General features: G+C 42.1%; 2 protein-coding genes across 3 annotated transcripts in view; one reads left to right on the top strand and one right to left on the bottom strand.

The window, feature by feature from the left end:
* Positions 1–6,496, top strand: part of LOC128971161 (transient receptor potential cation channel subfamily V member 6-like) — a 21,025-nt gene extending 14,529 nt beyond the window's left edge. The window contains exons 12-16 of one of the 2 annotated variants that reach the window (XM_054386602.1): positions 191–257; positions 816–1,084; positions 2,046–2,152; positions 3,590–3,824; positions 6,398–6,496. In XM_054386602.1, the coding sequence (XP_054242577.1) occupies positions 191–257; positions 816–1,084; positions 2,046–2,152; positions 3,590–3,824; positions 6,398–6,496 (777 nt within the window). Of the gene's footprint in view, positions 1–190; positions 258–815; positions 1,085–2,045; positions 2,153–3,589; positions 3,864–6,397 lie in introns of those variants that run through there. The other variant, XM_054386603.1, reaches the window with a different exon arrangement.
* A 10,689-nt stretch (positions 6,497–17,185) lies between these two features.
* On the bottom strand, positions 17,186–59,523 carry EPHB6 (EPH receptor B6). The gene is made up of 16 exons (XM_054386563.1): positions 59,430–59,523; positions 52,802–52,866; positions 50,858–51,554; positions 44,872–45,027; positions 42,302–42,640; positions 26,535–26,659; positions 25,238–25,400; positions 24,327–24,441; positions 23,367–23,422; positions 23,140–23,259; positions 22,522–22,769; positions 21,385–21,600; positions 20,212–20,361; positions 19,883–20,070; positions 18,331–18,486; positions 17,186–17,354 (listed from the first exon to the last, which is right to left on the bottom strand). The coding sequence occupies exons 1-16, from the start codon at positions 59,521–59,523 to the stop codon at positions 17,246–17,248; spliced, it is 2,997 nt and encodes a 998-aa protein (XP_054242538.1). The 3' UTR covers positions 17,186–17,245.
* Between the last annotated feature and the right edge of the window lie 12,566 nt (positions 59,524–72,089).

Here is a 72,089-nt window from a genome sequence, read left to right as displayed (position 1 = left end):
TAGCATTAATGGCATAATGGCAACTGGACAAATTCTTGTCTGCACATAGGATTTCCTCATTCTCTCTTCAGTGCAGAAGTTTCTATTAGTCCACTCACAGTCTGAGAATCTGGACAATGATGTATGTCAGGTTGCACTGGGGCTCAGTGGGACACCTGAGACTTACAGCAGCTCTGCCTTTGCTCTACAGATGATATTTGGAGACCTTATGCGCTTTTGCTGGCTCATGGCTGTGGTGATACTAGGCTTTGCCTCAGGTGAGTCCACAACAGCAATCTGTTAGCCCTGCCAACTTCTTTAGCATGAATTGAGTGCATGACTTTTGATGTATTCTCAGATTGTCCTCTGAGTTAAGTTGCAAAGGTGATAACGATGTATAGTTTCTATTTCTTTGAGCATGGGCACTTTCCCAGTGCTGATTTCTGTTCTGTTGAGTTTGGTCTTCAATTCCTGCTCTTTCCAGAGTAGGACAATACATATATATATACGTAAGTCAATGTTTAGAAACATACTATATTTGTGAGATCTGTCTTTGGCAAATGAGGTGAACACATACAGCTTTATTATATCCTTGGCAAATGAAAGATCACTGTTTTGAGACTAAACAAATAAATAATCACAGTAATTCCAAGCCATTTATAATGGAGACCAGTGGTTCTAGCCAGGGATTTATCCTTGATATGCATAGAAACATATGCACCTCCTTCCCAGGCCACTCTGTTGTCAGCAGCTCTCATGTTGTTGCTCTTGGAATGTGATTCCCATTGTTAAACTTTCTCTCTCCTTTTTTTTCCCCCCCCATTTGTCTCCTCTAGCTTTTTATATCATCTTCCAGACAGAGAACCCTGAAAACCTTGGGCAGTTCTACAATTATCCCATGTCCTTGTTCACCACCTTTGAGCTGTTCCTCACTATCATTGATGGCCCTGCAAACTACGATGTGGACCTGCCCTTTATGTACAGTGTGGTATACTTTGCCTTTGCCATCATTGCCACCCTCCTTATGCTCAACTTGTTAATTGCCATGATGGGTGACACCCACTGGAGAGTGGCCCATGAGCGGGATGAGCTCTGGAGAGCACAGGTAACCTACTTTATGTGGTGGGGGTTTTGCTAGCAGGCAGTGCAATTAGTTGCTCTGCCATCTGTGCTCTAAAGGACATACTTTAAAACTTTTTCTTGGCCTTCACTTTTCTCAGTAGATAAGCTCTGTCCTTTTAATTCTTTACATCATTCACATCATGTTTTCTATGAGTCTGAGGAGGCTAAGACTACTCTTCTACGCATCTTACCATGTGAAACTGTCTTCTAGTATATCTTTGCTATGTGGGTAGTCCTACCTTATTTCAGATAGCAACTAGAAGCCCTTTCAGCCTTTCTTGTCTCTTCTGTGACTCCCTAGCTGGCTGTTGTTTGTGCATGGGATCTCTTTTTAAATGGAATTCAAGTTGCATCTTTTTTTTACAAGTCACATTTCTGTGTAACTGAGAGTAGAATTATAATTATAGGGAGTGACTGAGGGGAGAGAGAATGCAAGGTAATGAATACGTGTAGGTCAGTAACTTCTGTAGATCCCTGAAGGGAAGATGGCCTGATTCTTTTTGCCTTTTGAGGAAGAGACAAAAAAAAAAAAAAAAAATCAGTCAGATCAGTTACGTAGCTGCTTAAAAATAAATGTATTTCCTACTATTTTATTTTGAGAAAGCAATAAGTAAAATGATGAAACATAGTTGTGTGGCTCATTGGTAAGTTCTGATGATGGTTAATGCAGATATAAATACTGGTTTGTTTAGCTTGCAAATTAATCACCCTGCTTGTTGCCATAAGGTATAAAAGGAAGGAGATGTATCAGTGTTTTAAGAGCACTATTGCATCTTCTTAGAAGTGTGGCTTACTCAGGGCTAAAATAGTGATTGGCCCTGTAGTACCTGGAATGTGAACTCTATGATTTTTCTTGAGCTGTAAGGGGGCATTACTCAAGAAATTGATCTTATGGGAAAGAAGTCAGACTTCTCCCCTAATTCATCCGTTTTTTTATTCTCAAGGTTGTTGCTACTACAGTCATGCTGGAGCGCAAACTGCCACGGTGTCTCTGGCCCCGCTCTGGGATCTGTGGGCGAGAGTACGGGCTGGGGGACCGCTGGTATCTCAGGTGAGTTCTCTTCCAGTGGTGCCACACATAAGGATCCCAGGAGACCTCAGCACTTGAATGTTAATAAAGAGCCTTTCCAGTGGCCTGGGGAAGAATCTTTGGAGTCCTTCCCTTCGAGAATACAGCCTCCAGTCTGTTTTCTGTCTGTGACTGATGGACAAGCACTGCTCCCCTCAGCAAGCTCTGCTGTGCAGTGCATTGTGAAATCAGCTCATGTTTTCTCATCCAGTAGTCACAGCAGACAGACTATGGAAACTGCATGGGTTATAAGGCCTCAGTGTTTCTTTTAAATGCCTCATTATGAGTACCACAAAGCATCACTGCTATGCTTCGTTGGCTGCTCCTATCCATTAGATGCGTGAAATGGTAGAGGCAGAATCAACCAATTAGTCATTCAGCAGCAATGAATTGCTCTATGGATGATTCAAAACCAGGACAGGATTAAGTAAAGGCAAGATTTCTTTCCTGTGTGAACCTAGTAATTATATTATACTTTGCAAAGGCTGTATCAGGTGGCGAGTGTTAGGTCCAGGATTTCTTTTCAGGCACTGAAATAACAAATAATCTGTAGTCTAGGTTAACACCAGAATCTTCATTATTTCTGATTTTAATCAATATTTATACCGTGGTGAGAAAAGATTAAAGTACTTTGGGGCATGTGTCTTTCCTAACTGCATCCTCTATTGTTAATAAAGCTGGAAGGGAGAGTGGTGGTTGTATGAAATAGGAATTTCTGTAGGTTTTAGGAAAGAAATTAACTTTGTGAATTTTCAGGTTTGCTGGGCAGAACAAGTAGACCTAAGTTGGTAGCAATGTGCAACATCTTCAGTCCCAGATGCAGAGTAAAAGTTTGCAAAAGCAATATCCTAGGCAACAATTCTTCACTGGATGCTATGAGAAGAATGTTGGCGTGATCCAGTTGTGTCAAATGATGTATGTTCCATAGTATTGTAGAAGATGAGCTCTAAGCAATATAGAGAAGGGCTGATGGAAGTGAATTTCAGCAAAAGATAAGTGGTATCATGAGGCTCACAGCCACGGAATATCAGAGGAGGAAAGACAAGAACAAAGGTAGTGGATGAATGCATGTGTAGATACAAAGGATCTAGAGCTAGAGTCAGGTGGGGTAAATCTGCCAACAGGTTACAGCTGGCAAAATGGAAAAGGACAACTGTGACTGGGAAATGAGTTAAGGGACAGGAAAATATGGGAAGGTACTGAAGTCAGTGATAGGGATGAAAGTCTAGGAGATAACTGTGTGCTAGCTGCTAGCACCATGCCTATAATCAGTTTCCTGTGTCTGTGCAGATTTTCTGGAATGCCTGGGTCTGTAGGTATAGATCTGGGAGAGGCTTGCTTCTTGTACCTACTTGCTTTTGTTTGGTAAACTGGCACCTTTCTACTCCATTCAGTTTGTTTTTTTTAATCCTCTTACAGAATTGAAGACAGGGTTGATCCCAACAAACAGAAGATGATGCGATACACAGAAGCATTTAAGGCTCAGGATAGAGATACCTATGACAAAGGCTTGGAAAAGCTGGAAATCAACAGGGACATCCTGTACAAGAAGGAACCATATGCTCTGTCATTGTCACGGAGCACATCCAGGACTAGTTCTCACCGGGGCTGGGAGATCCTGAGGCGCAACACCTTTTACCAGCTTCATGGAGAGGCTGGTCATGCCATGGAAGAGGAAGTCTATGATGTCTAAGAAGCCTTTTTTTTTTTTTTTTGTCTCCTCCACACAGCACAGATCATTTTTGCCAACTGTTCATACAGACTCCAGCATGCTGCACATATTTGTCAGCCTTGAAGAACTCTGCTGGTGAATAGCTCATGAACAGTTCATGCAGACATATGAATGCAGCCTTTCCCATGTTTAAGTGTCTCTATGGTTGAAATAATATTAGTACCAAGCTAGTGGGCTTGGTGACCTTAGTCTATGGTGGTTTGTTATGCTTTGTAATGCTCTACAGAAATGAGCAAAAGAAGCCACTTGTGAAGAAGTGCTCAGCAAGCCTCCCGGACTGTTACATATGATATCATTTCTCCCTCCAGTTTCACAAACCCCCAGTGCTCTCATAACAAGGACAGCTGGATGAAGTTCTGGTTTGTGATTTTGTACAGAGCTGGAAAAAACCCCAAATCTAAGATCAGGAATGAAGGTAGTTGCTGGCACTGTGATGGTTAAAAGGACTAACTACTCAGCTGGCATTCAGGGTCTGACAGGTTTTACCCTTTGAAGAAGGGCAGTCTCTATCACCTCCATTTTCAACATGGACATCTTCACGTGACTGTTTTGCTTTTGGTTTGGTTTTCTTGTTTTGATTTGGTTTTGGAGTTTGTTTGTTCGATTTTTGTTGTCACATTAATGCACTTTAAACTTTTGAAAAGAAGTGATTGCTATTCCTGGGAACATTCCAAAGGATCTTAAGTGGGAACTTCTTTTCTTAATGGGAGCATGTATGACACGGTTAGGTGACTTTCAGCAGTATAAAATTTCTCAGGTGAGCTGAAGCTTTATTTTCTGTTGAAGAGTAGGATTTTAAATCATAGTTCTCTGACTTACAAGGTTGGATAGTGAAAGAAATGGAGAGGAGAGGTTGAATACATAAGAGCTATTGCACAGGCAGTTCAGAAACTGGTACACAAGCTCTCTCTCTCTGAAAGTCTAAAACTATCCAATGAACAACTCCCAATGACTCATCCATACAGTTCCTTTGCAGACCCAATGCTGTGCCTGTCTGTCACTTTATCTCCTGCCTATGACCACAACTGGAGAAATGTTCAGAGAAATAGACTGTCATTAGCAGGCGTGTGGAGTTTCATTCCAATAGCAGAAGCAAGTAGAAAGCAATCCCTGGTCTTGACATTTCCTGCCAACAGGACAGAAACAGAAACTTTACTTTTTAAGAAGCCAAGCATTATTTTCTAGCACTAGACTTTGAGCCAAATCACCCTGTGATAATCAGTGGATTTCTAACTCTATCAAAATATCACAGCAAACCTCTCCTACAACTCCTCTCTTGCAGGTGCTATAATGGCAATCATGACCTTTGAATTATGGGTGTTTATTTAAATGTCCTCTTTTGCTTACTTCAGTGTGTATTTATGCTCCAATGGAAGACTGGCAGAAGACTGTCTCTCTGAAATTCAGCTGCATACTTTTGAGCTGACTCCTTTTGTCAAATTGAAAGTGTTACCTGATCTTGCTTGCTTAAGTCTTGCCAGTCCTTCCCAAAACCTTCAGGGTTTGTACCTGGTGGTCTGTGGAGATGGGATCAATGTGATATAATACCTACAACTGTGAATTGCTGCTCTAACTTTAGCTGAATTCTCTTTCATAGTGAGTAGTTCTATGTGAAGGTAAGGAAAAACTTTTTCACTGTGAGGGTAACAGAGCCCTGGAGCAGATGGCCCAGAGAGGTTGTGGAGTCTCCCCTGGAGACATTCCAAACCCACCTGGATGTGTTCCTGTGTGACCTGCCCTAGATGATCCTGCTCTGGCAGGAGGGTTGGACTGGATGATCTTTGGAGGTCCCTTCCAACCCCTAATGTTCTGTGATTCTGTGTAAGAGGAAGGGGAGAACTGATGGCTTCCCCATCCTGGTCTAACCCTCACCTGTAGCAGTCATGTCACTGGTTTGAAAGCCTGCAGAAATAGCATTAAGATGGAGCTGCATATAGACATTGCTACAAGAGCACTCCTTGTGACATTATAACAATACAACAATTTAAAAAGCAGCTGGATTGAAGTACGAACTGTGTAAGCCCTAGCTCTAACTTTGTATTTTTCTTTATCAATATAAAAAGTAAGAATTTTGATCTTGAAACTCAAAACATGTTGCTATTGTAGGAGGCAGGACAGAATTCAGTTAACAGTGCAAGGCCTTTATAGACTTTTATATCTACTCTCCATTAAAAAAAAAAATTAAAAATCCAGTAGCAGATAGCTCTAAGGAGGTGCCTTCTCTTGTGAAGTTATGCTCTGTAATAGATTTTAAAAATCTATACTCACGCACAGATTAGCTTCACAATTCTGTCATTTAGTCCCTGTCTCTGGTGGTGCCTTTTGTAAATAAGATAGAGAATCACAGAGTATTTTGGTTTGGAAGTGACCTTCAAGGGTCATCCACTTCAACTCCCCTTCAGTGAGCGGGGACATCTTCAACTGGATCTGAGATCATCCAACATCAGATGATGTCTGCTATGACTTTGTCTTCCAGAGTCCTAAAAAGCATAAAGATGGAGATCCAAAATTCTTTTGTACATTTGTTTTTCTGCTGGACCAACCTTGTGACAATGTTTTTCCTAATGTACAAACCTGAACCTCTCAAGCCATAATTAATCATTGTCCTTTATTACGCAGACACTAACAGCCTTCTTTATTTGAAACCTTATCCTCCCAGAAAATAAAGATTTCAAATAAAAGGAAAGTGCAAGTCCATCTTTATCATCCCCTGTACTTCCCCCTCTCTCCTGTTTGCTCTACTGCTTGTATTTGGTCATTCACCAGCATTTTAGAACTCAATATAGATTTGTGTAGCCTATATTTGCATATGTATACAAACCACATTAATTACTGCAGTACTGAAAAGATGAGGTTTATATTTACAGGAGAAAATATTAATGTCACTTAGCAAATACTATAAAGCTGGACATTTAACTTGGTGCTTTTCTGGTTATTACCTTGCATCACCTGGGATTCAGGATATACTTGATAGTCTCATTCAATAGTCTTATGGGTCACCTTAGAAACCCTTTACATCTTAAAATCTTGTTTTTCCTCTGTCATTAGAGAAAGAATTTTCTAGTACTGCTCTAGTCAGAAAAAGAGAAAAGAAACACAGAAATCCAATTCCTGAAGCAATTCTTGCACTAAAATCACCAAGCATTGCACATCACAGGCTGAGAGCTTTCTCTTCAGCTATTTGTTTAATCTGGCTATAAATTGTAGGTTCAAACTAGGTTTCTGAATAAACCTGCTATAAACTTTTGGTGGAAGATGATGGTAACTTACATAGCAAGTGCTGGAACTTGAACCAAATGTGACAAATCCAAACATTCAAAGACTAAGTAGGATATCATCAATTTTCATGCACTTGTGCTGAAAGATAATAAAATGAAAAGAACAGCTTTTAAGGCAGTACAAGACAGATGCAAGCAGAAAGGTCTGAACTATGATTCTGTTGGGTTTTGTTTGTTTGACAAAGCATAATTTCATAATCTTCCCAGAACTTCAGCTATGCTGTTTCTCCTCATCAGTGTAGATACTGCTTCCACATGTTACCCTAGATGACAGGCACAAACGAGAATCTAATGGCTCAGGTTCTTTATTCAGGCTCATGGCACTGTTAGCTTGTGTTGTTTCTTGAGGACAGTGCCCTGGACTGCTGAAGCAATAAAGCCTGGCTCACCCCAGTGTGATACATTGGGGATGTAGCTGAGGCACTTGAGGATTCTGGCATGCTTACTCCACCTATGGCTCAATGTTTGGGATGGGCATCACCAGCTCCCGTTGGTAAGGACACATGATATTCCACATATGAAATAATCAGGAATGGATCATAAATGTCAGTGTGCAAAAGGTCACCTTCATGGTATTGTGCCAACAGCTGGCACTGGCTCTGGACAGCCTGCACACACATATCTGCGTGTCAATCACAATTCTAAGGCAACTGACCTTTAAGAAATACTAACACCAATCTCACCAAGGAGGGGCTGATGGGAGGAGTGGCTCACCAGCTTGCAGATGGTGATCCTTAGCTGGTCTCAGAGCAAGAGCGTTTCATCAGACTCATGGTCTGATGGAGTCCACACTGAAAGAAGGCATGTGATTAGTCCAGGTTTTTTGGTTGTGCTAAGATCTTTAGCCACCACCTTTTCACAACAAGCCTGGATGTTCTCCTCCTGTTCTCTGTGAAAGGGAAAGACAGGATATTTTGAAATGCATTTTGCATAGAGCAGCAATGTATTTCCTCCTCTTCATCACCTCAAACAGGAGCTGCCATTTATGGCTTTGTTCAACATTTTTTTCTTCATGACTATCGGGTCTGTAGCTCTGAACACTGCTCAGGTAAAGTGAGCATCTTTGAAAGTCATTTTTGAGTGTTTTTCAAAAGGCTTTCCAATATCAGCAGTGGGTGAACTGGATGCTAGGGGAACCTGAGGGAGCAATTCCTTAGAAAAGTACAAATGCAGCAGCCACAACAGTGCTTCTGGTGGTGGCAGATCAAGCAATAATCAAAAAACAATCTTGTGCCAGAGATACCTCCTCCTAATACAAAATGGATAAGTTATCTAAACCTGGCTATATGAAAATGCATTTCCATGAAAAGGGCATTTTGCAATTCTAGTACAACCCTTCACTACTAAAAGCAAAAAGGCAAAGCAAAAGAGTCAGGCACTTCGAGGCTTCTTGGGATGATCTTTTCTAAAAAATGTACTTTACCAACGCTGTCTAAAGACTAAGTTCAAAGATTCAGGCATACAGCTGAATGCTTCAGTAAGAATATCCTTGTATTGGAATGCATCTCTCTGTGTGAGGTCAGAGGTTACTGCTAATAACTAATTCAATAAATCCTTTTCTTTACAACAGTCATGTCTGTGGTGTTGGTCACAAGCAGTTCTGACATCCCTTTTTACAATGTATGCTAAGAAATACTTCCTCTAGCTCACAGAATGGTTTGGACTGGAAGGGACCTCTAAAGAGCACCTAGTCCAACCCTGCTGACGTAGGCAGGGACATCCTCAACTAGGTCAAAGTGCCCCATCCAACCTGACCTTGAAATTTTCCATGGATGGGGCATCTATCAATTCTCTAGGCAACCTACACTAGTCTTTCACCATCCTCATTGTAAAAAATTTCTTCCTTATGTCTAGCCTAAATCTCCCTCTTCTAATTTAAAATCATCACCCCTTGCCTTGTCACAACAGGTCCTGCTAAAAAGACTGTCACCATCATTCCTATAGGACCTTTCAATAAGGTCTCCTCAGAGCCTTCTCCCTCCAAGCGGAACAATCCCAACTCTTTCAGCCCTTCTTCACAGAAGAAATGTTCCTGCCCTCACATAATTTTTGTGGCCCTTCTCTGGTCCTGTTCCAGCAGGTCCATGTCCTTCTTGTACTGAGGACTCCAGAGCTGGACACAATACTCCAGGTGAGGTCTCACCAGAGCAGAGTAGAGGGGAAGAACCATCTCCCTCAACTCACTGGCCATGCTGCTCTTGATTCAGCCCAGGTTGATATGGTTGGCTTGCTAGGTTGAGACTGCACATTATTTGCTCACATCCAGCTTTTCATCTACAGTACCCTCAAGTCCTTCTCTGCAGAGCTGTTCTCAATCACAAATTCCTCAGCCTGTATCGATACCAAGGATTGCCCTGACCCAGGTGCAGGACCTTGCATTTGGCCTTGTTGAACCCTATGAGTTTCACACAACCCCACTTCTCAAGCTTGTCCAGGTCCAGGATGGTATCTTGTCCTTCAGGTGTGTCAACCACACCACTTACCTTGATGTCATCTGCAAACCTGATGAGCGTGCCCTTGATTCCACTGTCTGTATTACTGACCATATTAAACAGCACTGGTCCCAGCACAGACCCCTAAGAAACACCACTTGTCACCAGTTTCCACCTGCACATTGAGCTGTTGACCACTACCCTGTGGATGTGACCATCCAACCAATTAGATTTGTGCAGGCCAGTCCACCCACCAAATCCACACCTCTCCAATTTAGAAAGAAGGCCAGATGACATCCATACCTCTTCCCTTGTCCACTGATGTAGTCACTCCGTCATACAAGGCCACTAGGTTGGTCAGGCAGGACTTACCCTTGCTGAAGCCATACTGGCTGTCTCAAATCACCTCCTTGTCTTGCTTGTGCCTTAGCACAGCTTCTAGGAGGACTTGTTCCATGATCTTCCCAGGCACAGAGGTGAGACTGACAGGTCAGTAGTTTCCAGAGTTCTCCTTTCTACCCTTTTAAAAAGGGTAAATGTGCATTTATCTTCATATTTTAACCTCCCATACTTCTGGATTTTCTCTAGAAGGAAGGAAGGAAGAAGGATTTTTCTCCCTCTATCCTTTCTCTTTGTTCACTACTCCAGCAGATCCTTCCCTATATACTTCCATATAATTCTTTGAGTAGGGAATAAACTGCCAGTTTGCATTTTAAAACATTGGGTGTATCCTAAATCTCTTTTTTCAATCAGTAGTAGTGAGGCTGCTCCCTGACAGGAAAAGATACGATCAGGAATTTCCCTAGTTTTATTAAATGATAAACTGACAAGCTGCCTTAGAGGCTTTTTCAGCTCTGGGACAAATAAAAGCTCCTTTGGAAAATATCAGATGCAACATGATACTAAAACTAATGTGGATAACCTGCTAGAAAATGAGATTTTATAGGAAGATCTAAAATATGGAAAAAAAGAAAATCTCAGTCTTTTGAGATATTCCTCACATACACTACATGGAGAAGACCCAGGGAGATCTTCTCTAACTCTTCTACCTCTTCATTGCATGAATTTAACCTCCAGATGCAGGTTTCTTCAGGGGTAGCATACATGCATGAGGCATCCACAGCTTCCCTGGGCAACCCATTCCAGGGTCTCACCACCCTTATGGTAAAGGGCCAATGATTGTGGACTAACTACAAGGTTAGCAACTGGAAAACTTTCATTTAATCTCTCCCCCTCTAGTACCAATGTTCACTACCACCAGATTAATGAACTGCTCTAAGCAAATAATGAAATTAATGGAATGTGCCTGAAAACAGGAAAGGGTGAGATGCTAGAATATTTTAATTGTTAGTGACTTCCTTTTTAAAATTTTATCCTATTTAAAAGTAGGAAGAGAATAACAATGAGAATATTGTAATGCTTAAGGCTAGAAGCAGCCACGAGCTGAAAGAGAAAAGTAAACAGTCCGAGAGCCAACATCCTTCAGAAAACTTACTCCTGTCACATTCTGTAAGTGTGTAAGACAATTTTCTGCAGGAATCTTGTGTTCAGCCTTGCTCACCCTGTCTCAGCAAAATGTAAAAATGGGTACTTAAAGCTTGAAGAAAATATGACGTGAGACAGAGTTGGAATTGTTTGCTGCAGAAAGATCAATAAGGGGAAGGGTGTGTGCATAGAGAGATTTCCTAAAAACAACAAATGAGAAAGAGGAGAGGATGAGCCTGTTTTTCATATAATGGAAATAGTAAGAGAGATTGCCAACTTAAAAAAAAAGAAAAAAAGGTGTTTTTTACAGAAAGTGTCATTTCCTTCTGCAACAGGATCTAATGAGGTAAAAAGCACAGCACAATCAAAACCAGCAAAGTGCAGAGAATCTAGAGTTTGGGTTTTTCAAGGCAGATTACACTCATGGCTAGTAGCACAGACCCACTGCCTGCATTCAGAGATGCAAGGGACTTGTTCAATGGCATTCTCAAGGCAAAGCTCTACCAGGAAAGGGACTGTTAAGGGTAGGGCAGGGTCTCCCATCATCAATGCTGTTATGCTAGTTTACAGGACAATGATGGCCCACCAGCCCCCTGCAAGAGGCACACTTACATACCTCATGAGAGGATCTGATCCTGATACTAGCTTTAAAAAGCCTAAACTTCTGGCATCCTACTGCATCACACATTACTGGCCATGTGCTGTGACAGAACACCGAGGTAGTGAGCTGCCATTGTGCCACAGCACGGCCAGGGCTGCCTTACCTGGTTTCACACAGTCAAAAGGAAAATCATTGTAACCCTACACTTTAATAGTGGTGCACAGCCTTAGAAAACTTGTATTGTCTCCCCCCATTTTCAATTTTACAATTCACAGGATAGATTTATTTTAATTTATTAGAGCTTCTCTGTCAGTTAACTCATGTCTCTCAATAGACAATGCTTTGACTGTATCTTAAGGGAGGGGGACATACTGTAATTCTCAGCTGCATTAAAAATAGGACTGAGCTGATCTTCCAGAAGTTTTAAATTATTTAAATGATCATATAAAATATATTGGAAAATTATTAAATATCATTAGATTATGCACAGATCCTTAGAAAACATGTAACATTTTTCAACAATACATGCATTCCTGATGTAACTAAGGCCAAATGCTTTTGGTGGTGTGTTCAGGTTACTTGCTACACCAATGTGGTTTATTCAAGTATCTAAAATCCATCCCACTACCTACCAGGAACTGGAATTTCATGTAGAACTGTCTGGGACATTCTTCTAGATCATTACATAGATAATATGCTGAGGAATGCAGCACTGCCAACAGAGTATTAGGAAAGCAGTCATTACCTTAAATGACTGTATTTTTAAGAGTGATTTTCTAACAGGTTTACCTAAAGGTTTATTATGTAACAACAACAGCCTACAGCCATTGCACTTTTATGGGCTAAATCATACTCTCAGTGACACTGTCCAACCCCATTGACCTCAGCTAGCCTGTTCAAGTGGGTCCAAGAACATGACAGAAATAGTTTAAGGTTTTCTTCATGTTTGAAATCCTGATTCATTTCAGAACAGGATAAAACAGAATGTCACAATTCTAGTTGGAGGAGACCTACAACGATCATCTAGTCCAACTGCCTGACCACTTCAGGGCTGACCAAGAGTGTTATTATGGGTGACTGTCCAAATGCTTCTTCAGCACTGATAGGCATGGGGCATCTATCTCCTTATCTAGGATGCCTCTAATGTTTGATTTGCTTCTTGATAATTAAATGCTTCCTAATGTCAGTTCTGGACCTTCCTCCACACAGCTTTGAACCATTCCCACACTGGATACCAGGGAGAAGAGATCATCACCTGCCTCTTTACTTCTCCTTGCCAGCAAGCTGTAGAGAGCAAAGAGCCCACCCCTCAGCCAGATTTTCTCCCAACTAGACAAACCCACTGTCCTCAGCCCCTCCCCATAGGGCAGGCCTTCCAGACCCTTCACCAGCTTTGCTGCTCTCCTCTGCATACTTCCTCAAGGACCTTGTCATGGATTGAGTTTAAATCTGCTGCTATTCATACTGTGCTATTCATACCTGCCGTCATGCCAGCTTCAAAACGAAAGTGCTGGCTGGAGCAAGGCATCCTGGGGCTTGAAGTTCAGGTAGTACCATGAGAGGCTTCCAGTTCTGGTTGCTGCTTTTGTGTTCCGGGTTTGGGCTGTTGCCTATTTCCTGTAGGGATGGCAGCATGAGGGGGAGCAATATAGGGGTTAAGCTCAGTGGCTTCTGCTTGCTGCTGCTTTCTGTTGTGCTTTTTCTGCAAACAGGCTAAGGTAACTGTGCATTGTGTTCTCTCTTTTATATTAAACTCTTTTTATCCCAACCCAGAGGCTTTTTGTTTGGTTAGCCTGTTGCAGACCTTCACATCCTTCTCAAACTTTAGGGCCCAGAACTGCGCACAGTACTAAAGGCCACACCAACAATAAATACAGTGGGACAATCACCTCTTCTAACCAGCTGGTTGTGCTGGTTGATGCACTTGTCTGCCATCACCATCTGGTGTTTACCTGTTCTTTGCCCTAGGCTTGAATGCAAAGAATAATTGCTGTTTCCATGCAGCTTGGGAACAGTTCTCACTTTCACCTAGCATTGGGTGTTAAGAAATGGGTGTTCCAAAGCTGCTGAGGACAAACTAAAGGATACTACAATTGCTCCTGGGTTGGAGTAATCTCAAGCAGAAATCCAGGCTGGGTGATGAGTGGATTGAAAGCAGAGAAGGACTCTGTTCTGCAGAGAAGGACTTGGGGGTGTTGGTTGACGAGGCACTTGACATAGGTTGGCAATGTGTGCAGGCATCCCAAAAAGCCACCTATATCCTGGGCTGCACCATAAGATCTGTGGCCAGCAGGACAAAGGAGGTGATTCTGCTCTCCTCTGTTCTGCTCTTGTGAAACCCTACCTGAAGTCTCTGGAGCCTCCAGGTCAAGGACATGGATCTACCAGATAGGGTCCAGAGGAGGGCCACAAAGATGATCAGAGGACTGTCCTACAAGGACAGGCTGCAGCAATTGAGTCTGTTCAGGCTGGAGAAGACTCCAAGGACACCTTATAGCAGCCTCCCAGTACCTGGAAGGGGGCCTACAGGGAAGCTGGAGAGGGACCTTTTATAAGGGTATGTGTGACAGGAGAAGGGATGATGATTTTACACTAGAGCAGGGTACCTTTAGATTGGACTTTAGGAAGAAGTTGAGGGTGGTGAGACATTGGAATGGGTTGCCCAGGGGAGTTGTGGATGACTCATGCCTGGAAGCATTTAAGATCAGGCTGAATGATGCTTTGAGCAACCTGATCTAGTAGGAGGTTAGAACTAGATGATCTTTATGGTCCCTCCCAACTCAAGCTTTACTAAAGTCTACACAGACAACGACAGCCCTCTCTCACCCACTAAGCATGCCACCTTGTCATAGAGGGCTAGCCAAGCAGGAGCTGCCTTTCACAAACCCATGCCGACTGGTCCCGATTACCTAGTTGTCTCGTATGTGCCGTGTGATGGCACTCAGGATGATCCACTCCATGCCCTTCCCTGGCACCAATGTCACACTTACAGGTCTGTAGTTCCCTGGATCCTGCTTCTGGCTCTTCTGGTAGATGGGTGTCACCTGCGATTTGCTAACCTCCAGTCAAGTAGGGCCATCGGGGTTAGCCAGATGAATGATGGAAAGTGGCTTGGTGAGTCTCCAGGGAAAACAGGTTTAAAATAGCAACAGCTTTGCAACTGAACTTATAATAGATCCATTATAATTATTGTCCTTTTTAACGGAGCAACACTAACAGACCTGTTTTTAAAAAGCTTATTTCAGGTAGTGCCTTCTCATTCCTAACTGCCAACCCAGCTGACTCCTCTGAATAAACATGATTTTCTCAGTCTCATGTTCACTTGCTGAGCCAACACAGTCCAAAGAGGACTGGAGTCTGTTTTCAGCAACAGAATTGTTTGCAAATGATCAGCCTGCTACAGCTGTCTAAATGCACAGACAGTAGATTTGCATGAAAATCAACAAAATGCAATGAAAGAGAGAACTGAGTAGATGTATCTAAAACTCTAGTTTTAGCCAGTGTAATTTCCAGTTTCTTTTATTTCTTTTAGGCAGTTTTCCAAGAAATTTCTAATTCCTTTTAGCTAGCGTAATTTCTAGAACCACTTTAAACTAGAAGAAATTAAACCTCAGCATGTCCTGAATTTGAGGGAATTTTCTAGGTTTTAAATTCACTCTAGTTTGACATGTTTGGTTTTTTCTTTTTTTCCTTTTTTTTTTTTTTTTTTTTAAATCTTCACACTGTCTTTGTACTGCTGTGAATGTTTTGTTCATTGTTTTTGTACTGACTTTTTTATACCTTGAAGGAATGCACTGGTATTTTCCCTTTTCAACTAAAGGAAAATAACAATAATGTTGCTTTAATGGTGTAACACAGAGTCTGAACTGTGTTGGCTGTTATAGTGTATCTGTTCTGGAGTGCCTCCTATGCTACAGGACTCTTCAATAACTATGAAGTGTTTAGTCTTCAGTTTCTGGGTTGACTGTAATATTTGCAGGAGTTGTACTATTCTAACCCTGACAGCCAGAGAAATATTTGAAGTTCATGATTAGTTCACAGTGAGCCAACAGAGTGGAACAGCTCAGGTTATTTCCTCTCTAAACACAAAGAAGGTATCTTTTTTTTTTCATGTCTTCATTGGATCTTCTTGCTTAACAAGGCTGTTTGCATGTCCCTTCCTATGTGTTGGTGAGGTAGACAAGGAATGACATTTCCATTTCTATTTCCTTTCCTATGTTGGTGAGGTGGAGAAGTGTATAGTTTGTGAGTTTTCCTTTCCTCTCAAGCTCAGTTTCATGTTTTCATATTCCTGCATAGGGGTAGGGACAGATACAGCAGTGGTGCTCTGCTCCTCCTCACAGCAGATCTTTCTTTAAAGCAGGTACTAGTCTGTTGGAACAGAGACAAACTCTGTCTTATGGTCATCATCCTGCGCCTCTACCAGATAGCACAGTTGATGATGAACACTGTCACTACTTTTTTTAAGGACTGAAGTTACTAGTGGGACTGGTACCATTCCCTGACCACTCTTGGCAAGAACCTGTAAAAGAGTTTCATCTCCCTTGTTTCAGTTTTTATTTGGAGACGGCTAATGCACATCTGGGTTTTCTTCAGAAACACCATTTAACCAGCTGTGCTGAGGCTGGTTAGGGTGAGAAAAAGAACAAGTATTGTTCAACAGCAAAGGGCTTCAGAGTTTTTTGTCTTGCCCTTCGGTGTCTCTGCAGGGGTCCAGGGAGAACAAAGCCCACATTTTAGGTGCTCAGGACTTCAAAATATTACAACTTATGCCTCTGCTATCAAGAACAGGCTTGTGAGGACTAGAACCTATTTGTTCCCCTCTCCACTTACAGATCCAGCAGGATGTCTTCTAGGTTGTTCCATTCTGTTTCGATCCTATAGAGCTGTGTAGCACCAAGGAATGCACAAAGAATTAGTAGGTTTCCCTCCTGGATCGTGGAGCAGACCCAAGAACTGCAACTCTCAACCTCTTTGCCAGACACCATGCCATTTCTTAACACATACTGTGCCCTAACTGGAACATGTGTTCCAGACCAAAGTAGCAAACCAAGCGATAGTCTGATGCTCATCTCCACAAGAGCAATAATCTTTCACACCATGATGGCATTTGTTTGGAAAAAAAGGTATTTCTTGTTGCTTTTATTGGTTTTGTAGCTTTGCTGGGCTCCAAGCCACAGGTAAAGCCTGCTGATGGTTTTGTAAAGTTGTCTGATACCTTTTGTTGGCAAAGAGGCAGCAATAGGTGCTTGTGATCTGTTCAAGTGATTATTCCATCTTCTCCCCATATTATCATAACTTTCCCTACCCCAACCCATTCCCAGAGTACGATGTCAGCCACATTGAAATGTCCCCAATTATTTAGCTCTGCTTTAAAATCATGGCACATTTTTGGCTTTGTTCATGTAACAGTACTGTACACTCTCTGGGTGCATTAAGTCTTTAAGTACCATACTGACATCTGTTTTTCTTACACAGAAAGCCTTCTGAATTCTCCCAGAACCTTTCCAGAGATTTTTGACTAGTAGAATAAGAGTGGTGTAAACATCACACTTCAATTGGTTCAGGCTGATTCAAATGAACTCGCATGAGCTGGATGCTGTTTAGAATCTTCTTCTGGTGACCAACGAGGGTAATGCCAATACGCTGGATATCTCTGCAAAAAAAGAGAGATGTGGAAGGTGTTAAAATGGGCTTCTTGTTCTGCAGAATCCCAGTTCCTTTCGCTGTAGATCCAAGTCACTGTGTACTGATATAGGAGTCTGTGCATCTTTCAGAAACAGTTGACAAGGCTTCTGTTTTGCTTGGCAAGTTTGTGTGGGTGGAAGGGGTGACAGCAGGACATGCTAGGTTATGATACAGAAAGAAGAAGTGGAAACAGGCTATGAAAATGATCAGAGGGCTGGAACACCTCTTCCATGAAGAAAAACTGAGTTGGGGTTGTTCAGCCTGAAATGAGAAGTCCCCAGGGAGACCTTTTTGTGGTCTTTCAATATATAAAGAGGGCTTACAAGAAGGATGGAGAAAGACTTTTAACCAAGGTCTGTAGTGTCAGGACAAGGGGCAATGGTTTTAAAGAGGAGAACAGATACAGACTGGATATAAGGAAGGGCAGTGAAACAAAACAAATGGCCAAGAGGAGTGGTGGATGCCCCATCCTAGGAAACATTCAAAGTCAAGCCCTTTGACCTCTAAAGAGATCCCTGCTCATGCCAGGAAGGTGGACTATGTAATCTTCGAAGGGTCTCTTCCACCCAAAACTGTTCTATGTTAAAAATGTTCCTTTTCCTGGCTCTTGTCTTCTACATAACACTTCAACTCAGTGTCTGATATGACTGGTTCTAGACACGGTTATTACCTGTGGCAGCTGTCATGAACATACTGAAGCAGCAGTCTCTCTGCAATACTGACAGTGCATTTTGTAGGGTACATGGGCTCAGTATTAGTTATTACACAAGCAAATTACAAATGTACAGAGGGCTTCCAGAGCCCCTAATAAGACGTAAGAAAGAGTTGCTACTCTCCTCTGGCTTTCCTCTCCATGCAGCCTTTTCTACTTTCTCACATTGCTTTCCCTTTCTGCAAGGAAAACTCAGTGTCTGGTATCTTCTGCCCTCTACCCTGCTACTTACTCGAGAGTCATGCGTGATATGACATCAAACGTAATCAAACCAGCCTGGTCAAAGTTCTCCTTGTAACAGCTCATCTTGATGGCATCCAACCACTCATGGGCACTGCTGAGTGAAGGGAAGTCTGGAGGACAGTTGCTCAGGAGAGGCTGAGATGGTCTGCAAAAGAGACAGGTGATAAAAACACAAGTTGTCAACATCAGCTGACTACATTTGTAAGGTAAGAGTTCCAAGAGGGAGAGAATGCAACCTCTGAAGAGCACAGAATGGACAGAAATGACACTACTTCTTCATTCCCTGATTTCCAATGTCCCAACTTGATGTCCTGTTTCTAGACTACCTGTATTCCCTTTTCTGCCTGAAAACAATCAACCCAAGCCAAGAAATTGATCCTTCCTTCCCATTTTATAATCTCTCAGGCACATTTTCTTCTTGTTGCCCCAGATCTTCCCACACTTTCTGGGTCTAGACCTATTGGCTGGACAAAGAGTTGCAGTGAGGAGGTTTCTGAGACAGTGATGAGACCTTATACCTTTTTACCTTTGTAACTAGCTCTCCCTCTTCCAGATGTACTCCTCAAATCAGAAAGTAACCTATGAGACAGTGAATGCATTGCTTCAGCTCCAACATCTGGTTGTCCAGAGAGGAGATGGGAGCCCCATCCCTGAAGACATTCAAGGTAAAACTCAATCAGGCCCTGAGCAACCTGATCTAGTTAAAGATGTCCCTGATCCCTGCAGGGAGGTTGGACAAGATGACCTTCCAGGGTCTCTTCCACCCCATTCTATTATTCCATGATCCATCAGATAAAAGCATAGCAGTAAAAAAGGAATGGCTGTACACAGCATTTGCTCTTCTATCCACCATCTGAATCTGTCCCACAGCTATTTATGTGCTGGTTTTAGTAAAGTGGGTATGACCAGGCACTTTTCCACTCCCCTAGATGTGGGGTACATAACACTGGGACAAGATTTACAGGGTTGAAGCCCCACCAGGCTAGCAGTCTGTAGTTCTATCATCAGCCCAAGAGCCATCTCATCTCAGCACCATTTACGCTACCAGAGACTACTCTATTGAGCTTCTCCTGCCTCTAGTTCCATCAGGCTACAAAATGCATCTGGGAAAATATGGGATACAAGCTCCAGTTCTAATTAGTCTTAATGACAGATTGCTTTCCCTCCATAATCTAAGGTCTTCTCTTCCTTCATTGCCTTTTGTGATCACAGAATATTGTGCGATCACAGAGTATCTCGGATAGCAACTAGATGTGTCCTTCTCTTCATTCCTTCAGATCCCTCACTTGTTCACCCTCAATGCGTCTCAAAGAGATTAATTTCCCCTCATATTTAGCACACACAACTCCCCATCACCTGCTAAGTGAATCATGATATATAGCTCTTCCAACTCTCTCCCTCAATTTTTTCCCTTATCTGTTTCCAGTCTCAGATGAGAAGGTTTGAAAAAAATACTCTACAGCCTGATTTACTGTTTTCATTTCCTCATGGTGCCAACTGAAAGATAAGCTCCATTATTTTGTACTAAATCCTTATCTCACCTGCTACTCCCAGTGGCTTTGAGGACGGATGGCTTGCGGATCATTTTATCTAGGGCACTGACTATCTGCTCAAATTTGGGTCTCTGGACCCTCTCCTTCTGCCAGCAATCAAGCATCAGCAAATGCAAAACAGTTGGGCAGTCTGGGGGTGGTGGCAGGCGATAGTCCTGGTCAATGGCATCTATCACCTGCAGGATAAGAACAGATCTTTATCACAGTTGGGAAAATAAAAGACAAACAAGCTTCAATGGTGGTATATGATTCTCTTCTACTTGGACTGATACAAGACAGAGAGGCAATAATACATTCTCACCACTTCTAAAACTTACATCCTGATTGGACATGTCCCAGTAAGGTCTCTCACCATAGGACATCACCTCCCACAAGACAATGCCATAGCTCCAAACATCACTGGAGGAGGTGAACTTGCGATACTGGATAGCTTCTGGGGCTGTCCAACGGATAGGGATTTTGCAGCCCTAGAAAGCAGTCAAAGAGCAACCAGAATGTTAGTGAAATAAGGACTATCTGTGAAAATGATATCACTGAGCTGAGCAATGCTGGTAGCACAAGAGAACTCTCAGCAGTGAGTACCAGTCCTCCTGACACTGTTTTGTAGACATTGTTGGATTACATTCATGAAGTTTCTACCTTGTTCTATTGACAAATAGAACATGCCTCCTTGCTGCTGCAAATGCCTTGATGTAATAGATTTTCACTTTCATAGCTCTTCTTGACAACATTTGAGAGCTGGCAGGTAAAAGCCTTCTGAGTCACGATCATTTGGAAATTTAAAGCTAGTTAAACAATCCCAACCTGCAACACCAAGTGGCTAGCACTAACTCCTTCCTGTTTCCATTCTGACCTCTCCGGCTGCAGGAATTACCTGCCTATCACTCAGGTGCTGGTTCTTCAAAACACACACCTACACAAAATACAGATGCTTGTTTCACTTTTCAGTGGCTGAATGCCTCTTCATCCCCTGCATACCCAGTGGTAGTTTCAACTCGCTTCTGATACTCCCACACATTTCTAGTATGTATAACAGATGTCAGGACACCACAGGCAATAATTTCATTTGATGGTTGACCATAAGCCCATAAACATGCCACTTGGGCATATTCTGTAGGAAAAAAACCCCAAGTTTTCTCTTAAAGGGTGTTGGTACAGGACTCAAATCTCCCCATCAATCTTTTATACTTCCTGTAAGAAGCTAATGAAAGGTAACACCTCCATCAGGTAATGATATTTATCCTATTCACCATCACTCCACAAAGAACAGCACTAAGACTCCATTTCACATAGCTGAATGGATCAGATACTCAGGGTTTTGGAGTTTTTATACTGGCTTGGAATAGTTAGCCCACAAGATAGAATGCTCCACACCACTGGCCCCTCTGTTTTCAAGACAGGCTCAACAGGTACATCAAATCCAGCAGAAATACAGGTTTAAAAACATATCTGGCAGCATTGCAGTAACTCACTCCACAGCAGTAACTCACCAGAGCTCCAGTGTAGGTGGGATTTGAAGCATCATCCTCCAGAAAGCGGGACAAACCAAAGTCTGACACCTTGCACACGAGGTTACTGTTGACTAAGACGTTCCGTGCTGCCAGGTCACGGTGCACATAGTTCATGTCTGAAAGGTAGCGCATGCCAGCTGCAATCCCTCGCAGCATTCCCACAAGCTGTAGCACACTGAACTGGCCCTCCTTCTGCTGCAATTGAGGAGGAAAATATAAGCTTTTATGATCAGAGAACATGAAGCCAACAAGGAAAACTAACGAAGAGCAAGATAACACGGTGGATTTATGAAGTTAGTGAACGTGCATCTTAACTTCAGCTGAAATCTGAAGGTTCAGGGACAGCAAATAAGAAATGAGGGTGGGCTTAAATTAATGAATCTCAAATCAAGTCACACACTGGTGATTTTTTTCTGAAGGCATATCTCATTTTGTGGCCATATCCTCCTCTAGCATTCTACGCCTAGTCTCATTACCTGCTAAGAGGCTAAATGAATGGGAGCAGATGAATCTGCTCTTACTGTTTGAAGATCTTCAAAATGGGTTCTATGCATTTCTACACAATGGGTTCCTGTGCTCTTCAAAATGTACCTGCCAAATCATGTGGTTGAATTAGCATATGAATCAGTAGGAAAAAAAAAAAAAAGTGAAGCATCTATACTACAAAAATGTCTGTACTTTATATTTCAGTACTAGAAACAACACAGGGAACTCTGAGTTCAAAAATAACCACAAGCTTCATTATTTTATTACAATGTTGAAACTTGAAAACACTTGGTGGAATAAAGTCTGAAAAACACTACTGGAGTATGTGCATAAGGATTTTGAAGGTTGCATTCAAATATTTAGTACTGTTTACCATTAATTATTTGTCCAGGAGATGTCTAAATTAATGAAAACATCTTAAACAATGAGTGAGCTTTTGGACTATTTTTACCATGTTGGCACCAAACCACTTACTCTGGTAATTTGCTATTGCTTCTACTGAACCCAAAAGAGGGCAATTAAGGACTTATAGAGACATGAGTAAAGAAGGACAGGCAAAATTATCAGATCTGAGACTGGCATACAGCAAGATGAAGAGGTAACAGTTGTGGGAGACTCTGGTTATGGTACCCTGAGGAAGGAATCCAGTGATCCATTCTCCATGAACTCAGTAACAATCATGACTGGTCGGCTTTTGGTGACCACACCCTCCAGATGGATGACATTGGGATGCTCAAATTGCCCCATGATGCTGGCCTCGCTCAGGAACTCCCGTCGCTGCTCATCTGTGTAACCTGACTTCAGGGTCTTAATAGCTACTGTGTATTCACGCTTCCCTGGGTGTTTTAGGCGCCCAAAGCACACCTCTCCAAACTCTCCTGTCAGGGAGGGAAGAAACACACCTCAAGTAAGGAAATACAGCAAAGAATTTTAGTCAGGGGCACTAAAACATTCTGCTGTTTTAGTTCTGGAAGACTCTAGGCACTGTTTGTTCTTGATGAGGGCTCAGGTTGGAGACTACTTCTTCAGGGTTCAAATGTGGAGCTCTGAGTATTAAAAGGGTATTTTATACTCGGTTTGGAGCCAGCACCTAAGGGCAGGTAGGTTAAGATGAATTTTAGTAAAAAATGAAGGTTAGCTATCCTGAGACACTTGATGTGCCATGGTTGGATCCATTTCAGGACAGTAGCGTGCCATGTCTCAAGGTGAAGAAGAAGGCAGTTCAAAATCTACAGAGTCTTACACTACCTGATCCAATGACCTCTTCAATCTTGATGAGAGACACATCAATCTCCTTGGCAAATTCTCGAATAGCTTCATTGGGATCTTCATAGGTTGAAGGATCAATGTAATACTTCACTCCAAGTCCTGTAGTGGAGGAGACAGCCCCAAAACATCAGACCCTGAGAGACTTCGGTGTTAATGGACCCTGAAAAGAGACAGGCCCTTGTGGTCCTTTGCTTAAGGCCTCTTACCTCGTGCACTGATGTACTGCTGCAAGCGGTCTGTGTATGGAGTCTCTTGTCTTTTACTGCAAGACATAAGGGAAAGGGAAGTCAAAACATATACAAGAATCTCCCATAGGATGCGGGGATAGGCTTCACAATCCTGGATTTTAGGGGCAGAAGATGGGTGTTAAGATCCTGTCCATCTCTTGGTAACAAGTGCATGCTTGTTTTCTGTGTGGTAGTTTCTAGACCACTGTTTGCATCCCCACTTTAGATATGACAAATGATAGGACCTCCAGCACTTCGCTGAAAAAAAGATAAATTTGCGTTTAACATTACTGTCTAGGAAAGTTTCTTGCTCTTCAGGATAAACCCACCTTATAACTTAATTTTGTTAAGACAAATTATTCTTTTCAATAGTAATCTAAGCCACCTCCTGTGACACCTTTTAAATTCTTCCAACATATTCTAAGAAACATTTACTTCGATGCTTCATTTGTATAAATTTCCCCTAAAGATCAATTCTTTATTTTTCTTCCTGGTATCTTAAACAGTATTAACTTTGACTATACTTTTTATAGGGATGTGTCATTTAGCCAAACATAGAGTTCCCAAAGGACAGAAATACGTTTCATGATGCTATTTTTGAACTTCTAGGTCACACCAGTTATGGTCTTTATTGTTGTAATATTTACTGCCCCTAATTTCCAGTAAGCACAGACCCTTGTCAGCACAGGCATTTCTCAGATTTCACTCTCCTTTTAAACAGGTGTGATTCAAACATTTTCCACAAACATCAGCTAAGTGTGTGAGTATTTTACAAAAGGATAGGCTGTTCAGATATGAGCAATGAGGTAGAATCATTCCTTAATCTCAAGAACATCTGGATAAATGTAGACCCGGCTGTTTCCTTTGGTGTGGGGTTATGTAGAGGGGATAAGAAAGTTCCACTATATGCAATGCACATAAGCAGGTCAAGGAATTCACCTCTTGAAGACGATGGCAAGGATAGTAACGGCAGCAATTACCAAGAAGGCCAAACCACCGAGCGCGGAGCCCACGATAAGCAGCAGCCGGTCCTGTGGCATCGCCGAGCGCTCCCCTAGCAAGAGGGCAGAGACATGAACACACACACACAGGACAGCAACTGTCAGTTTCTCTTCTATTCAACCAAGTCTCACCCATAATTACATCCTTACCAGCCCTTTGCTTCCCAGGCTAGTCCTGGAAATTCAACAAATGTTTGACCTGGTTATCCCTTTAACCCTTCAGTATCTGTGCTTCTCCCGTGCATTCCCTCCTACTTCTGAAAAGCCAGTGCTCCCTCTGAGTCTACTTGTCCTTCCCCTGGTCCTCTGTCACCTGACTAGTCACTTAAGTATAGACCAGTTCTACATCCAAACTTTGAGACCATGTTTCCCTATTATTTTAGCTTGTAGGCAACATACATGAGCACCTTTGATCCAAATCAAAGGTGCCCTCTGAATGAATAGATGGGGATACTGCTGCAAGGTAAGCTTCTGGGTACTCATCTCTCACAGAGCATCCAGCTGTAAGAACTGTCCTGGCACAGCTGGAGACCAAACCACAGGAGTGTATAAGGTATGCACTCTAACACCCAGCTGAAGAGAGTTCTGCTGATACACTGCTTCTGCTTGTCAGAGGGACAGAGGCAGCAAGGAACAGGACTGAGGAATATGGCAATACTGTAAACAATACACTCTGACTGCATGAACTTCTCTGAGTGAGCAAATCTGCATATGCAAATTATGATAGAAATAAAAGCTGAACAGGAATGTCTGGTAGCAGTCCTCCACAGGATAAGCTAAAACACTCAAGGACACACACAAGCGAATGATGGTTGCATGCAGATCCGAGTACAAAATGTCAGTACTTACCTGCCTTTAAAGTCTGGAAATACATCCTTCCACTGTAGGGGCCATAGCCCACTGCTGTTCTGGCTTGTACTTGGAAGGCATAGATCTTGCCTGGGCTCAGGTTTGATATAGTGGCCATGTTTGTTTCACTAGTCAAAGTGAATGAATTATCCTCATCGTCAGCCTGTGAATGTTGGTGACCAAAACAGAATATGAGACTTCTGCCCACACCACTTGCTCTCCTCAAGGAATGAATGCTAGTTTCCATGTTTTCCCCATATTCTTTGAAGCTGTCTCGCAGCCACAACTGCTATCCCGGACTTGACTTCTCACACACTAGTTGTTCCTCACTGCTGCTTTTTATTACCTGGGCTTCCCTCAAAGCTCTGCCAAATACACTCACACTTGACCTGAGCACAAGTAAGAGACAAAACTACCTTGTCTTGTGGCTCCTTGCTAAGCATATCCACTGAAAAAAAGCCCTATCCTGCCCAGAAATTTTTCTTTCTACAAGTTCCAAACTCATGTAGTCTCCTAGGAGAATCCAGAACACGAACACATGTAATGCTGTATCCAGGAAGCTGCTAGATGTATTATTTCAAATAGCAGAACCTTTTCTTATGATAAAAACAACAGCCCTGCACCCTCCTGTTCTATATTCTTGATCTTTAACATAAATATTTTTGCAAGATGGTGCAGAGTTGTGCAGGAAGTCCTGTGTACCTCTTCCCCTCAAATCAGTTGGATTAGGAGTCATGAAAGATGTGAATGGAGAACAGCTTTGTGTTTTCCACTCTGTAATTCCAGCACATAAATAGGTAACCAATATCTACCACTCAGTGAATGAAGAGTGCATTCCTCCTCTTAAAATGTCTTAGAGATGCCTGTCCAAGCATAAACAGGGGCACAGGACTTTCCTTCACAGGCACATGACAGAATGCTGCAGTCAGTCCAGATCTGACATACACATTTGGAAACTTCATCCACTTACACTGTTACCTGTTTCATCTGGTGCTAGACCTACCAGGTTGTTTGCCAGAGTTTTTTTAGTTTAGCTACAAGTATCTTTCTTTTTTTTTTTTAATTTATTTATTTGTGGGTCCAAGCTGAGAAGTGCAGATGGGCTGATGCTAGATGAAATGTCTATTATGAACTCCTGTTTTTTTTTTTTTTTTTACAGGTTGGACTTCCCTCATAATCAAAGCACTTTTCATCGCCTTATCACTGATGCAGGGGCACATCTCCCAGACAGAAGACTTCTCTGTTCCCCTTGCCTAACAGCTATAAAGCAATCAGCACTGCACCACTTTGTGCTCACCTTGTCAAAGTAACGCAGCTGGTAATCCAGGATGTTCCCATTGGGCTGGTCTGGCTGAGGCCAGGACAGTGTGATGCTACTGGCAGTACGACTCACCTGATGCATCATAGGGACAGCAGAGGGGACTGGAATAAAAGAGAGAAAGGAGAGATTGCAAAGGGAGAAAGGTAACAATAAACTGTAATTAAATATTTATTTATCATGAGTTAATAAGTTAGGTCAGTTCTTCCTTTAATTTCCCTTAATTTGCATTATGAAGTACTTCATAAAATAACCATAAGAAATCCATTCACAATTCCACCCTACTGGGAGATGGTCACTGACAATGCGGACAGAAAGAAAATGAAGATGTTCACATCCAACTGATCATGCACAGGAATTGTGAAATTATCAATATTGTAGTTGGAAGAGTATTCTGATCTTCACATCTACAATTTTTATATGCAAGATGACAAGATGTTCAGTGCCACTGCCACCTACACTTGGGCAAACGATGTGATAGTGGTCAGAACAAAAGCAGAACACACTGCCTCTCTTCTGCTGTTTCTAATTCTTTGCCTGGGAAAAAAACATAGTCAAGTATGTGCTATCAGAGTAATGGAGCCATTTCACCATCAGATCACAATGGCAAACCAGAAAATGGAGGCAGATAAGAGCATTTCTGTATTAAGAAGTAGACTTTGAAACATTCCTCAGTTCAGACGTCCCAATTCAATTGCAGATCACAGAGAACAAAACCATCTCATCTTTACAGCCTTCTAGCTTCCAGATCTCAGGCCAGTTCCTGTCAGGACTGTTGCCCAGATGTCAAGCCTACCACTGTATTTTAGATCCTCAGTCCTGTGAACCCCAGCACTCTACTCTGAATGGGCTTCTAACTCGTGCTATGGCCTGAAACCATCATCACCTAAAGGTCACTGTTAAGTGCATATTTGGAAGCTCCACAGTTTTCTTGTCTGTTCTTGAACAGGTTGTTAAGTTTCTGTCTTTGAGCATATAGGGCAGATGCTGCATTACCCAGATGGAGCTGTTAGTTCTCAACTCCATCATGGTATGAAGTGCTTATGGTCTGTGTCAGATATTAATTACTGTGGGAAAATGTCCACTTCCCTTTGTATAGAAAGCAAGGATCTGGCCATCAAACTTAAAAGAGGGCTTTGGAAGCATGAATCTAAACCAGAAGGCAAGCAAGAACTTGTGTCTACTAATTTTAGAAATCTTTTAACTGGATATTCTGAAAGGCTGAAGTTCAGTCAAGACTTTGAGACTTGTGTAATTGCCACTGCTTCTCATTAACATGAACTCATTACATTTGTAGGAAGGAAACAAAACACTATCTTGAAGATAATATGAGTAATGATTTCAAACACTGTTTAATGACTAAAATTAGATGACAATGAGAAAAAAATCCAAGCTTTTAAATTTTTTTTGCCCTCCTAGATGACACCACTCATGTGTTCTGAAGACAGCAGAAGTACAGAACACTTATTTAAGAGGAGGCCCTTTCCTGAAGCAGTTACTTGTTCTAGAAAATGACCTCAGAGAAGGATGGGAGATGAATGGTTGTTAAAGCCACTTGCATGTGAAGCTTTCTGGAGAATGAAAATCCAATTCTACAAAAAACTGTCATGAATCTCTACATACACACAGATAAACACACACACTTTCCAGGTTTACACAAAACCAAGATTATAAATTCCTTCTTAAGAAGAGATTTCCAAGCAAAATTTTCAGGATAATTGGAAGAGGCATTTTCAGCCTGCCAGATGTCTGCCCACAAAGCTGTCCTCAAGTTTTGCTTTCTCTCTACAAGTGAAACATTACGTCACTGAGAAACCTCTAAGTATGTAGCTAGGGAACCCTCATTTTCCTAATGGAAGTAACATTTCCAGCAATATTTAAACTTTCCAGAAAATGTATGACAATGAAAAGCTGCCACCTAGCTCCACTCACTTTACACAAGAGACAAACTACTTTGATGTGAGAAAGGAAGCCCAGATATTTGGTAAATGTCCCAAAACTGCAGAACAGCATTCTCTTCCCTCATTAGTTGTGAAGAAGATAAAAAGATGGGTTTTAACAACAAGAAAAAAAAATATTCTGAAAAGCATAATTCAAATGAACTCCAAATACCTCAGGCAAGTAGTTGAAAATGTAAATGAAACAAACCCCTAAGAGTATAAACAAAAAAATGCTTCCTTTCATCCTTCCTCCTTTTATTTCTTACAATTGCTTGTCTTTCAAACAAGATTTCACCACCACTTCACCTCCTAATGACAATGCTGTGACAGGATGGAAGACAGCAGCACTTAACCAAGGTCATTTGTAGTATTTAAGAATCAAATGATAGCCTGAAATGATTCAATGAAGAGCTGTATTCAAAGTGGTCAGTTAGTATTTGATCCAGACAGAGTCTTCTACATTTTAATGTTATGAAAAGTTTAACTTGTGATAAAACATACAGCACACACAGGGAGAGGTGTGAGCCTGAATACACAGCTATGCTACCAAGCAAGACCAAACTTCTTTTTGGTTTCAAGTGAAGATTTTGCAGAATGACTGGAATTAAATTTCCCCTTCCATTTCTGCCCTCCCACCTCATTATCATTATTCACCTTCCCACTTCCAATAGTTATTCTTTCCTTCATTCTCATTTCTTCCTAAACCACAATTCCCCCCCCGCCCCCACCTAGAAGGAATAGTAACATTTGACTTGTATTTCAGTTAAAACATATCCAACCTGATGTTATTATGTGCTATCAATTCTCAGCTACCCATCAACACATTATCTTTCACCAATGGTACAAAGACCTGAGCTGGCACTGGACATTGTACATTTAGGCACAGTCAAATATGCACCAGGACAATGATGATAAATGGTACTGTGTGCAGTATGCAGAAGCACATTACAAATAGAAACAGAACAAAACATCCTCTGGGTGACTCCACCCAGAGTTACACGGTGTGTATCTCTTGACCACGTGCTGCAGCATTCTAGAATGTCCCTATCATCCAGGTGTGTTCATCACTGAGTAACTGAATGGTGGTGGTGGTAATGCCCACAATAACGCAGCCTGCTATATTAAAAATAGGTATTTCAGTGGGACGTACTTAAGCTAATATGACTGAAGGCAAAAGCCTAACCCTGTGAAAATGCCTTGTAAAAAAATTAGTTAGGAATCAATGCAAGACAGGTTGTCTTTACCTCTGAGAGACAGGAGTTTGTGTGTTTGCCTCCCTTTAAAGACAAGACTTATGAAACACTGGCCAGGGAGCTCTTCTACCACTTCAAGTAGAAGAGCTATCTAAATATCTCCTTTGAAAAAATTCATACCAAGACAATGTGAAACATGAATGTATTTGTGGGTAGAGTAAGTACATATTTCTTGTCAGAAGTGTATGATAGTCTCCCAGTGTTAACATACTAGAAAATACGAAGTCTGAAAAAACACTCAAACTACCCTACCCCTGCTGCCACAGAAGTGCTAGGTGAATATTTTCCTCTGGATGCAAGATAAGTATTAAAAATGTTTACAGAAGAGCATTGCTTTTAAAGCTTGTTTCATGTATACAAGTGTTCAGTTCTATTTGTCACTTTTACTCGTTTTCCTCTTTTCACACAGGGTTTATATAAAGGAAGACTTGCTAGGTCTGTATCTAATGATAGCTGAAATCACAAGGCCTGATTCAATCTAGTCTAGGCAGTTGGTCCAGATGGTCGTTGTATGTCCCTTCCAAGTGAGCTATTCTGTTCTATTTTATTCTATTCTGTTCTAATTGTTCACAGAATGCAAACAACATGTTGTGAGATCAGACCTGTAAGACCAAAAAAAAAAAAAAAAAAACACCAAACCAACTTCCTTTTGTATATATATACACACACAAAACAGCAAATAGATGGAAATAAATAAATATTTAACTTAATAAACTAACTAATAATAAAAATTAATAAACACAAATAAAACCTAATTGAAGCTGTAGAGGAGTCTTAAGATCAGTTAAATACAGCTTCTTGGTTCTAATTTTTTTTTTTTTTGTGGGCTGGCAGTTGCAAGCTTTCTACACGGCAGCAGAATTTTTTTCTTTGTAGCACACAGATGTGGATTTAAGGTATTTTGAGTACTTTGAAAATGCTACATTTTCTGAGTGGCTAATATTTGACAAGTTTCTGCTGTTTTTTAATAAACTGATGTCCCTAAATGCAGTATATGCTCAGACCAGCAACACACATCTTCAAAACTAAAAATCTACCCAACTCAGACTGGGTAAGGAAGGAAGGTGAAGGAAGTGCAGAGCAGTATAGAGTACATGGTGATCCCCACTCACAGAGAGCACAGCCATTCTTAGCAGATCATGAACATTTCCTCTGGCATGTGACATTGAGTTCATACTTTTTGTGTATGGGTTCCACTCATGCCTGAAAGGTGAAAATAAGCACATTCATTCTCTGCTCCAGATTCAGAGATAGGGCACAGCAAAGAGAGACACTGGAATAGTGATTATCTTCTGTAGTGATCACAGGAATCTTCCTTCAATTGTGGTCATAATTGGGTAAATCTGCTGAAGATGGCCAAGCTGCCAAATGTCACTAAGAGAAAAATTAAACCTTAAAGTATTGTTGTTATTCCTATTTAAGAAGTAAATGATACCCTTAAATTCCTAGGAACCTTTGGTGAGTGGGCAGAGGTGACAATTAGATTGTAAATAAAAAAAGGAGTTGTTACTTTGAAATTATTGAGGTCATTTATTGAGGACAATGAACATGTGTTCCACTTGCTTTACCTGCTGGTTTTACCCCGGAAGCTCTTTTGACAGCTCTTTTTTCATTCCTTTCCTGTTTTGATGAAGAAAATGCCTTGCCTGTGTTCCTGCTCTTGCCAACTAAGTCTGCTGGACTCTTCTGACTCTCTTTGGAAAAGCGAACATCTTCAAGCAACTTATCTATTTCCTTTCAGAATCACATAATCATACTTGGCATTTAGTTGTTTTCCTCTTCTCACATCATTTCACCTGAATATCTTGCGTCAGGACCTCTTACATTTCTTGGCACTATTCATAACTGTCCTTGTCCCCATTTGGCCTCTTACACAAGCCTTCAGACTGTCTAGCTTTCATTTCAGCAGTTCTGATATTTTTGATATTGCCAGATCCCACTGCCCTGAATCTGACACCAGAATCAAAAAATTTCTTAGAGAAGCAGCTATTTAGAGATAAATAAGGCACATGGGGAAGGGAGAGGGGGGGTTCCCAAAACCCATGGGCCCTGAAGCCAAGTTTTTATGGTTATTTATACAGGAGCTTTCACAAAGTCACCCCTACCTGATACAATTATTCCTTCTACCTACTACATATTCATAGGGATGATCTCACTCATATCGCTGTTTAGCTACAGACTAAGCAAAGGGAAAAGTTCTCAAAACAATCTGTCTTGTGACAAAACTCAATATACTCTAAAACAAGTACCAAAACATGAGAATCCAGCTGATATAGTATGTCCAGAGCTCTTGAAAAACAAAGGAATGGAGAAAACAACTAAAGACTTGGCTCTCTGGAAATGCAGGGGCCCCAGGCCTTTGAAAAGTGAGCTTAGGGTAACAAAACAGGCTTAAGGTGACAAATCCAGGGGAAGGCTGCTACATATATTGTCCCAGGTACAAGGCAACCTGGTCACATAATCTTTACCCTCATATCTCCACTAGCTCTCATAGCATATAGATTCAGTTAATAAAGGGGGAAAAAAAAAAAAATCTACTTGCTTTTAAAAGTCTGCATCGATTTGCTCCAACATTTGAGTCCCTGCTGTCTTTATCTCTTCTTTCTAGGAATGTAACAACTGCCTGGATGAATAAGTTCTGTGTCTCTGGCAGCAGGTATTAGTACATGCTTCAGTGGAAGGGGTAAGGAAGGGGGAAAAAAAGGGGCAGGTAGTTGTAGTTGTGCATTTCACAGTCTTTTAAAAGAAAACTTGAGTTCTGTCCTAAGACTAAGTATTTATTTACTCTGGTAAGTAAATAACCATTACAATTTTAATCAGTTTAATTATTTTATATGCATACAATACTGTTGGATTTTAAATTCTTTGCTTTCTTTGTGTCAACAAAGCCCTGGAGACACATCGATGGGGTTTGTCTTTCTGCCCTTCCCAGCAGGGATACCCTTTTGGTAAGCTGTGACCTCAGCACCACTGAGTGTGTTTTGTCCAGGGTAATGACACTAGTAACTGCAGTTGTGATTTCCTAGAGCTATAGGGCCACTGCTGCAGCTCAGTTCCTATCACCAGCAATCAGACAGAATCTGCAGCCATGTTGCAAGTGTAAATAAACCACATTGTGTGTGCATGTGACTGCTGAAATGCAACCAGACCTGCAGCAAAACTGAGCTGTTAGTGTGTCTGCTGTTGGACCCAGAGCAAGCCACTAACTGGCATCCTTATTAAGAGATAAGTGCAGCTGCCCCTAGCCCCTCTCATCTCTGAGGACTGGCTAGAAAGCAAGGGGGTTCACCTCTTACTAAATCTGCCCACATATCAAACATCAGTAGCCATAGTCTTTGAAGTAGGGTTAGCAGACTGCTGGGGTAAGCAAACTCTTCCTTCACTGTTTTGGAGACAAAGATGAAGAGCTAAAATAGAGTTAGCATGGAAAAGAGAAAAGTAGAAATTTCCAGCACATAATATTGCCCAAGCTACCTCTAACAAAGGAGCAGAGGATGAGGAGGGGTTCTTTTGATCAGCAACTGAAAGAAGTGAGAGAATTCTGAGTGATGTATGAGTAAGCAGAATAACCAAATACTGCTATGGCTAGAGGGTCTGTCTTTGTTCACCTTTAATTCAATGGAGAGAAATTATTTCTTATGGCCATTTATTCTTGAAAGTTTCTTTTTCCATACCCTTTATGCCCTGCTGTCCCCTCCTTTTCTCTTTCAGAACATAAGATCCTGAAACACCCGTCTCTGCTAGTAAAATAATAATGATAATAATAGCTGTACTAATACAACAAGAAGCCATTCTCAAGTGAAAAGCTGCTGAAGGAATTGAAAGGATTGAGCATGGACACGACAGGCCACATGACTGTGGAAGTAGGGCCTTGGTAGCATGAGCTGTCACTTTGAATTGAGGGCAGCTCATCTCAAGCTCACTCCTACTGATCCTGAGGAAGCTGGCCTCTCCTGAAACTGCTTCAGTGCACAAGAGAAACACCTTAGAAGAGGAGACACAATGCACCAGAAACACCATGAGATACCTGGGGGAATAGGAGTGGTGATTCCAGACAGGAGAAGGAAGCAGCTACTCAATTACATTACCTCAGCTACAGATGAAGAAGGCTGAGATGAGAAGCAAGAATTCTTCAGGATGTTATTAGAACACCCACCTGTCTCCACCAAAGCCACAGCAGTTACCCAGTCATAACTCTTAGTGTAAACAAAACAGATCACCCACTTGCAGCCAGCCTCTTAAGCGGACCAGGTACCCTACACATGCTCTGCTACTCAATGCCTGTCAGCTACTGTTTCAAAGGGAAGGAACAGATGTTGTCAAGTCCCTGGTATATGCTAACAGTAGGAAATTATTCCAGTGTATATATATTCCCTTCCTTTCCACAGCACAGAAGCAGAAATTATGAGATGTAATCTAACCAAGATCATGATTGACACATCTGGATTCACAACGTTTCTCTTGAGCTTTACTGAAGCCTGGTTTTGTAGGGATTTCTACAACCACACTGTGGAATCTCACTAGAGATGAGAGTTTAACATTACACACTTCTGAATATTTACAGATATTTTCTGTCACTCAGTTCAAGTTGTTCCCCCTCTTTCTCCACCTCTTCATGTGACTTCTGATTAGATCCTCTTAATCAAGCTGTGCCAAATTCTCTCCATACTAGCTTAGACAGGCTTGTGAAGAACAACAAATGCCTAGGCTCTTATTGCTGCCATTTAGTAGAAATGAATGCATGTCTGCATCTCTCTCCCGCTCTACTTCTTATATGTGGTATTCACAGAAAATCAGAATTTGCTTGATGCTATTCTCCATTTCCCTCCACATATATACGTCTTCTGTATGCTATCCATCCATTAGCCTGACCTACTCTTCAATTCTTGAATCTCCCCCTCCCTTTGCCCCCATAAGCCATTCATATTTAGTTGGGTTATCCATGTGGTTTAGTTCCCAGTTACAATAATCACAACAGCTCTCCTATGACTGTACAACACATCTTAATACTCCTACCATGTAAACAACAACAAAATAATCTTTGTTTCTTATAGATATGAGAATAATATTCCAAGACTACTTATCAGAACAAGGTTGAAAAGGCAAGAACAAGGCAGAAGAAAATCATGGCAGGCAGAAGAACCCAGAGCAAGTTCAGTAAAACAGGACTTGTGATTCTGCTTCTAGATCCTTTTTCAAAATTCTATTTAACCCTTCTTCAGGCCACCCACACAGCATCCCAGTCAAGATTATGTATATTTAGGTGAGGAGTAAATATCACTATATACATTCTTTCTTGTCATACAGTGCCTATCTGTATCTTTAACTGCATCTTCATCTTTAGACAGGGCCTGTAAGTCTATTTTCCACTTCCTTACTTTAGATACAGCAAAGCAAAGGTGGGCAGATTTGATGAAACACTCAATACCACTTGTTAAAGTAACTGGAACATGAATGGAAACGAGGAGAATGAAGGGTAACGTATAGGAAGAAGAAAGAATGGAAAAATGAAGTATCTCAAAATACAGAAAGACAAAAAAAAGCAAACAGGTGAAAATTGATGGGAAGACTGACTGAAGTGTAAGATGAAATGGAGAAGAGTAGGAGATTAAGAAGGTGAAGCAGGAATGAAGAACTGTTCTCTAAGAGCTGCTGTGGCAAGCTGATGCTCACCAAAATCCTATCAAATCCTGACAGGATTCCTTGTCTTGCACAATGAGGCGATGTGATGGTTTGAAACTGTCTTTTTAATTTTTCCTTGCAAAGTTCAGAACAGAGAAAGTGAAAGAATGTAAATAAGTCACTATTGGGTGTAAGAAAGCAAAATAATGATTGTTCTAAACACTTCCATTGGATAGATAGAAATGTTTAAGAACTATTACCCAAAACAAAGTAGGCACTCTGCACATTCTGCGTTCGGCAGTGGGGGCAGTTGCTGGGCTGTCTGGCTGCTGTTTCTTCTTCTCTTCTGGCTGAAGATAACACACTGACCTTGGCAGCTAAGTTAACAGCTTTCTGCTTAACTAACTGTGCTTCTCTGTCCAGGGGGGTCTGGGGGGGAAGCTCCTGGGAGAGGGAGGCCCCTTTGGGAGGGTCCTCTTGGGGGGAAGCAAAGGGAGATCGATTGTGCTTTTTCTGTTGATTGTATATATTTGTGAATGTTGTGAATTTTGTATATTTGTACATATTCATTGCATTTCATTGTAGATTTTAGGCTCTGCTTGTAAATACAGCTTTTCATTTGCTTCCAGACTGGGCTAGCCTGGTTATTGTCGGTGGGGGGGGAATTTCAGCTCACACCGACACACTTTTTATTTTTGGCGCTCCAACTCGGGGCTCGATTGCTTGTTTGATTTATTTCTGCTCAGATTAGGAAGCAAAATGAAGCTGTTTTGGGTTCTGAGTCATTCTATTTTATCTATTATCAGTGTGATTGTTTACAGATGGGCCGTTTCCTGCATGATAGACAAGATTGTGAGATATGTGGCATATAAGTCGTTTCTTTGGGTTAAGAACAAGTTACTGAATGTTGGTGAATTCTGTTATGGTCTTATTGGGCTAAGAAGCTATGGTAACTCAACTATGGATCTGCTAGCAGACACATATGAGTTTGTTACTCCTCTTACAACTACAGAGGGTCTTTGGAACCAGTGGTACCTTAGATATCTTGTACTAGCCTTAATCTTAAATTTGTTGCTTCTTGGAATAATCATATGGCTACTGATAGCACTGTGTCAAGAAAGACATAAGGCTACTTGCTCTTCCAACTCTGCTGTGAATGTGAAAACCAAGCCAGTAAATTTGGTGGCCACTGTAACCAGAAAGCGTAAAGGAGATGCAGATGCTGCAGGAGATGGTGCAGATGGAGATGAGGGTCCTTCTACTCAGGGTCCCTCTGTTAAGAAAGATCCTTCTGATGAGGAAGAGAGGGTTAGCCTTAAAACTCTGGTAGACCTCTTGAGACCCCACATGGATGATGGAGATGTAGGTCAGGATGTAGACCCTAGTAGATTAGCAACTGCTGGTAGTGCCTCTGAACTCAAAGAAATTCAACGGAGGATTAAAATAGGATTATGGGGACAGCGACCTCAGGATGATGATGATGATGATGATGATGAGGATGACATACAGTCAGCTAATGCACCCAGACAGGAAATTAGACATGTGAGGAAGGATTATATCAGAGGAGATAATGAGCCAGTCCTGTCTTGGCTAGCCAGGTGTTTTGATATGGGAGCCCCAGCATTGGTGGTAGGTGACAAGTCGGCCTCTCAGTTGGGGATGCTCTCAAAGGATACAGGCATAGACAGGCATCTAGGCAAGTGCATTGGTAAAGTTTCTCTGTGGGCACGCCTCCTACTGGCAGTCTCGCTGAGGTACCCCAGCAGAGATGATTTACCATGGAACCCTAAGCCTTGGACCACAATAGCTGAGGGAATCAAGCGTCTGAGAGAGTTTGCTGTGAGAGAAGTAATGTATGGAGATCATAAGACTCTGAATCCTGATGAAATTCCTGTTGGAACAGGCCTTGCCAAAAAGCTCATTAAGCTTGCTCCTCCTAATTATGCTACTATTCTGGCAAGCAGGATTGTGGCAAGAAATTATGGTGGAGCACCTCCTACTGTTGGCCATTTCACTGACCAAATGAGGCAGTTGGAGGATAGTCTTGCACGTACTTCTTTGGTTTCAGCCATTGAAACTTTATCTGGAGAAATGAAGAATTGCATGAAAGAGCTGAAGGAGGAACTTAAAACCTCCATATCCAACTTGATGAAGGGGGATGATTCTAATTCCTCTTCCTCCAGATGGATACAAGTTTCAGCTGTCAGAAACAGACGTGCTCCAAGAAGGCCATTCCAGAATAGGTCAAACCAAAACAGACAGCAGAGGCAATCACGTGGCAGTATCTGGATAACTCTGCGTGATCAGTTTGGTGAGAACATGAACAGATGGGATGGTCAACCAACTTCTGATCTTTTCAAGAGGTTACGGGAGCTGCAGAGAGGCAGATCCCGAGGTAGCAATACCAGGAGGGTAGCTGTCGCTTCCTCAGTTTCCCAGAACAACTCTGATAGCTCCAACAGTGATCCTAATTCTGGTGCTGGACATTGTGCCGGCTGTACATGTGGAGGTAATCCCCACCATTAGGGGTGCCCTGCCTTCCGCCAGGGGGAGGTAAGGGATAATGGAGATAACAGAATCTATTGGGATGTGTACATCCAGTGGCCTGGCACTTCAAAATTTCAGAAGTACAGGGCCTTGGTTGACACAGGAGCTCAGTGCACCATAATACCATCAAATTATCAAGGGGGAGAATCTATAACTATTCAGGGAGTCACTGGTGGATCTCAAGAGTTGTTTAAGATAGAGGTTGATATAAGTTTAACTGGGAAGCAGCGGAAGAAACATACTATTGTAACAGGTCCTAATGCACCTTGTATTTTGGGAATTGACTTTCTGAGAGAAGGGCGTTTTAAAGACCCTAAGGGTTACAAATGGGCTTTTGGAATAGCAACTGTAGAAATTGATGGAGGAAATTTGAAGTTGTCCATTAGACCTGAGCTTTCAGATGAATCTGCAGTTGTGGGACAACATGAGATAGAGGATGTAAAGCTGCCGGTTGCTTCTCAAACTGTGCATCACAGACAATACAGAACCAACCGTGACTCTTTGGTGCCCATTCAAAACTTGATTCGTCAGCTGGAGAGTCAGAAGGTCATCAGCAAAACTCATTCACCTTTCAACAGTCCAATCTGGCCTGTGCGAAAGCAGAATGGAGAGTGGCGTCTGACAGTTGATTTCCGTGCCTTGAATGAAGTAACTCCACCCATGAGTGCAGCTGTACCAGACATGACGGAACTCCAATATGAGCTGGAATCCAAGCAGGCCAAATGGTATGCTACCATAGACATTGCTAATGCTTTCTTCTCTATTCCCATAGCAGAGGAATGCAGGCCTCAGTTTGCTTTCACCTGGAGAGGCATTCAGTACACATTCAATCGTTTGCCCCAGGGGTGGATTCACAGTTCAACCATCTGCCATGCAGTGATCCATGATGCTTTGGAGAAAGGTGGAGCTCCAGAACACATTCAGTTCATCGATGACATCATCGTCTGGGGTGAGACTGCTGAAGAAGTCTTCGAGAAAGGTAACAAAATCCTTGACATTCTCTTGCAAGCTGGTTTCGCTATCAAGCGAGACAAGGTGAAAGGACCTGCCAGAGAAATCCAGTTTCTGGGAGTGCGATGGCAAGATGGTCGCCGTCACATCCCAATGGATGTGATAAACAGAGTCTCCACCATGGCAAATCCCATCAACAAGAAAGAAACTCTGCGTTTCTTAGGCATAGTGGGATTTTGGAGACTGCACATTCCTGGATACAGTCAGATTGTGAAACCTCTCTATGATGTGACTCGAAAGAGAAACAGTTTCCAATGGGGTCCTGAGCAACAAGCAGCCTTTGACCAGATCAAGCGAGAGGTAGTCCAAGCGATGGGTCTGGGACCTGTCCGAACTGGTCCAGACATTAAGAACATTCTGTACACAGCCGCGAGTGACAATGGTCCAATCTGGTGCTTATGGCAAAGAGCTCCAGGGGAGACACGAGGACGTCCTCTTGGTTTCTGGGGTCGTGGCTACAGAGGCTCAGAGGCAAACTACACTCCAACAGAGAAAGAGATTTTAGCTGCTTATGAAGGAGTGAAAGCTGCTTCTGAAGTCATTGGAACTGAGTCACAACTTCTTCTAGCTCCTAGATTGCCAGTTCTGAATTGGATGTTCAAAGGCAAAGGTTCTTCACCACATCATGCAACAGATGCTACCTGGTCTAAGTGGATGGCTCTGATAACACAGCGAGCTCGAATGGGAAATCTCGAAAGGCCTGGTTTGGTGGAGGTGATCACAAACTGGCCAGAAGGCACAAGCTGTGCTAAACCTCCAGAGGAGAGAGTAGCTCGTGCTGAGGAAGCTCCTCCTTACAGTGATCTGTCTGATGATGAAAAGAGATATGCTTTGTTCACAGACGGTTCCTGTCGTCTTGTTGGGAACAAGCGGAGATGGAAGTCTGCAGTGTGGAGCCCAACGCGCAGAGTTGCAGAAGCGAGAGATGGAGAAGGAGAATCCAGTCAATTCGCAGAGGTAAAAGCTGTCCAGCTAGCTCTTAACATAGCTGAACGTGAGAGATGGCCAAAGCTTTATCTCTACACCGACTCGTGGATGGTAGCCAATGCCTTGTGGGGTTGGCTGAAAGACTGGAAGAAGAATGGCTGGCAGAGGAAAGGAAAGCCAATCTGGGCTGCAGATCTGTGGCAAGACATTGCTGCTCGCATTGAGAGAATCCCAGTGAAAGTGAGACACATCGATGCTCACATTCCTAAGAGCAAAGCTACTGAGGAACAACACCACAACCGTCAGGCAGATCTAGCTGCAAGAGTTTCCCAGGTGGACACAAACTCTGATTCTGATCCTGATCTTGACTGGAAACACCGAGGTGAGCTGTTCTTAGCTCGGTGGGCCCATGACTCGTCAGGACATCAAGGCAGAGATGCAACCTACCGATGGGCTCGTGACAGATCCATTGACATTTCCATGGATGCTATCACACAAGTCATCCATGACTGTGACATTTGTGCTGCTATTAAGCAGGCAAAGCGGATCAAGCCCTTGTGGTACGGTGACCGATGGTCCAAGTACAAGTATGGTGAAGCCTGGCAGATTGACTACATCACTCTACCTCGTTCTCGATCTGGTAAGCAGTATGTGCTGACTATGGTAGAGGCAAGCACTGGATGGCTGGAAACTTATCCAGTTCCTCATGCAACTGCACGTAACACCATTCTTGGCCTGGAGAGACAAATCCTGTGGAGACACGGAACTCCAGAGAGGATTGAGTCAGACAACGGAACTCATTTCAAGAACAATCTTGTAAAAAACTGGGCCAAAGAGCACGGCATCGAGTGGATATTCCACATTCCCTACTATGCACCAGCTGCAGGGAAGATCGAACGCTACAACGGTTTGCTGAAAACCACTCTCAAAGCCATGGGGGGTGGATCTTTGAAAAACTGGGAGAAACATTTAGCACAAGCAACCTGGTTGGTGAATAGTAGAGGTTCAGTGAATCGAGCTGGACCTGCCCAATCAGATTTGTTGCGAAAGGAAGAAGGTGGTAGAGTTCCTGTTATCAGAGAAAAGAATCTGTTAGGCAAAACTGTTTGGGTATTTTCTCCTTCAGGAGAGGCCAAACCTGTCCGAGGGGTGGTTTCTGCTGAAGGTCCTGGTCACACCTATTGGGTGATGCAAGAAAATGGTGAAATTCAGTGTATTCCACAAAGAAATCTAACTTTGGCTGAAAGAGGTTAAATTCAGAATGTTGCGCAGACAGAGCATCGCGCCCAAGAGGAGAGTTCATGAGATCTACGGTGCACGAACCCTGAGAGCCCTGAGTCACCTGAGAGTCCCTGTTCCTTCCTTCGCTCCATCTGCGAGGAAACAAGCTGTTTGCTGTTTTTCCTGTGATTTGACTCTTTTGAATCATCTACATCTGAGATAGCCGGAATGGACTATGGTCTTTATTCACCTATTGTTGTAGATATTATTTTAGGTTAGATAAATGATAGTAGCAGCCAATGGAATTGTTTAGAAGGGGTGGACTGTGATGGTTTGAAACTGTCTTTTTAATTTTTCCTTGCAAAGTTCAGAACAGAGAAAGTGAAAGAATGTAAATAAGTCACTATTGGGTGTAAGAAAGCAAAATAATGATTGTTCTAAACACTTCCATTGGATAGATAGAAATGTTTAAGAACTATTACCCAAAACAAAGTAGGCACTCTGCACATTCTGCGTTCGGCAGTGGGGGCAGTTGCTGGGCTGTCTGGCTGCTGTTTCTTCTTCTCTTCTGGCTGAAGATAACACACTGACCTTGGCAGCTAAGTTAACAGCTTTCTGCTTAACTAACTGTGCTTCTCTGTCCAGGGGGGTCTGGGGGGGAAGCTCCTGGGAGAGGGAGGCCCCTTTGGGAGGGTCCTCTTGGGGGGAAGCAAAGGGAGATCGATTGTGCTTTTTCTGTTGATTGTATATATTTGTGAATGTTGTGAATTTTGTATATTTGTACATATTCATTGCATTTCATTGTAGATTTTAGGCTCTGCTTGTAAATACAGCTTTTCATTTGCTTCCAGACTGGGCTAGCCTGGTTATTGTCGGTGGGGGGGGAATTTCAGCTCACACCGACACAGGCGACATGCTTTGTCTGACCTACAGAACTACATTTCCCATTACTATCTTCTTCAGAGCAGTTTCTGCCTCCACTCTTGTTCATGTACAACCACCTTAGCTGCTGAACGCAGTTTTTCTGTCAAGCAGGAGAAAAAGAAAGGGCATTCAGAGAAAGTAGGAATAAGAAGGGCAGAAATGAAAACACGGAATAGGGCAAGATACAAAAGGGCACAACACACAAGTAAGAAGAAAAAGCTCCAAGATTCAAAAGATAAAAGCAAATCAACTGTGACACAGAAGTGTATATTTTGGAACTCAGACACGGAGATCTCCTCACCTGATTGGCTGGTGCTAACATTGATGGTGGCGTAGTGGGGTGCTTCTGAACTCAACTCAGTCACCAAGTTGACAGCCTGGATCTCAAAGGTGTAACGTACACGGGCCAAGAGGTTGGAGACTTGCACACGACTTTCTGTGAGGCCCACTTGACGTGGTTCAAACTGCACAGCGTCCCCACAGCGCACACATGGGCCTGAGGACCCTGCTGGGCATACTTTGCAGATGACATTGAAGAAAATATCCTTGCGGCCACCCAGGTCCTTGGGGAGGCGCCAAGTCAGGAGCACGTTGGAGCCAACAACTTCATAGCTAAGGTCACGGGGAGCAGAGGGGATGCCTAGAAGACAGAATGAAAGATCAAAACATCATGAAAGAATGGTAGAGAGGTGGGGTAGGGAAAGAGACAAAGCAGAGGGAGAAGAACAGAAAGAACAAGTTGCTTTTTCTTCTCATTCTTTCTTTTGTTTAGCTGTTTCACTGAACAAGGCTAATGCAATGGGTTAACACAGGGGTGAGGAAAAGTAACACAAAAAAAAAAAACCTCCAGGCTGAGATAAAGAGTTGAGATAAAGAGTTTTAATGAGAAAAATGAGATCATACAACACACAGTTTCCTTTGCTTATTTGCAGGAAAGCTCAGCACAATGCAGGAAGCAGCAGCAGAAGCCAGAGAGCAAACCCACTGCCACCCACCCTGCCCTCACCCTCATGGAAAGGGCACACCCCTAGACCCAGAACCTGAAAGCAGCCATCAGCACAGGAAACCTCTCACGGGACAATCTGAGCTTCAAGCCCCAGGATACTTTGCTCCAGCCAGCACTTTTAATTTGACACTGGCATGTCAGCAGGACGGTTTTGAATATCAGCAGCAGATTTCAACTCAACCCCTGGCAGTTAAAAAAGATACATTCATTGCCTCATCAAAGATGCACTTAGGTACACAAGAGCAACTGTGCTATCACAGTGCAGAGAAATAAAATGAACAAGAAGGGTCTTTGTTTCAAGGGTGTGTATTTTACTTTTCTCTTAAAGAACAACCAATGTTTAGGGCAATTGCAAGCCTTAGAAATCCTAAATCTTGCACAAGCTTAATAAAGACTTGTCCAAGACATCTAATGCTCTTCTTTGGCACCTACTATTCTGAAGCCTCTCAGACTTCAGTTAGCCTATTCTATCCATTGCAGGAACTGAACCCCCTTTCTCTTATCATTACTCCTGCTGCCAGCCATATTCCTGAATGGCATCAGGAATAAACTATGACAGCTGAAAAACTTCCCATTCCATGCATCCAACACATCTCCTGCTTTCACAGAGACTGTGAAGAGGAGGAAAAAGCAGAGAGTAGTAAGATGGCATGAACATGAGAATGGGACAAGACACTGGAGCTAGAAAGTGAAAAGCTCAGACAGGCAGAAATAAGCAGCAGTTCTGCACTGCTAAACCTGGGCATAGACACAAAGCAAGACTGGAAGGGCAGGAACAGAGAAGCTGAACTCAGTAAAAAGGAGGGGTAAAGGAAGCAGGATTTAGAGAATATTCCCCTCAAAGGCTGTAATGATATCCAAGAATCCTCATTCTCACCATTATAGTCAAGAAATATTGATGAAAACTATGAGCAAAGCCTTTTTTCTGTCTTAGGCTGGTCAATATAAAGGATGGCACCCTCTGTTACTGTAAGTGGATGATATCTTTGTGGGGGATCTCTCTGGCTGCAATCTAATTAATTGCTGTACCATTTGAGTATTTCTAACAGGTGTCACATTTCCAGTGTTGCTGAAAAAATAAATTATGCTGGAAAATTGCACACAGAAGAGTGTTTTTAAAATTTAGTACTGACAAAATGAAGCATTTGTACATCAGGAAATGGCAGTTAGATTTTCTTTTGTGATCTTAACCTGGCCACTCAGCATTTATTTTCTGGTACAGTATTTAATTGCATGATCACACACTAACTAGTCTTCCCCTAAGGATTCTTATGATAGCCAACGAAAAAAATAAGATAACTGCTCAGGAAAAATAATCCCTGAGAAATAAAGATTGCTTGATGATGCCAAAGATGGATTCTATGCAGCAGAGAAAGCAAAGGATTGCAGGAAAACAACACAGTCATATTTCCTAATTTGAGTGTTTAACTTCAGAGCCATAAAGTGTTCACGAGATGCTTTAGGAAGTTAATTTTCTTCCCTGTCACTTCTACAAAATTCAAGGGTGATGTTTGATACATTATTTAAACTATATTTTTGAGTGCTAATCACTAACCTTATTTCATTTGCTGCATGTAATTATTCTTTCTTCACCTCCTAACATTCACAATTGATAACTGAAAAGTCATAGCTGATAAAAACCATATTCAATGAAAAAATTAATTTCTTCCTATAAATAAAATTTGCAGTTGTACCTTAAGCATACTTGCAATAGATGTAAGATTGCATGAATCATTTACAATTTGACAAAGGACAAGGAAAGTTTTGAGTTATTTCAAAGGTCATGAGAAGAGGTGACTTGCAAGTCCCCTGAATTCTTCCTTATTGACTGTCCTTACTTTCAAACATTTCATCCAAAAACTTACCAGTGCAGGGAGCATCAGAACTGTCTGAAGCAGGCCGATAGTAGTGGTCCTGACACATACATTCACTGGAACCTGGCAGTGGAGCGTGGCTGTGGGCAGGGCATACATGGCAGGAGTCATCTCCCACAGATACTTTAAAGAAACCAAGGGGACAGGCTAAGAGGGGAAAAAAAAAGAGAGGCAAAAATAGAAACTCATAAATTTGGATTCCGGAATCAATGCAATCTTATTTACTTTTAACTCATGCCGCTGCTATAGGAAGAATCCATTACATAGAGTAGCTACTGCTGCTTTTGCTGCTTGATGAAGCATGTGTAGTTAAAGTTGCAATTTTAAAACAGTTTATTCTATACAAATTCTATACAAATAAAAGAACCAGTCCAGAACAGCTTTGGCCATCTGAAATTATTGCCTTCTCGTTACTTAATCAAAAAGCTTTAGCACTGGAGATACCAAAGGACTTAAGTCAGATGATCTGTCTGGAAATAGCCCTAGCACTTACAGGTGTTATCCAGGTCTCTTCCCCACCTGAAGCACACACAAAAATGAGTATTTTGTCCTGCCTTCAACTGTTTCATTGCTCAAAGTAACATAAGCTACCATGACTGATTTTGTATCAAAATCTCGGAAGGAGACACTCAGATTGGCCGTCCTCTTGTTTTCCCAGTAATAGATAAAAGCCTTTTAATTTAGTCAGATATAATCTGTGAAAGCACAGGAATACTGGTGTATGCAAGAAGTTGAAACAAGGATGGAAATCTACCCTACAGGGAAAGAAGAGATAAAAATGATAACTTATTAACAATATGACAGTGCAACATGTTCTAGGTGTGGCAAACACTGCTATGCTGAATTATCTAACAGAAGGTTCTTGGGTCATTCATGGAAGTGCTAGGATGAAGCTTTTATAATTTTAATGTAAGCTTTCTCAAGCTGGTTTTATACATAAATAGATACAGCTCTTTCAGATTTTACAGACTGACAAGCTCAGATGAATGCTCATTTGTGGGAACGACATTTAGGTAGTTAACTTCACAATGAAAAGCATTTCCAGGGAATGGGAAACTTTCAGATGGACCCCAGACCACTGCTTGATGTCAAAAGACAGAAGGGACACACTCAAGAGAAAAACTGTCCTAGGGCTTATCGTAAGCAAAACATTTCAAAGGATTGTGGAGAGAAAAAAGTTATATAAAAAAAAGTGTAAGAGAAGAATATTGTATACAGGTGTTAATGTGAAATTAGGGTATCTAATGGATGTTTCAAAAAAAAGGAAGATCACACCAGAAGCTGTAGAATTAATTAGCTCATATGGTTATTCCATACTCTACTTACAAACTTCCACCTCTGATGACAATTATTTGGAAATGTTTCTAATCCACATAGGTGCTAAGTGGCTATTAATGCATCTTTCTTATCAAATGACTTCAGAAAAATAGAGTAGCTTCCTTATCTAATCTTCCTCTCATGTTCAATTGCCTTTGTTTTGGGTTTTCAAAGTCCATGGTAGAATTTTTGATGTATACTGTGGGACTAAAAGCATGCAAACCTTTACAAAGCTGAAAAAGTTACAGCCACAGTACAGGCATAACATCCAATAACATCTGTGGAGTCCTACCAGCTTTACACCTAGTTATATTACTTCATCCTATCTGTCAGGGGTCGTCTTTGCTGCAGAGTAACCTCCACCTGTACTCTGCTGGTAAATCCTGAAACAGGACAAACCGTGAAAGGGACTTCAGTAACTCTGAATGATAGTTAGTATACAGGAGAACACAGTTTTCAACACTCAGAAAATGATAACATTTAATGTGTGATACGTTGCCATATGGAAAGGAAGGGGGGAGAAGAGATTCTAATTTTGCATATGATGGATGATGGCAAGAGCAAACTGCCATTGCCTTCAGGCCTTTATCCAAGAGAAAAATGAAATGATTCTCACATGGAAAGATCTGTCCCTATGTTCCTATGGACAACAGAGATATTTTTCCCCCCTTTGTGAATTATATCCCTTGTATATTCCTGAATGGGATGTATAGAACAGCCACAGATGTAGAATATAATTTTCACATTTCTTGGCAAATGCTCCTGCACTGAAACTATGAGGGTTATGAATGGGAAGTTCTCATTCAGCTCACTGCATAGTCATTCAACCAAAATTTACCACTTTCAAGGACTTTTGTTTATTTCAAATTTGAGAAGGCTGAACTGAATACAAATGTCTATTTTCTTACAAGTCATTTTGTCTCATTCACTTTTTCTTGCATCTCAAGCTTTTGTCAAGGCTTAGAACCAATGGCACATTCATTCTACTTGTCAAGGTAGACCCCAATGAACAGCTCTTTTTTCTTGCTATTTGGTACTGGGAGCTTGCTTGCTGCTAGTTACAGCACTGAAAACGAACATGTAATGACAATGCCTGCAGTCTGTGATGCTAAAAGGAGATCTGTAGAGGACACAGACTTTACCTTTAGAGTGCAAAAATACATTTACCCTGCAAGGGTGGTGCTAAAAGTATTCAAGTAGATTAATCTCTAACTCCACTGCAAATCATATGGAAAGCTAGACAAAACTGACTTGAAGAAGAATTTGTCTGGTATTTAATAAATACATTTTCTTTAAACATAAACAAGGTTGTGTTAAAATAAACATTTCCACAGTGCTTTGAGGTCTACCAGCAACTCGCTGCTGAGATGGGGGATGCAAGGATGAGGTCTGCAGGGATGGCACACTGTTGATGAGTTAAGACAAAGTTATTAAGCAAAAGTGCAACGCTGTAGGGTTTATGCAAAGGAATGAGCATGCCAGTAGCACTGCCATCTCATTAAAGAAAGCCAGTTTACAAAGGCAGAACAAATCTACTGCTTAGAAGGCCAGGCAAGGTTTCATTAATGCTGTGGTTTCTTGCTATCTCTTACTTGTTCTGGTAGCATCTATTCTTGAATGTTATCTCAGAACTGTAAAAATCAGCGAATGAAGAATTGTTCTTTTATGCTGAAGAGCAATGCCATCATGAAAACTGATGGCTTTAAAGCAAATTACAGGTTTAAATAACAAGAATGCTTCCACCAACTAAATCAGCAGGGTTCTGAGAAAAACTTCCAATACAAGCAGAGCAGACAACAAACCAAACAACAACAAAACCCTTACGCACATTTAAGAATGCACTTTGTGAACCAGTTGCCACTGAGAGCAAAGTATCAGACAATGTAAACCTATCTCCCCTTCCCAATGTCTCCAGGTTCAATATTCCCTTGTCCTGTATTTCACATAAGCAGGATGTAAAGCAGCCACATAGGTTCATTTATAAGCACTGCACTAGAGATGAGTAAGCAGGACAAAATAAAATTCCTCTGCAGTTGTTTCACCACCAAACCAAATGTCAGTAATATTTCTTTGTCCTCACAACACTCCCTTCCTTTTGGGAAAAAGAGGTCAAGTTCTTTCCATTCTGGCTATTGTGCTCCTCTCCTCTGTAACCAAAAAACAGATGAAAGAGGGGTACCACCAGTGAGTGAGACTCTATTCAGATGTATCTTTTTCACAAGATGATTCAAGTTAAAAAGAAACACCAACTGCAAAGGCTTATTAGTTTGCTCCTCTGCAGCGATTATACATGATTCACACCTCCCCCAACTTCCTAATAAAAAGATTGTTAAAAAAAAAAAAAAAAAAAAAGAGAGAGAAAAAAAACAAGAAAAATATTCTCACCTAAAATTCATAGCCACTTTACACTTGCAGATTTGCCCAGTAGGTCTGAATTGACTATAGTAGACACTGACTGGCATCCATATAGCTGAAAATATGTCCTCCATGGGTAGGGGCTACAGCTAGAATACACTATCTGCTTCCATCTGAACCCTGACTTCTGCCACTGCATCCAGTCAAGGAACTGCTTACGTTCATGAGCACCTTAATCACTTTCCAAAATTGCCTAAGTTATGATAGCTCACTATACTCAGGACTTTAGCCCACAAATGGTAAAAATAATTGTTCCCATGTCATAGAGCTTTTCCTGGCATTGCCTCAGTCCAGTGACTGTATAAATAGGATACCAAAGGTCAAGTGAAAAAAAACCAACAAAAAACCACCATGCAATCTAAATAGACAAAAGCCATTTCCTTTTATTCCAGCAGTTATAATGATCCCACGACTGTCTTTCCACACACAGACCGAATCCACCTCCCATTTTTTTCTGAAGAATCCCTTTTTTCACACAACATTTTTCGATTTTCACATACTTGACATTCCCTTCTTTCAGTAAATGATGTCATCTCTGCCACTTGCTGTGGTCCTACAAGCCTTGCAGATGACTATTGTGCTTACACTTGCTGAAGAAAGCCCACCACCAACTGGCACAGCACCATCCTGAAGGATGCCTCAACAAGAGCAACATCTCCTAAAACACCTCCACTGTGTGCCTGCAGAACAGCATCATAAAAAAACACCACCAGCAGTTAAGACACAGGCCTTGTCACGGGGGGTAGGACAAGCTTATTGTTCCCCAGGCACCAACGCTTTCCAAGAAAATGCTGATTTATCTCCCACTGTTTCACAATATCCAACGCAAGGACAGAGTTGCAGAGCTAGCACCTCATGGGGCAAAGCAAGCTGCTACATCCCATTAAGTCAAGGTTATCATGGAAGGAGAAGGCAGAGTTCAGAGTCTGCACATGCTTCTCTCTCAGCTTGTCTCAGTCATTCTCCATCCTTGGCAGTGTCAGAATGTCACAACAGTTCAGCTAGGCACAGCACGTCTCAGAGCCACTGACCCACTTTTTCTAGGCTCCCCAGTACACCATTTGCCCCTGTGTTTCCCATGTTGGGCTGACTGTTCCCTGGAGACAAGTTCCAACTATGAGGCTAGAGGAACAGTTTCTGACAGACTTCTGACAAATATCAACAACAGCAGAGAAAAATTTTGCAGTCATGGAATAGGAGGGGAAGGAGGGTGAACAAAATGAAAATGGGGATGGTATAGACCAAGAATCAAATAAGTTAACAGACAAAGAAGCAGTGAAACACCCACTTGGACAGTAAGGACAGACAGGAAATACTCAAGAGAGCAACCCAAAATACAGCAAGGGGGGGAAAGAACGAAAGAGGCACTTAGAAGCTTCAGCAGAGCTTTAGGTACCACCCAGCAGTGTTTTCAGGGAACGTGATACAGGTGACACTGACTTTTTGCTCTCAGATATGATTTGGAACTGAGTTGGGACATAGGGAGACATTCAGAAGAGCATAAAATTACTCTCTTCTTGACTCAGTGCTGCATGAAGGGGAGGGTAAATTTAGGAAGAGATGAAGCCCCTTGCCTTCTAGCCAGTCCTCAGAGATGAGAGGGAGTAGAGGCAGCTGGACTTATCTCTTAATATGGATACTAGTTAGGGTGGCTTGCTCTAAGTCTGACACCAGACACATTAACAGCCCAGTTTTGCTGTAGGTCTGGTTGCATTTCAGAATCAGATGCACAGATAATATGATTTATTTACACTTGCAACAGGGATACAGATTCTGTCTGATTGCTGGTCATAGAAACTCAGCTGCAGCAGTGGCCCTACAGCCCTAAGAAAACACAGCTGCAGTTACTGGTGTCATTACCCTGGACAAAACACACTCAGCAGCACTGAGGTCACAGCTTTCAGGATCAGCAAGACAGAAAGGTGCCTGCATTTTAACAACTCTCAAAGCTTAGCCAATTAAAAAACACTTATCAATTTTAATTGCTTTGTAAGCCTCCAGCACTATGAATGGTATTTTAATAAAGTTACTTTGCATGACCTCAATCACTTCACAAAATAGGAACTTTAGGTAACATATTGACACCCATTAACTGTCCATTTCATTTGCACTTGGTAGTAGCCAGAGTATTTGTACTCTCAACGTCCCAGCTGATCTCTTACTCGATTAAACTATAACTTGAAAACTGTGTCTGCAACCAACAAAGAAGTGGCAGCCTAAGAAGTGGGGGAAAAGGGTCTCTCACCTTGGCAGGCTTGTTCATCATCGACAGGCTGGTAGCCAGCCTTGCAGGTGCATTGTCCAATGGCCACTATCCACTCCCCTTCTCCATTGCAGTGCAACCGGACACCTGAAGACCCAGTCATGCTCTTCTCTTCAGCATTGGGTACACACGTCCCTGGTGACTCCACTAGTGAGGTCTTCTCCCCTCCAGCAAATGTTTCAGGGAAGGATGCAAATCCTTTCACCACAGCTGGGCACTTGTAGAAAAAGACTTGGACTGCCACCAGGGACATGCAGGCACCTGAGTCCTGGAAAGCCAGGTAGAAGCCATGCTTGGTGAGTGGCCCAAAGCTACGTACTTTAACATTCATCTTTAACACCTTCCCAGTGCTGTCCACCTGGGAAAAGCTTTCATCAGCTGCAATAGTATCTACTTTGGTCCAGGGGCCCTCACGCCACTCTGGTAGTTCCTGAGTAGCTGTATCAGCCTCTGACTGGTGGTAGTACAGTGTGAAAGTCTCTTTGCAAGAAGAGGCCACAGTGTGCATGCTGGCACAGTCTCTCACTGAGAAGCGCAGGCGGACGTGGACTCGGTGGGCGCCGCGCCGCTCTATGAAGTGGGTTCGCAGCCAGTTGTTCTGACCCGGCTCAGCCACGTTACAGACTTGAAACGTTCGGATCAGGCGCTTCTTGTCATCCCAGACACTTATCTCATCCCACTGTAAGGGATGCAGGGGAGAGAAAAGAAAGAAAAAATGGTTTAAAAAAAGAACAAAAAAAAAAAAAAAAGGATTCAGTGTTCAACTTCACCAAAAATAACAGGACAGGCCTTCTTTCCTTCTTGCTGCTGTATCTATGGCAAGACCTCAATCTGCTGATGGTATGTGCAGCACTCTAGATAGGACAAATTATGGCCATGTGAAAAAGAGCTGTTAAAGCTTGCAAGTTAAGAACTGTTGTGATAGAAAACACAATCCATGCAAACCTGTCATATGGCCTTGAGAATCTTAAAACCAGAAAGTCATGCTTTCTCCCTCCTGTTTCCCATCTCTTATCTCCAGAGACAAGATAACACAACACAAATGAGACAGAAAAAAGACACTCCTCTTTGGAGAGAACATTAAAGCAAGAATCCCTTCTACTTATTTTTATCACAGTTGAAGCCAAATCAACTCAGCACAGCCACTATGAGGGCAGGCCCAGGATCTCTTTTGTGTGAGGAGGAAGGTGGCACAAGGCAGAGAGATAGGAAGAAGTGGAAGTAGGTGACTGCATGAAGCTGTAAAAGAATCCTCTCCCTATCCTCTCAGCTAACTTTACAGAATAGGTGAGAGACCCTGAGTATGAGAGATGATGTGTGTAATGAGATAGAAAAGAAGGAACCTGTGCCCAGTCAGGCACACTGGTAAGCTATTCTATAGGCAATTAGCAGAACTCTGTAGATAGGTCACCTTTGTCTTTACATGACATTTCAACTTCCCAGGCATCAACTGGGAATGTCATACTGCTGTGATAAGCAAGTCTGAGACATTCTTGATTCTTGATTCTATTCTATTCTATTCCTGAAGTTTAGGGAAGAAAACTTCTTGTTGCAAGTCCTCAGTGAGCCATCTGGGAAAGACATACTCCTAGATGTGCTATTTGTGAATACAGAAGGATCTGTGGGAGATGTGATGTTAGGCAACTCTTCTGGCCACAGTGATTATGAAATGGTTGAAAAAGTTTTGAAAAGTTTTCAGTGTGAGGAAAAAAACCGGCAGCATTGTTTCTAGCCTGAGTTTCAAAAGAGGAAACTAAGCTATTCAGGGAGTTACATAGCACTGTCCCCTGGGAATCTATGTTCACATTGATTTTTATGGATTTTGTACATGCAAACAGTCTCATCGGTTCCAGTTTCCCTTTCTTCAAATGTATGCATGCCTTTTCAGTAGAGGTGCACTCAAGAAGAGGAAAGGGAAATGCTTACCCCATCAGAAGGGTGGGTGGTCCAGCCAATCTCTGAGGTCTCTCCAGTTGTATCCAGAAGTATTTCTGTTTATATATATTTTTAAAAAGGGAAAAAAAAAAAAAGATTTTGTGCTTTTCCAAGTCAGGCTAAAATCTTATCATCTATTCCTAACAAGATTGTTAGGATTTGTTTCTGACAAAAAAAAAAAAAAAAAAAAAAAAATCTTAAAACACATCTTGTAGTGGGTTTCCACACATCCAGAATAGACATTCATGTTCTGACATTAAATACCACAGGCCACATTCACACTAGTAAATGAAGCAGGACCAAAACAAGGGTAGAAGCCCTGGGCATATAATCAAGCTAACTCACAGTCACCAAGTTGCTTGGCAATACTCTGGCAAAGTGTAAGCACACTGACAGCATGGAGCAGAGCTATGATAATGAACAGTACAGATGAGGCCATCCTCTTTTTAGAAAAGAGAAGGCTGCACAGAGAGATGAGTTATGTGCATGCCTGCCAGTCTCCTCAGGACCATGCTGTCCATTTTATTTCCAGGTGTAAACGTGGATACAAGGCCAAGACACTTTTGATTCCATCTCTGGAACCAAAGTTCTGTCAGGGTTTAGGATGACAAACCAGTTGATCCAGTAATGAATTCACCTTGTTCTGGAGCTGGGACAAGAAGTCCCAGTTTCATTAGAAAATCAGTATTACAGAGACTTTTGCACTGTACTGCTCAGGGTACACGCAGAACTTCGCAGACCTGGTTTATTGCCACAACTAGTCTTGCAGTTCCATTGTTATTGAATCTACCACTGGAGACAGCTACTAGATTTGACTGCTCTTGGAGATGTTAAGCTCTGTTCAGATACAAAGAAATACAGCACTGATTGTGACAGCACGAGCTACACACGTAGTATTCTCCTGAAGTAAATGGCAAGGTCTGAGACCACCCTGGAAGTTACTGGTGTGCAAGCATGTGAGCTTTTCTGTGTGCACTTAGAGTGAGGACATACAGGAAGAAAAAAGCTCATTTGAATAGGTATTTACATGTGTTGATACATACTCTATGAATCACATGCTTTTTCTAAAATTCTGGAGTGTCACTCTCTTTTGCTTCCTTATGTTAATTAAAAGAAAAAAAAAAAAAAAAACAACACACAACTACCACAAAAACACAACAAAAAAAGAACAACACAAAACAAACAGAAAAAAACCCAAACTAAACCAAATGACATCATCCAGGTTATCTACAAACAGGATTAATGACTCCTCTTGCCAAGGTTTATAATAGTTCTATGTTTTATTCAGGAGAGATCTCAACAGTTTCTATTTTCATATGATGAATTGCTTACTCCACTATTCCCATCAGTGCTCCTGGGGATCCACTCCACATAAATGAGCAGAAAGTAAAGACTAGACTTATCCCAAAGCAGACAAATAAGCAAGTTTATGCAGACCTCAGGCTTCAACAATATCTCCAAACTTATGTTCCTTACATTCTTACAGCAGATCATACATTTCTTAGATCTTCCTGAGTAGCTGAAGCAGTTTCCTGCTTCAAAACAGTGCAAAAATATCTGGGCTGGCTTGCCATAACTGGACAGAGCTACTGGTTACAGCTAATGGGCAACCTCACTAAAATTACTGAGCATCTCAGGAAATGATGAGCAGTTTGGTGTACTCAGGGATAGCTCAGCAAACATCTGTGAAATGCCTACACCTCCTTGAGGCCTGGCAGTAGGGGGACTTGGCATTTCCCCATGCCTATTACTATCCACAGTCCGGCACAGGGGTTGCACTCAGTCACGTCAGTACTTTGCCACTGGGGTCCCAAATGTGGTTTTGATATACTGGAATGATATACAAGATAATTTTTCAACAAAGAAAGAACTTTTATTCTGATCAAGACTGAGTACAATGCTGATGATTCTCCTGTATTTTGCTTTGCTAAACCAGAAAAAAGAAAGCAAAAAAACCAAAAAACCACAAACAAACAACAACCCAAAACCAACCACAACATTCATTTCACTCTGCTATAAAAGATGATTCATTATATTCTTTGTAAAACAAAATTCAGAATTAACTACACTATCATTTCAGTGTCTTCTGTTCTTGCAGGCCAGAAAAGGTAGAAACAAATCCCAGGAACTTAGGCTGCTACTAGCCTACACTTAGGTACCAAACTAATCTCTTGGGCTGCACTATACTAAAACATCAGCATCAGGGACCAACTGGGCACAGGCTGGAAGTTGCTGTTATAGATCAGGCTGTTCAGAATAGGTATGTTAATGATCCTCAGATTTTGGTTAGACTATACTAGTGCTTTAGCTACAGGCAAAAGGCTCCCCCAGTGCAAGATAATTCACCCAATGGTGACTGATGCTTGGACAAACTTTCTGAAAGCAAAGATGGCCTAACTGCTTTCTGGATTGAAGAACACTTGTCCTCAGTGTGTTATGAGTGGAGTGGTGCAAGAGGGAATTATACAAGTCAAGTCTAGGTAAACTATGGCCACTAAGAAGGCAGTTGATCCCAACAAGACAGCAAAAAAACCCCACACGTTACCTGTGGGATGAAAAGCTGGTGCTAAGGGTGATCAGACCATAGAATCACAGAATGAAACATGCTGGAAGGGACATACAGAGGTCATCTCGATCAACACTCTCAAGTCCAGGCTAAATTACAGTAAATTGCACAAGGCTTTGTCCAGTTGAATTCTGAATATATCCAAATGTATGTGTACATTGATAGATGAGGCAAAGGGCACTAGGGTAAAAGGTAACATGCAGGGAGTTTGTTTTGGGATGCAGCTGAATGCCCCAAGCAGATCTCTGGCTTAACAGACTTTTTGAAAAGAAGTCAAATGTTACCAGGCTTATTCTGTCTTGTATGATCATGCCTTGAAAATAAACAAGCAGGAATATTGCAAATGCTCCCTAGAAGGGCTGTAAAAAAAAAAAATTCTCTGGGCTTGTGCAAAAATATCAGTTGGGGTTGCCATCTCACATAAGGCTGCTGCAGTTCCATGTCCCCAGGTCCAAAGAATGCTAAGGTTGTGTGACTATTCCCAACTGGCACACACACAAACACATATAGGCCCTGCACATATACAAATGGCCAGCCATGAAGATCAACACAGACAGAAACACTCACCAGTCATGCAAACAGAAACAGCACCACCAATGGCCTCATCCTGCTCCCCTCTCTGGCTGGTCAGGATGGAGGTCTGTTAGTGGGAAATATATATGCATTTATATACAATATGGATCCCTGCAATAACTGTTCTTAAGCATTCAGTCTCCAGTAGCTCACCTCTGTCTCCCCATTTGCTGGCACCTGCACACAGAAGCACCTGAAACTTGCAGCCCCACTCCTGTTCCTAGTATTCAGACTGATCACTCACTGATACATCCCTTCACACACACAGCCACACTATGGATCCTCTCCTAATGGGTTTTAGGCATGCAGTCTGAAGAGCAAGTGCCAGCATCCTAGGAGAGCAAGAACCCACTAGCTGGCCCTGGATTCTTGCTCTCCTAGGCTACTGGCACTTGGAAATGTGAGCATCCAAGGCCCACAGCCAGTTGCTGCAGTGCTGCCCTGCTCCACAGAACCTCTCTTACACATACAAACACATGCACAGGCACAAACAGGATGGATCCCTTTAGTAACTGGACTTTGATACTCAGACCACCCAGGAGCTGGATCTCAGACTGTATTGTCTTCAGTTGCACAAAGATACACAGAGAACTTAGAATCTCACCAACAACTGAGATGGGCTTCCCAGTTCCCTCAGAAGACAGCTGCTCCACCTGTCTCACTCAGACACACACATACAAAGAAGTGTCTCAGTGGGGTCCTGTGACCAGTGATTCAAACTCCAGCTGCTGGCACTTACACATCTACATCCATATACACATAGAAAATACAGCCCCCTTTCCCAGGTAACCAGTGGAAAAACATTTAAGAAGATAGGAAAGATTGTGGTAATCAAGTACAGGGCAAGGCCTGACAGGTGTCTTTACACATGACTGGCCCCTTGTCTCTGTTTTCTCACTCCTAATCCTTCTCAAAACCACCTTGACACCTCCACCCACCCCTTTCCCCATCTACAATTCTTCCCCTAAACGACCCAGAGTAACTCTTGCAGAAGTCCCAAATGACCTTGCCTACCTTACAACATAAGTGACATGCTCCTGTTGGCAGCAACCCCCCCCTAGTCTGTAAGATGTTCCAGAGAGTATTTCCATTGACTTGTCTGAATGGGTTCCCTTCCCACTCAATGAGCTGATCACACTCAGCCCAGGGAGAAGCTGGGTCAGGCTGCTTATCCTGCTATTTGGTTGTTTGGGTTCCCTTGCCTTTCATTGTTCCTTTGTGCTTCTTGGAATGTGGGGAGAGGAGCCTTTTATGACACAAGTGAGTAAATATATTTATATGTGGGGGCTATCACTTGGAGATACAATACAGTGAAAAACCTCTAGGGAACCTTAAATACACTAGAACTTCTTACAAGACTAAACAGCTGTTGTGGTGAAGTGAATAGTGTATCAATGGCAAATAACATACACAACTGTAACAAGCATTCTATCATCCAAGAACCAGTTGATAAAACAAGACTAAACAAAACAAAAACAACCCACTTGTTCATAACTACTCAACATAAAGACTGCTGCTGTTTTTACATTTTTGTTTAAAAAATGATGTTTTAGATGTCTTTTCTACAGTTCTGCTATGACCTAACATGAAAAACCAAAGCTAGAGAGTTATAAAATAGGCATCCTAATATGGGAATACAAAACTAACCTATATGAGACAAATGAGCTTGATTTTTTTTTCTTGGATAACTCTACATTTGTGAAGTCATTCCTGCAATTAATGTTTCTGTATTACTTCTGTATTCATATGCAGTTAGTTTAAAAAAAAAAAAAGCTGTTTGGAGTCAATAGGACATATATTTAGTGAGTTCCATGAAGTATAATATTTATTAAAAAAAACTAATCTTGAGACAAAAAGTGATTTATATTAAGACTGTTTAAATCTAATTCAAATACCTGAGAAACACTTGGAAGAAAAATTACCTCAATTGTTCCACTCTCAATCCGCTTCAATTAGAGGCTGCAGGGATGTATTTTAGACACCATCTAAAACTTTTAAGAAACCATACAAAAACTAAAGACCAAACTTGATATTCTGTGTATTTTTCATCTTAAATCTGAAACCTGAAGTTCAAGTTCAAGGTTCTGTTTTATACACTAAGAAGGAAACAAAATTGCCATGGGCCTTTTTCCTTCCACATGGATACACGTGGTACAGTTACCATGCAAGGTGATGACTAAACTCACTCTGAACTGAGAAGTGAAATTCAGCCTACAGGTACCTTTACTGTTTCATCTACACAGGCAGAATTTTACTGTCCTGTTTTAATCCAGGCAACTTGGCCATGTGTTCTGAGAAGCTGTGTCACACAGTGTCTTTGAAATTCTGTCATCTTTACAAACTTACAGGAGTGATCACTGAATTCCCAAAAAATTCCTACAGGTATCACCGAGTTACTCCATATTTGGCAGAGAATGGACATTTCCCCCTCTCTCTTCTATCTCAGCTAAATTTTATCTTAGTTACACTAAGCAATAAACATAATACTTTGTAAAGGATTTTTAAATCAGCAGTTAACACGGTTGCAGAGATTTCAGAATTTGTATTAGAATCTTAGACCAATTGTTTCCTGAGTTCCATTCCATTTCCAAAAGGATGCTGAACAAGCTTTTATCTTCATTATTAGTAAGAAAAAAAATAATATTTTTTCCTTCTCAGCCTCCATCTTCTTTTTCTTAGATCTCACCCTATTGTTCCTCGTCATTCTTTGATTCCTTCTCTATCTCCTCTGCTTTTTCAGAACTTTCACATACGCAAGAGATAAACAATGCAGTTCATTGAACACATGTAGCTGCAAGGATATTTCCTGGAAGCAACAAGAGGATTATTTGCAATAGCCCTGCCTTTCTCAAAGTCTCTCTCACCTAGCTCTCATTTCCTGCTCTCATTGCCCTCCGATCCTGGGTTCGTTATTCTATTTTTTTGATCTTTCCCTCTGCCTACCTTTTCTATATCCTGTCTTCACTGCTCACTCCCTCTTCTGCTGAGTGAACACAAACTGCCACTTCTTGTTAAATCAAAGCATTCTCCCTGCATCTATTGTATGAGGCAAGTTGTTCAGATGGAAGAAACAAACAAACAAATCCAGATTTCAGCCCACTGGATGCTGCCTTGTAGAAGAGCATAAACACTGACAGACTGTTTCACAAAACAAACATGGTGCAAAACCAGGAACACAAAATTTAAATACACTCAGAGCATACACAAGGAGCTTATTCCTGAGTAAACGATTGTTTCTTTGCAGCTATGACTTCTGAGGTAGCTAGTACTAGCTCATCAGCTGGTAGTTCATTACCAATCCTTCAATCAGAGGATTTGCTATTCCACTAGAAACAATACTAATACCTTCATACATTTCATGAGATAATGATCAAGTATGAAACAGAGAAGACATGTTCTGTGCATATTGGAAAGTACACTTCGATTTTCCTCTAAAGAAAAGTTTAATAAGTTGTTGCATTATATAATATCTGTTCTTACCTTCTAGTGAGGTGACTAGGTGAAAGAAGTAGACCATCCATAGCCAAGCCATTCCCACCACTCTTCTTCCACAGATGCCAGCATTAGAATCCATGAAGATCTGTAGATACCACCATCTCCAAAACTCACACACCACTCCCTTGAAACGACCAGAGATTTCTTGGAGTGTTTTAGTGTCTTCCCAAATCAAAGCACAGAGGCCTTCACACAGAAATACTGGTTAAAAACAAACAAACAAAAGGTGGAAAGAGGAATCAGGTCACAGTAATACAGAACCAGCAGGTTTTACACACCTACTCCATGATTCACTGCTTCTGAAATACAGGTGAAAAAAGTATCACAGACCCTGTATTTTCCATTTATTCACACCTCCCACCCCTCAAGACTGCAGTCCCAGCTGTTTTGTGCACTGACAGTACACACAGATTTTGTGACATATGGCACCAGCGAGAGTGGGGTTCCCAGATAAATGTTAATCTCTCTCACAATATTGCCAATATTCTTACTCATATTGTTACTTTTTTGCATCGTTGGTGATGTTTCTTGGAAGGTCTCTGTTCCATTTTCCATGTGTGCTTTCCAAATTCGTCTCTTATAATTTACACTTTGCCTTTTCAGGACTCTGCAGGGCACTAGCCATGACAGGAAAGCTTCCACCATTTATGACAATACAAATCTGCACTGCTGAAACATTTGTAACTGCATTTCAGATACAAGTTGTATGCTTAAAGGGACAAATGCCTGCACAACACTATTGAAGCTAGACTATATTTTCCCCATGAGTGTGTCATACACAAGGAAACAAACCTTGTGATATTAAAGATCAAACAGGGAGCCTGTGTTACAGCCAGGAAAAGCATACAACTGCAAGTTTATTATTTTAAGTGGGGAAAAAAATCCAAACAAAACTCCACACCATCATTAAGAACCTCACATAAAGGTTTATCTCACAGTCAGGGAGCAGCGTGTAACCAGCACTGCATTAGAGCAATCCAGCACAATAATTTTGCTAAGCAAGGTATTTCTGGCTTCATCTGCCCTGTTCTCAGCCCATCAAAGAAATATCCTGGTAATATGTAGGTTACATTGGGAAAAAAAAAACATATGCTTTGTTTCTTCAGGTGCTCTTTGTGTAGTGTCTTCAGAGAGACAGTGAAGCATAGATAAGGAGAAAAAAGTGTCTCAGGCAATATAGAGAAATGGCTCAGTAAGTTGGCTGATATGAGGGAGAGAAGAGTTCATTAAAAGAGGCAGCCTCTCTGTGATTATCAGAAAACAGTGCAATGGGATATTTGTGCAAGTCTGGCATAGCAGAGGAAAAAGCAGCCTGGGGAATATGAGAAAAAAAAAGCAATGAAGTGCAATATGATTTGCTTTACTGAAGGGAGAGAAATTACTGGACAAGGATGGAATAGTCCTCTCTTACACTGCCCCAATGAGAACCTAGAGCACCAAACACAGATGAAACCAAAGGCATCACTAAAATGCAAAAAAACTAAAGGGATCTTAGGAAGAAGCTAGAAGTTTGATGTACAATTTATGAGGAAAGAAAAAATAAAAGTCAGTTAAGTATAACAGAAAAAATGAATGTTAACTAGAACAATGGATATGACACTGATACTGCATATTACTTTATGAAGCATGAATACACCACAGAATAAAATCATCAGTGGATGAAACTGTGAAACGGAGAAAAATCCAGGCTGAAAGACCAGAAAACCCTTCTTTAGAAAAAGAATTATCCAAGCACAGAGCAGTGTTCTCCAGGAATGCAGCTGAAGACTACAGCCTAAGCCACCTAAACCAAGAATGGGTACACTGGAATCAAACCTGCATGAGTATGCTACATGGAAACATACTTTGTACCAGTAGTCAATCTATAACATCTAAAAGCCTTTCAGGCCAGCCAAATTCTGGGGAACTGATTCTGAAGGCATTATGTCATCCTTTGGCTTGTTCTTCTGCTGGTTTATACATAAGTAAAAGATCAGTTTAATTTTTTAATTTGGTGTCTGTAACCCCTGTGCTGACCCCATCAATTGGCATTACATGGCTAAACTATAAAGTTAGGTTTGATTCATCAGTTAAAATAGATATAGTTTTTATTCTGCCTCTTCCACACCTCAATGAAAAATGCCTTCTCCACAATGAAGGATAGAGGAGAACATATGGAAGTATTTACGTGAGAGCAGGAGGGAAGCATTAGCCCTGCTGAATTAAAGAGTACCTTGGAAGGTTTTCTTATATCCAAATTTTACAGTATCATACTAAGCTCCTAAATTGCTAATCACTCCCCTGCCCTTGTCCACAACACTTGATGTGGGCAGATTTTGACTGCAAAGATCTTTCATTCTTCAGTTCTCCCTATCTCTTCCCTACACCAAACTATGAAACAGAAAACTTCAAACCATCCCAACTTTTAAACTTCTGTCTTCTCTTGTCCACATAAGCAGCTTTCCACAGCCTTTTCAGCTTGTTACTTCTTCCAAAACTCTCTCCAGACAGATTACCTCTCTTTGCTATCCCCCATTTTCCTCCAAATCCAACTGCAAAGTGATACACCTTCCCTTGTCATTCTTCCTCTATTTCAGCTACGTAGAACTTGCATAGAACTTTCAGCCACATAGAACATTCCAGCTGTCAGTCTCTCATGCTAACTCTTTATAAAGGATTCTAGTTCTGGTTCCCATTTTAAAATCAAGAAGGTAGCCTTACATAGTGTACAAATACACAAACAAGCACTCAAAAAAAATAGAAGGCAAAAATCCAAACTGAGAATACTTTTCTTTGCAAAGTCCTTTAAAACCCTTTAGATTTTTTCAGCTGCAGTAAAGAATATTCATATTTTCTAAAAAGATACTTACCGTCTTCTAATTGTGTGTCTGACTTCATGAGGGATTTACAGTAAGGAATATATTACATAAGCAGAAAAATTTGTGCTATTCATACTCAAAGCATCCAAACTTCTCCTCTCCACTAGTGGCAACACTGATAGTTAGTTAAAGGATAATGGGAATTCCCTGAATTTTGAAATAGTCTTTCATTTCATAAGAGAGAAACCGACATTTCAAAAATAAACTACAGAAAGTACTAATAAAATTAATCCCCTTTAAGTATTAACTCTTTTTATTAACCTCCTTTCTGGCTTCAAAGAGGCAACTTGAGTTTTCAGACAATGTATTTCATGATTTAAGGGTTAATTATAACTACTTTTTTTTCCCCTCATTTTAATCAGTTTTACAGCCTTGGGCTGTCACAGAGCTTGGTTCTCAAACTGTCGGCTGCATGCATCTGCAGATAGAGGCTACTTTTATTTTTAAAACTATTTTATTACTAGCATTATTTATCATCACTTTAATTCTTGGTAAGAGAAGCAAGGAAAGAACAGTTCTCTGTAAAACAAGGCAGAAAAGCACAGAGGTACAATCACCTTCCTGACTTGTTAATTGCATTGATCTTGCTGTTCAAATTCCCTCCCCCCCATCCCACTCCATGCAGCTGATTACCAGCTACCTTCCATCCAATTATACCCCCACACCTATTGCAAATATCAGGTTTTGAGTTCACAGGGTTGTCCTAGTAGAGGCCTGTAAAATAACATTCCCTGGATGGACATGAGAATAAGAAATTATCGTCAATAAAGCTGATTCTCTTAAATCTTGCTGACTGCACCAAGAGGTTATACAATCCACAAGCTTTAATTCCAGCATGCAAATTAGAGAGTTTGATGTGGAAATATATGCACAAAACTAGGAAGCTATGAGAGAGAGAAAATGGCTCAGCATTCTACCACAGAGTTTTCATCCCTCTATGACAACTGTTTGCCTGGATGGGAATTCTATCTGTTCCAGCCTCGCATTCACATTAGGCACTAAAATACTACAAAACAGTCCTGTGCTGCACTGATCATACTTACAGAACTGCACATCAACACTAACTATGACAGCTTGAAGAAGAGAAGGGAGATCAAAGCTGCAAACAAGAGAGAGATGACCTGAAAGCGAATGTCTTGAACGGAACAATTAGCTGAGTTCACTGCAACATCATATGGTGCCCATGTGTAGAGAAAGTGAGTTAGTAAGCCCCACCAAAAATTGGAACTTGCCACTGGTGGAGTCTCCAGAGCAGCCATTTTCAGGTCCTTCTTCCCTCCTCCTTCATCCTGCATTTCCAGTTTGTTGTTTCCACCCTCAGGAAACAGGAACATTATGTGCCATTAATACTTCAGCAGAACAGAAAAAGTCTTTAAGAGGAAAAGGGAAGGCCAAGCATGTTACAGTAGAAAGATTTCAGGCTCATTTCAGGCTCATTTCAGGCTCTTTCCAATGCATGTTTGTATTCTTTTTCATGCCAGAGATGAAAGCAGTAGCACAAATCTCAGAGCTCATCCTGCCTCATCTGTGACTCAAAGGCTGAGCCCCAACATGTCTTGGTGTGCATGTTAGGGCTCACTGCTCTTATTACAACCATGCCTAACTTCAAACCAGAGGATTACACCTAAAATGGAGTAAGTACAGTGCACCACTTCTCCTTAGATACCAACCATTCTTAGTCATAACACAGTGGATCCAAGATGCATTTTCTGCCAGAAAGGCAGTCCCTCCTCCAGCAGCTGATGAGACAGAATAATAGAAACTAAAAGAGGGGGATGGGTATCTTTATACAGATGACATCTGGCTTATAGTACCCAGCTGAGCATAGGATTTTTGTTGGTATATTCCTTTGAGCTTTTCTAGTTATCTTTTTAATTCCATCAGCAACAGGACTTCTATGACTTACTACAAACTACTTTAACCGTTGCTGGAAGAAAATATGCCTTAATAGCGAACCTGAAACCAGCTACTTTGGCAATGTCAGCCATCCATTTTATTTTAGCTACATTGTTGAGGATCCCATCAATATTCTCCCAGGTACTAGAGACACTACAGAGCAACCATTTTTCAGTCAGAAATAAGCCAGTTCTTTTTAATAGCATGTAAAAAATCCTCTACAGTGTTCTAATCACTTCTGTTGCTCTTTACTGAGCTCCCAGTTCGTCAGTGCCATGGCAGAGAAGTTCACAGGCAAACAGTCCGTGTGCATTTGCATTAGTGTCATAAATTCAGAGGCATAAGAGGAAGCACAATCGAAAACACTGGGCTGATCTGCTATGATCTGGGAGGGGATTAAAAAAGGCACAGCCTTTTTCAAAGGAACCATCTAAAAATCTAATTTTAAAAGAACTTTGAGATTTTACAGCAAATTCTACCTTTCCACTCCGATTCCTATCCACACAACTCTATAACACCTTGACTTTAGGAGAGCCAACTTTTGACCACTCCAGAGTCCTACTTAAAGGAATCCCATGGGTTAGGACTCTAGAAGGACAGGGGGCAAAAGAGAACTGTTTAACATTCAAGCACCATGTCTTCCAAGTTCAAAATCAGTGTATCCACAAGTTAAAAAAAAAAAAAAAAAAAAAAAATCAAGCAAGGGAAGCAGGACTGAGTAAGAAGCTTCTGGGAAAACTCAAATAGAAGAATAAAGTTCATAGTATGTGGAAAAAGAGGCTGGTCACTATTTAGGGATGTAACAAGGAAAGCTAAGGTCCCCTTGGAATTAAATCTGGCAAAGAAAAGACGAGACAGGCTTCTTCAAGTACAGCAGCAGGAAAAAGAACACAAGGTAAAACGTGAGCTCACCACTGAAAGACATAGCAGAGAATACAGAGAAGGCAAAATTACTGAATGTCTTTTTTGCTTCACTCTTTATTGCTAAAACTGGCTGTCAGGAATCCCCATCCCTGGAGGTAAGAGAGAAAGTCTGGGGGAAGGAAGAGTCTTAGTTGAGGAAGACTAGATTAGAGATAATCTAAACAAGCTGGGTACCCACAGATCCATGGGTCCTGGTGGAATTCACCCTTAGCACACAAGTGTTGAGGGAGGTGGCTTAAGGTTATTGCTATGACACTCTCCATTTTTGAAAGGTCATGGAGAAGAGCAGAGGTGCCTGAGGTCTGGAGGAAAAGCACTCCACTCTTCAAAAAAGACAAAGAGAAGGACCCAGGAAACCCAGAAAGCAGTGTATGTTGCCTATCTCAACTTCAGTAGGCTTCTCACACTACCTCCCATAACATCCTCATAGGTAAATTCAGTAAGTGTGGATTATATGAGTGGACAGTGAGGTGGATGAGAACTGGCTGAATGACAGAGTACAGAGTGTTGTGACCAACCCAGCAGGGTCTAGTTGGAGGCCTGTAGGTGGTGTTCCCCAGGGGTCAATCCTAGACCCAGGCTTGTTCAATTGCTTTCTCAACAACTTGGATGGGGAGACAGAGTGTACTCAGCAGGCTTGCTGACGATACAAAACTAGGAGTAGGTGACACCCCTTCAGGATGCGCTGCCATTCAGGAAGATGTGGACAGGCTGGAGAGTTAGCAGAAGGAAACCTCATTAAGTTCAACAATGGCAAGCGTGGAGTCCTGTACCTAGGGAGGAAAAACTCCATGCAATGATACAGGTTAGGAGCTGACCTGTCAGAAAGCAGCACTGCAGAGAACGACCTGGGAGTGCTGGTGGACAAATCTACCATGAGCCAGCAATGTGCCCTCATGGCCAAGAAGGACAAAGGTAGTCTGGGATGCATTAAGAAGAGTGTGGCCAGCAGGTCGAGGGACATTCTCCTCCCCCTCTACTCTGCCCAGGTGGGGCCTCACCTGGAGTTGTGTGTCCAGTTCTGTGTTCCCCATTTCAAAAGAGACAGGGAACCACTGGGCAGAGTCTAACGGAGGGCCACAAGGATGATGAGGGGACTGGAGCATCTCTCTGATGAGGAGAGGTTGAGAGACCTGGGGTTCTATATCCTGCTGAAAAGAAGACTGAGAGGGGATCTGATCAATGCATATTAACTACAGGGTAGAGGTCAAGAGGATGGGGCTGGGATCTGATGGTGCCTAATGATAAGATAAGGGGCAATGGGCACAAACTAGAACACAGGAGGTTTCATTTAAACAGAAGGAAAAACTTTACTTTGAGAGTGCCAGAGCACTGGAACAGGATGCCCAGAGAGGTTGTGCAGTCTCCTTGTCTGGAGACTTTAAAAACCTGCCTGGACGTGTTCCTGTGCTACCTGATCTCAGTGAATCTGCTTTAGCAGGGGGATTGGACTAGATGATCTGATCTCTGATTCAGTGATTCTGTAACTATGGCCACAGAAATTAAAAAAAAACAAAAATAAACCGTGCAATCTTAAATGCTTGGTAAGTACTTTGCACTCCTCTGCAGGGATTTTAGGAGAACCTTCCAAACAGCACTGCTGAGGGATAATGCAAGGATGACAAGGAAAGCCCAATTATAGGGGGAGCAGACCTACAGAAGGAAGTATTCCTGAAGCCAGGGGAAAAAACACACATACATCTCATAACAATGCAGGTATACAGGCAAGGACAGCTGACCACTAAACATCAAGGCAAGTGGTGAGAAATTATAGTGATCTCTTATGCAACTCTCTACATATGGCACATGCAGTATCCAAGGAGAGAAGAGGAAGACATCTGTACACGGGCACAAAGAGGAACATACACATTGAATTTATATATGCATAAAGACAATTCTCAATGGACTGAGGAATCAACTGTCTTGTCAGACACATGTGCAGGCAGCTGTGGGAGTGTGCTGGAAAATAAACAGCTGTCTCCATGGAGCCACTAACTTGCTTTCCCCTAAAAAGCATTTACATTGCCATTGGTCAGCCTGTAAGTCAAATACAGAATGCAAACACAGTAGCAGCCTTAAAGCAAATGAAAAGGCAGGAGGCATCTTTTCCCCAGCCCCTTCCAGAAACTAACTCTATAACCTAAGCTCTTCATGCCACAGATAAAAGCTTGGGAGAGCTGAGACTGCCTTTCTGCAGGGTTTCAGCAATTAAATTAGAAAGAATACAATCTTGCTCACATAAGCTCCAACAGCCTAAAGTAATGCTATTTACAGATTCACAGACTGCATTGGGTTGGAAGGGACCATCAAAGGTCTTCTTGTCCAGCCCCCCAGGTACCAAAACCCATGGCCACACAAACAATTCTGTGCAAGTGCAAAAGTCAAACAGGAGAGAATTTAGAAGTCAAGAAAAAATTTCTAGTGGCTAAAGAGGCACAAATACATGTCAAGGAACTAAAAATTGCACATGTGTAATTTGGCTAAGAGGATATACATGTGAAAAGCAGTAAAGATTCAACTATATGCCATTATCTGAGGCTTGCCCACAGTACCAAGTAAACTGATGTGGTGTAAGGTGTCAAATTTAGGGAACAAGCTAGAGGAAAACAGGTATTTGAGATCAGGTAACATCAAATAAAAAAGATCATTAGATTGGGGATTATCTCTTCCTTCCATGCTCCCAAAGGAACCTCAGCATTATAATTATTTCAAACTGGAAATAAAGACCTAAAAGTAGTCACTAAATCTTGTATTAGTAGCTGTGATTAAACAAGAGATGCACCCATATCAAGTTCACAGAATCACAGAATGTTTCCAATTAGAACCTACATAACAATGAAGAAGGGAGTCTACCTAGTCCATCCCAGCTGAGGCTGCAGTTCTATTTCTGTAACAGATGTGTTTGGTGGCAGCTACTCTTCTCACTGTCTTGACTTTATCATTTTCATTTATCCTATCATTCTCCTTCCTCATCAGTCTGCATGACTTCATTTAACTGCTAATGAAGGACATCTCTTGGGAGATGGGCTTCCTCATCTCTACTCTCTTACTTTTAGAACTTGTAAGGGAGGCAGGTGATACTCATTCTTCTCTATCAAATCAGTGTGGTAATTGCGAGAGAAACTGCAGAGTAAGTAGAACCATCTCAGCGGCATGGCAAATTTAAAATTACACATCACAACAGCCCCTTCCACATTTACAGATTTATTTAACATGAGTAGTAGTTGACTTGTATCATCTCCTTGAAAAATATGACTTTTTCTCTGCCACAAGCACTCATACAGCCACCTGTCCCCCACAAGAGCACTAAACAACCCACTACACAAGGCAGGCCACAAAGCCTTCTCGTATCATTCCACGAGGATGAGGAACCTACACCAGCATACATACACCTCACCTTCCTGCTTCAGAGGTTCCAAAGGCAGCAGTCAACTATGGCTCTTCAAGGAGAGAGAAACGACACGCATAGGAGCAGACCAAACACACCATGCATGTGTAGAAGATAGCTGGTTTAGACAGTAATTCCCATGAGCAGAGACACCGTGACGCGTTTTCATACAGCTTTGCCCACACATGGCACCTGACAGCAGAGGTGCACTTGGAGGAGCGTGTTTCGGGACACTCGAGTCCCAGGCACAGTCTTTAAAGAACAGACACCAGAAAAGGGAAAAACAACCACAACCTTGGAGGAGATCGAATCCCCTTCGGAAGCAGTACTCGTTTGTTCCGTATCCCTCCTTCCCCCACCCCGCGGAAGGCAGAGCTCCGATGGCTAGACCATGGCTCTCAGATCTCCTCGGCCAGGCTCACAAAGCCCTTCCCCGCGGGCCCGTTCACCCACCACAATACCTTTCGCAGGACTCCAGCAACGCTCCCTTCACTTCCCAGCATTACTCAGGAGGTTTTCGCAGGAGCTCTTCCTGCTGGAGCCATGCCGACCGGACTCCCATCAGGAAAGTTGGAAAAAGACCGTTTTCACTGTCTAAGTTACTTCATCTCGGTAAGCTAGCGCCAGGTCCCTCACGCTCTGCACCCATTGTCGCTTTGTCCTCCGGCCGGGGGTACAGCCCTGGGCCTTCAATAGATGCCTTCAACAAGTCAGATGCTTGCGAGAAGTCCCGGTCCTTGCGCTCCTCTCCAGGCCCCTCTCTGGGAACTTTTTTTCCTCTTCTCCCCGCCCAGGATCCCTCTTACAGGGCTCCTTCTTCCTCCCGCTTCGCAGAACCGGCTTTGTCCCCTTCTCCAGGATCCTCTGCCAGTGCTTCTGTCTCTCCTCTCCCTCCCCCTTATGCCGTGCCCCTCCTCCTCACTCTAGCCCCCGCCTCCCTTCACGCCCCCCTAGCCCCCTCGATCTTCTTTCGTCCTCAGAGGCCGAGCTTAGCGTCAGAGGAAACCACGGCAAATAGGAGATCCCACACTGCGGCTGGGGTTCTACGAGATCCCATACTGAGGGAGCCACTCCTCGCACTCCCGCGGTGGGCACCATCCTCTCCCGCTGCCGGCGGCTCCTGCCACTGCGGATTGCCGTCCCCTGGCTGCTGCAGCCCGGCTTCGTAGGGATGGAACTGGGCGCGAAGCCGTCCTCCTCCAGTGGCTGCTGCACTGGGCGGGCCATTGGGCGGCACCGGATTTCGTCCTCGATTCAAGTGTTTGCCGCTCGGGCACTCTCCTGCTTCCCTCAGCCTGCGTCTATTAGAGGAAGATTTTCCAAGTGGGTCAGCCCTTCTCCCCGCAACGTCAGAACTGTGGAATGGGCTTGTCCGTTGCCCGCCCCGCAGTCCTGCTGTGGCCAGACTTTCTGTGTGCATGCCCCTGCTAGGTTCATGCCCGTGGGTACAGTGTGGCAGCACTGGAGTAACAGCTGCTAGTCCTCGGTCGGGCTTTCTTGGTGCCAGTGTTGCTGTATGGCTCCGCTGCTGTTCTACGACAGCCTGAAGTAAAGTTAGCACCAGCACCATGTATGTCCGTCATTGCACTCCACCTCCGGATACTCAATATTAAATGTCACAGCGGCTAGACGCTTCCTTGATTCTAGATGTTAACAATTCTCAGCTCCATCAGCACTGGTATGGATGAATCAACCAGGGTTCCTCAGTTCTCCCAAAGAAGAACCTCACTTCCAATGGACTGGAAGCATCTTTCATGGTCACCTGTGTCTCCTGCTAGTGCAAAACTCTACCTATTCAGTGTCACTGGGCTGGATGTGGAGAAATGCTAGAAGATGAGGTACAACGCATAATCTTCTGATTGTACCTACCATTCAGTGAGTTACATGGACAAGTGGCAAAAAATGAGGGTGCTGGGACCTGGAGTGCAAGTGGACTGTGCCCATTAGGATAGAAAGGGGAAATATGTCAAAAGTCAGTGGCTTACAATTCACAAACAGTTTTGTGATAACACAGAGCAGAATTTTGAGCTTTTGCTGCCAAAAGCAACTTCCTTTGGTTTAATTTAGGAGCTTCGAGTTACATACAATATAAAGAGACTGCTATTCCCTTCAATGTATAACACTGGTACGCATGCAAAGCACAAATGCACATTAGACACTCCCCTGCATGATAAAATTGTACGTAAAAACTTCTGCTTAAAAGAAGTGCTATCAGCAGAGAGCTGGTTTCCACACAGCACAGCGTTTTCTAGCAGTTCTCTGTGTAGGCAGAGAACTCTGTGTATACAAATACCTACCTTTTCCAAGACAACATAGTTTCTTTCTTAATCCTCTCTGTGGGGGGTTCTAGACACCAATTACAACAGACCTCTTTCCTTCCAACTCCCTTCCCTCCCCCTTTCCTTCCCATGGCTTGATTCTAAAAGAAATTGACTTCAGAAGAAATTGCGGGTATTTGGCTCCTCTTGGAATCTGGTCCTTACTCAGTTCACTAGTGAATTTTTGTGCATATGTTTTCCTTTCTTTCTTATTTCAGTACTGTGAGGAGTATCTGGCCCCTAGAAAGGAGGGATGGAGCTGTACCATTGCACAGGGGTCAAGAATGAGGTTAACGAACTGCTTTGTTCAACAGCTGCAGAAACACTTCCACCCCTTTATAGTAATGGAATATTCCCCCCACCCCCACCTCTTCCTCCTCCTTGTGGAATGAAAGCTGAGCAAGAGCAAGCTGCTACTCTGAATAGCAAACTTTGGGAAAATTTGCTGTGCTGCAGGGACACAGGCATGCACATGCAACATCCAAACCCTGTTTAAAATCTCACTTGGTAGAAGGCCAGACAACAGACAGTCGGACCTTTACTGGGGATTAAAACAGTGCTTAAATGTTATTTGTTCAATGCTGCAGCATTTTGCAACACATGCATTTGTGCCTTCATAAACTTCTGCAGTTTCTGAAACCTTCTGCTGCTATTATCATATCATCATTATTATTATGATTATCATATCACACCAGAAAAACTCACCCCTCTCAAAATGTAAACAATCACAGCCCAGATGTGACAGAAATGTGCAAATTAAGAAGATGTAGTTATTAAAACAATGGTCAGAATAGCAAAATATAATCCATTTCATAAATGCTCTCCTCCCTGTGTGAAACATGTTAGATCTTGAAGTGAAAAGAGTTGGAATGTGCCAGGCAGATCATACAAACCAAAGTGAAGAGAACCACCTATGAGAGAATAGCTGAGGAGGATAAAAAGGAATGATGAGGCTAAGACAAGGGGAATACAGTTTCAAAAGATAAAGAGAAAAAAGAGGGCAAGTGAACGAGGTGAGAGATAGAGGTAAAGAAGGCAAGACACAGAGAGTAATTATAAAAGACAGACAAGGAAAGAAAAGATTGTGAAGGGAATAGCAAATAGAAGAGCAAACAAAGGAAAGAGTAAGAAAGGTACTTTTTATACATGAGAGGACATGTTTAACAAGCAGTTTTGAAGCAGAACTAATTTCTGTGGCTAAGATCTTCCAGAAGATTTTTTCAAAGGCAGACGTATTACTTCAAAAGTCTAAACCAGCACA

The sequence above is a fragment of the Indicator indicator genome, chromosome 14, assembly GCF_027791375.1.
Source record: "Indicator indicator isolate 239-I01 chromosome 14, UM_Iind_1.1, whole genome shotgun sequence".
NCBI lineage: Eukaryota > Metazoa > Chordata > Aves > Piciformes > Indicatoridae > Indicator > Indicator indicator.
This window is presented reverse-complemented; position numbering and strand designations above follow the sequence as displayed.

Excerpts from the sequence above, each read along its gene's own strand:
- EPHB6 (XM_054386563.1), bottom strand. The coding sequence starts at position 59,523 with ATGGATTCTAATGCTGGCATCTGTGGAAGAAGAGTGGTGGGAATGGCT. Across the intron at positions 51,555-52,801 it reads CCACCCACCCTTCTGATGGG|TGGGATGAGATAAGTGTCTG; the intron begins GTAAGCATTTCC and ends CATCCCTTACAG. Across the intron at positions 22,770-23,139 it reads TGAAGAGGTCATTGGATCAG|GAGAGTTTGGAGAGGTGTGC; the intron begins GTAGTGTAAGAC and ends CCTCCCTGACAG.